General features: G+C 37.3%; 8 protein-coding genes and 3 long non-coding RNA genes across 11 annotated transcripts; 7 read left to right on the top strand and 4 right to left on the bottom strand.

Annotated features, from left to right (window-relative positions):
* Nucleotides 1-3,055: 3,055 nt before the first annotated feature.
* Nucleotides 3,056-5,283, top strand: LOC103930757. Its single transcript, XM_009340131.3, has 6 exons — nucleotides 3,056-3,327; nucleotides 3,625-3,745; nucleotides 3,859-3,914; nucleotides 4,173-4,254; nucleotides 4,702-4,760; nucleotides 4,851-5,283. The coding sequence occupies exons 2-6, from the start codon at nucleotides 3,676-3,678 to the stop codon at nucleotides 5,064-5,066; spliced, it is 483 nt and encodes a 160-aa protein (XP_009338406.1). The 5' UTR covers nucleotides 3,056-3,327; nucleotides 3,625-3,675; the 3' UTR covers nucleotides 5,067-5,283.
* A 1,001-nt stretch (nucleotides 5,284-6,284) lies between these two features.
* LOC103930758 lies at nucleotides 6,285-10,940 on the bottom strand. The gene is made up of 4 exons (XR_664750.3): nucleotides 10,816-10,940; nucleotides 10,209-10,332; nucleotides 8,042-10,092; nucleotides 6,285-7,351 (listed from the first exon to the last, which is right to left on the bottom strand). It is a non-coding gene; the product is annotated as an uncharacterized LOC103930758 (long non-coding RNA).
* A 166-nt stretch (nucleotides 10,941-11,106) lies between these two features.
* LOC103949149 lies at nucleotides 11,107-13,255 on the top strand. The gene is made up of 2 exons (XR_667488.3): nucleotides 11,107-12,394; nucleotides 13,050-13,255. It is a non-coding gene; the product is annotated as an uncharacterized LOC103949149 (long non-coding RNA).
* A 2,652-nt stretch (nucleotides 13,256-15,907) lies between these two features.
* Nucleotides 15,908-22,638, top strand: LOC103949147 (ubiquitin-like domain-containing protein CIP73). Its single transcript, XM_009360249.3, is given in 17 exon segments — nucleotides 15,908-16,124; nucleotides 17,122-17,265; nucleotides 18,317-18,434; nucleotides 18,613-18,693; nucleotides 18,915-19,021; nucleotides 19,136-19,207; nucleotides 19,355-19,516; nucleotides 19,642-19,711; nucleotides 19,812-19,984; nucleotides 20,228-20,392; nucleotides 20,489-20,560; nucleotides 20,642-20,771; nucleotides 20,879-21,229; nucleotides 21,232-21,297; nucleotides 21,639-22,021; nucleotides 22,218-22,304; nucleotides 22,415-22,638. Coding segments are annotated over 16 exon segments (2,169 nt in total). The 5' UTR covers nucleotides 15,908-16,124; nucleotides 17,122-17,142; the 3' UTR covers nucleotides 22,424-22,638.
* Nucleotides 22,639-22,779: 141 nt separating this feature from the next.
* Nucleotides 22,780-24,716, top strand: LOC103930762 (40S ribosomal protein S11-like). Its single transcript, XM_048584699.1, has 6 exons — nucleotides 22,780-23,076; nucleotides 23,186-23,226; nucleotides 23,384-23,484; nucleotides 23,958-24,102; nucleotides 24,223-24,312; nucleotides 24,414-24,716. The coding sequence occupies exons 1-6, from the start codon at nucleotides 23,065-23,067 to the stop codon at nucleotides 24,502-24,504; spliced, it is 480 nt and encodes a 159-aa protein (XP_048440656.1). The 5' UTR covers nucleotides 22,780-23,064; the 3' UTR covers nucleotides 24,505-24,716.
* A 3,910-nt stretch (nucleotides 24,717-28,626) lies between these two features.
* LOC103949145 (40S ribosomal protein S11-like) lies at nucleotides 28,627-30,783 on the top strand. The gene is made up of 6 exons (XM_009360248.3): nucleotides 28,627-29,146; nucleotides 29,256-29,296; nucleotides 29,454-29,554; nucleotides 30,028-30,172; nucleotides 30,293-30,382; nucleotides 30,484-30,783. The coding sequence occupies exons 1-6, from the start codon at nucleotides 29,135-29,137 to the stop codon at nucleotides 30,572-30,574; spliced, it is 480 nt and encodes a 159-aa protein (XP_009358523.2). The 5' UTR covers nucleotides 28,627-29,134; the 3' UTR covers nucleotides 30,575-30,783.
* Nucleotides 30,784-33,661: 2,878 nt separating this feature from the next.
* LOC103949144 (probable protein phosphatase 2C 27) lies at nucleotides 33,662-36,796 on the top strand. Its single transcript, XM_009360246.3, has 4 exons — nucleotides 33,662-34,112; nucleotides 34,959-35,156; nucleotides 35,280-35,491; nucleotides 35,806-36,796. Exons 1-4 carry the CDS (start codon nucleotides 33,924-33,926, stop codon nucleotides 36,365-36,367), a joined length of 1,161 nt encoding a protein of 386 aa, XP_009358521.2. The 5' UTR covers nucleotides 33,662-33,923; the 3' UTR covers nucleotides 36,368-36,796.
* A 1,481-nt stretch (nucleotides 36,797-38,277) lies between these two features.
* On the bottom strand, nucleotides 38,278-40,588 carry LOC103930764 (putative glycerol-3-phosphate transporter 5). Its single transcript, XM_009340136.3, is given in 3 exon segments — nucleotides 38,278-38,968; nucleotides 39,116-39,518; nucleotides 39,520-40,588. Coding segments are annotated over 3 exon segments (1,497 nt in total). The 5' UTR covers nucleotides 40,078-40,588; the 3' UTR covers nucleotides 38,278-38,432.
* A 449-nt stretch (nucleotides 40,589-41,037) lies between these two features.
* On the bottom strand, nucleotides 41,038-46,250 carry LOC103930765 (110 kDa U5 small nuclear ribonucleoprotein component CLO). Its single transcript, XM_009340137.3, is given in 14 exon segments — nucleotides 41,038-41,516; nucleotides 41,644-41,850; nucleotides 41,981-42,091; nucleotides 42,236-42,434; nucleotides 42,510-42,595; nucleotides 42,848-43,006; nucleotides 43,090-43,188; nucleotides 43,308-43,903; nucleotides 43,906-44,503; nucleotides 44,626-44,694; nucleotides 44,901-44,918; nucleotides 44,920-45,510; nucleotides 45,512-45,651; nucleotides 46,044-46,250. Coding segments are annotated over 13 exon segments (2,964 nt in total). The 5' UTR covers nucleotides 45,644-45,651; nucleotides 46,044-46,250; the 3' UTR covers nucleotides 41,038-41,417.
* Nucleotides 46,251-47,806: 1,556 nt separating this feature from the next.
* Nucleotides 47,807-48,400, bottom strand: LOC108865827 (glycine-rich protein 5-like). The gene has a single exon (XM_048565779.1). It carries the CDS (start codon nucleotides 48,398-48,400, stop codon nucleotides 47,807-47,809), a length of 594 nt encoding a protein of 197 aa, XP_048421736.1.
* A 3,771-nt stretch (nucleotides 48,401-52,171) lies between these two features.
* On the top strand, nucleotides 52,172-52,541 carry LOC108865828. The gene is made up of 2 exons (XR_007258566.1): nucleotides 52,172-52,336; nucleotides 52,448-52,541. It is a non-coding gene; the product is annotated as an uncharacterized LOC108865828 (long non-coding RNA).
* Nucleotides 52,542-54,067: the final 1,526 nt, after the last annotated feature.

The raw sequence follows: 54,067 nt of genomic DNA, 5'->3' as shown, positions 1-54,067 counted from the left end.
AATGTACCAATTTTTTTAACACTATGGATACATTCTTTTGCCATTTATTATTTCTTATTGTTACATAGTTTTTATCCATTTATTCAATTAAAATGTTTGAATTTTTTTATTGTAGCCGTTTCTAATAGTATTATAATGAGAGATTTTAAATTTATAGGATTATAAATCTCATAAAATATCAAACAATTAATGTCAAAACTATAAAAATATAAATAGTAATAGTAATATAATGAGGTGTGCAAAGTTAGGTGACTTTGATCAAACTTTGAATACCATTAAAGTTTTAGTCAAGGGACTTTGAATACCATTAGGTCAGTTCATCATAACTGCGTTTTTTGTTTTCATCAAGTTCAAATTGTCTTTTCTTGTAAACTAGTGTAATTTTTAACATTATGTTATGTACAAATATCATCTTGTCAAAATATACCAAGCACATGACATATAGTATTGAAACACTTCTACATGGTAATTATATATTTACTATATATCTATAGAAAATTAACATAAAACTTAAACCCTGCACCCTAACTAACAATGTAAGGAGAGAGATAAAGTAAAGTTATTCTCTTCAACTTAAGACGTTATTGTAGAAGTAATCCAAATTCATTAAACCGTGTTATGTGCTTAAACTTTTTAACTTGACAATACTTTAGTTTGGAAAACCGACGTCATTGTAGCATTCTAGTTATAACCTGATTAGGTAAGTAGACTTGAAGTTTCCATTTACCAAATTGTTGATGAATCACACCATGCAGTGCGGACGTCCCATCCCCTCACTCCAATCAACCATATCATACGAACGAAAAGTCACCCAGGAGATGCATAGAGTCTATACATATATCCAGCTGCATCCGTCATGTCCATAATAGCCCCATCTGATCTGATTAATCAGCCAAAAGGGAATGCCTATGCTTTGTAGCCCCATATGATTTTGTTGGCTTTCTCCAAATGCAAACCTTCAATTCGTTGACTAACAAAATAACGTATAATGCATAGTAGTTGGTAAGTAGTACTTGGCAAAGCAGGTTGTCTGACTCTGATCCCACGAAAATATCTGTTTCTTTCATTTGTTGCATGAAAAAATGAGATACAACATGGAAAGGCAAAGGTGTATGGGTTGTGAAATGGGATTGATACATCATGCATGCATATGAGAATTGAGAAGATTGGACTAAACCTAAATAGTGTAATTTTAACTGAGTGTATTAATACGTTTCACTATCGTGTTTGTATCATTCTTTATTTTATTTTTTACGTCATGAATGATGTAAACAATAGAATATATATATCCAGTCGTACTTAATTCTCACTCTCGAGTAAATAGAGCAAACCTGTGAATGATCTTGGTCAATTAATTGATATTTAAAACAACATTTGAAAAGAGGATTCAGGAAATCTTCATCCTAAGTTCATAACCCCAAAAAGATGGGACATTTAACAAACGCAATGCATACTGTACGCAGAGAAGGCCGAGTGTGAGGAACTTGCAAAGAAAATCTGCTTTTCATAATTTATGTATGAGTAAACGACACTTCTTGTCCCCCATAATCAGTTGCTTTTTGAACTGGAATTTCATTAACACAACCTTAATCCAATTTATTATTATATCCTTATAAATAATATTTTTAATTTCCTTGGACAAAGACTTAAACTTTATCCCACCCAAGTTATTAGTTATTAGGGGTGAATATGGTTCGGTTTAGTTCGGTTTTAAAATAAATGTTTTAAGTTCAAGACTTCCAAACTTAAATATAAACATTAAAATCCAAGTCTTCCACACTTAAAATAAACATTCCAAGTTTAAGTTTTCCAAACTAAAAATAAACATTATTCAAGTCTTCCACACTTAAATTAAACATTCAAAGTTGAGTGTTCCACACTTAAAATAAACATCTCAAATTCCAAACTGCAAATTGTTATTCTAAAATTAAAATAAACATTCCAACTCCAATCATGATTTCAAATAAATATTCAAAGTTCTATGTCTTGCACACTTCTTCAAGCCCTCAAGCTCAACGCTTCACACCTAACCATTTCAAGTTTGAATGAAAATTTGCTTGCTACAGATTAGGCGGTCTAGGGGGTATCATAGCACATTTTGATTTGTACTTGCCACTTCTACATACAAATAAAAAGAGAAAGAACATCTAATTAAAACATTATTTTAAAATAATCTAACAAACTCATATAATTTATACAATAAATAAGAATATATTTCTCAACTTCTTCACAAAACTCAATTTCCTCAATAGTTGGCTTATATGTAATGCAACGTGGATCAGAACCGGCCCTGAGAGTGTGCACAAGGTGCCACCACATAGGGCCCCCAAATTTTCGTTACATGTATACAGATGCTTATAAAATAGATTAGATGCCAAAGACAATCTCATATGTCGTTCTAGCGCTAGCAGCTTAGCTCTTCTACCATATAGCTCATGTGTTGGGTTTGAATCCTTGGGATATTGCTTTGCTATTTTAAGCTTTTGTAAATTTGTAAACTTAAAAAGGAGAAAAAAAAAATGCATCCAACATGTATCGAACTCAGGACAAGGTAAGGGAAAAAACCTGGCCAATCAAACAACTTATTTTTGTTGCAGTAACTTGTAATATTTTAGTTTTATAAATGAAAAAATTGAAATATATATATATATATATATAACATTATAAAAAAATGAAGTGCCTCCATCTAAGTTTTGGACAGTACCCCTAAATACTTAGGGCCGGCCCTGATGTGGATAGATCTATGCCAGTTTTAAAACATATCAAAGCTTCTACTATTTTTGGACTTAAAAATTACAATGTGGATCAATCATCTGTCCACTTGTGCTATAAGAGGATTATGAAATAATGGTTGGTATGGAAATATCTAAAATAAAAAACATATAATAAAAGGATAGTACTACAAACTTTTCTACAATTAGGCTACTATAAAAAAAAAAAAAAAACATATAATAAGAGGATTGAACTAGGCGGCTACGCCTTTGACTGCACAATGGGCACGGCTATTTCAGAAAGGATATTATCACAAACTTTCCTACCAAAATCGCTTCAGAAAAGTACCCTAGAACTCAAACGAAAAAGGGTTAATTAAGATATATGAGCTAGAGTGCATCCCCAACTAAAACTCCCGTTTCTCTTATCACTTCAATAAAAATTGAATGGAAGAACCTAGACGGTGGACTGTGTCACAGTGAATAAGCAAGATTGCCATGTGAGATTCTGAGAGTGAGACGGCGCGGGGGAGAAAACGAAGAAGAAAAACGAAGGCTGGCCGAAGCAAAACGAAAAAGGATTACAGGGTAAAAATGACATCGTATTGACTAGGAGGTAAAAAAGACGTCATATTTTTATGATTTCAGTTTGGTTCGATTTTTAATTTCAGTCCCTTTTTTGGGTTTCGGTTCGGCTTTCAGTTTTTTTTTTTCTCTTTGGTTTTTAATTTTTCGAACCCACCCTACAAGTTACATGTTGGGAAGAAATTAAATGTGGGCCCAAAGTTCATATATATGTATATGTGTGTGTGTATATGTATTTAAGCAGGCATCTCCCAAACCGTAAACGATTCATAAAAAAACACAACACTTTTGTTCCTGACATCCAATCCTTTCCCATCTCTTCTCTCAGAGTTGATCTGCCAAGGCTGCCATATCTGCAGACTCATAAGATTTACTCCAAATGACTACTTCATCTTTGGCAGTCTCTCTTCTTCTTCTTCTTTTGTGCCTCCTCCTTTCTCAGGCTCAAGGTACATATATAATTATATATATACGTGCAAAATATGTTCACTTATATACGTCTAGTTATTGTATGAAATTTTGGTTTCTCAAATTTACTTATTTTTGTTTCTTTTCCTTGAAGGGATTCGTCTGGAGAAGGGATTCAGCTCAGTTAGACAGCAGAACAAAAATATCCAAGTGAGTACTTCTGTTCTTCGTTCTGGGGAATACCCCGCTCCACTGTAGCAAAAACAGGATAGGTTATCCCGTTATAGATAATATATGTGGATGAAATATACATATGAAAAACATGGTACAAGTGATATAACCTAACCCCTTTTTGCTGTAGTACAACAGAATCCCTTATGAAGCTCGTCCTATATACGTTTCCAGTTTCTCATTCTTATAGTCAACGTTTTTCTTACATTAAGTCCATAATTTTACTGCTAAATGCAGGAAGAGGAAAATGCTTCAATGAAAAGAAGTAATATTGCAGCAGCTGGTCTTGCAGGAGAGCCTAGTAATATTGCATCATCAGGTACCTTGAAGAAAACAGTTTTTAGAGAATCCAAGAAGTCGTCACACCACCAGTTACCAAATATTCATGAAGATTATTGCGGACCTAGGCATCACAGACCCAAGCACCATTAGCATTACTTAGTTACTTTTCTAGAGCCACCTAGCTAGATCGTCAAGGCGCTCTTCTTTATCCATTTTTCTGCTATTAATAAAATGACCGTAGTCGGATAACAATTTCGTTTTTAGTATTGAGTTTTCAGAAGAATGAAACCTCTATAATTACCATGTATTCTGCAACCACTGTTGTCCACAAAAACTAATCTAACCATTGACTTTGTACTAGTCATGAATTTTACTGTAATCATATGACCATTTTCTTTTAAGTCAATGCAGTAAATTAAAGTTTCTGTGAAAAACAAAAGACCTACCCAAATTAATCAAGTGGTTTTCATTTGTATTGTTGCAGGAAGAACTAGAAAACTAATCTCTGTGACTTCCCCCTCTAGTGCTACTACCACTTCAAAGGTTGGTTCCTAATTAATCAAAATAACTATACTATATTAATAATATCTAAGGGTTAGATGTGAAAACTTCCTATATGTGATCCATGTACAGAATGATAAGAAAGGAAGGAAAAATAGAGCTGACTCCGAACCGAAAGGCGAAAATGTTAATAGCCATGGTGGAGAAGATGGGAATGGCAAAGCAAAATCACCATTTGTTTCTAAGCAGCAGGAGGCGGCTGCAGCTCACCAACACTATCCGGATCTCGCAGACATGACGGAAATGGACTATTCTCCGGCGAAGAAAAAACCTCCGATACACAACTGAACAACTGATCAGTTTCTAGTAGTGAAGATAAACAAAGAACTTAAAACCCATAATCTACTAGTGGAAAAGTGTTGGACAAAATAAAAGAGGAAATATTAGATTGAGAAGTTGGACAGCATTACAGAAAATGCTGCAGAATTTAGGGCTAGCTATCGGAATTGATGATTTTGTGTACATAGTACTATGATATTCTATTGGGAATTTGTTATTGTTTTAATTTTGAACTCTATGATTTGGATGATTGAGTACTCATGAGAAAAGCACTTTTGGGGTGCTCACTTGGAATATTATTTATAACCCTAATGTAACATTAAAGTATAAAAATAATTAACCGTTGTTTTTATTGAAAGTTAAGAGCTTTTTTTTTTTGTACGAGAGAAAAAAAAAAGATATGTTCTTCTTATTATGATATCAATTAATTGATACTATCACGTAATGATGTACCTTCTTGATTATAACATCAACAAACTGATAAGAACACGTAACAAAGATTGTCACAGAAAATAGCTAGGGCAATAAATAATGAATGGGATTTTCTACAAGTAGCTCGAAATTTAATTAGTGTGTCCAAAAAGTAGGTGTTTGGACAAGTATGTGACTATCAAGACGTAAGAATACTCTTTTGTTTCTTTGTCAGGCAATGGGGCACACCAATGATTCTGGGCTCAGCCCACCACGTTTGAGATATTGAATGTCGATATGTGGGCTCACATGTTTCTTTTTGGGTCAATATATGTTGGGCCATTGTAGCCCACACAGCCAAGATTACAAGAGCAACTTTCATGGCTTCAAATGTGGGCTCACATGTTTCTTGTTGGGTCAACATCTGTTGGGCCACTGTAACCCACACATCAAGATTACAAGAGAAACTTTCATGGAATCGAACACCACAGTGACAGTGTATTCGTGTCTATAAATATTTTTTTCTCTACTATTACAGTTGCGACATCAAACTCTAACGTGAAAAACTACCGGACATTGTAAAGCATGTATAAAATAGTGTTAGAAAGACTGCATTATGGACCGACTCTCTAATGCAAGTGGGTATCATATGCAATATTGGCGCCCGCCTCTGTTAGGAGAGGAGAGGTGGTCAGCAATGTGATCCAGTTTGAAACGGGAATCTGAATTTGATAGAGTGAAATTACTGGGTGAGGGGGTGAAAGCGAAGAGAAGAAGAAAGTACTACAAAAGAAGCAGCCAAGAAGACTCAAAAAAGGCTCAAAGAACATAGTTAATACAATGCAGGCGTACAAGTCAAAGGCTCAAGCCTAATAGTTGACACTACTACAAACTCTAGATATATTGTTAATACAAGCACTGCGATGCAATTATTAGTTACTAATACATGCATACCAATTCTAATATTCTACGGTAGAGGGCATTTTTCTTTGAGGTAATGGATAGAATGAGCACTTGCATTCTCTTTGCATTTTTTCCCTCATTCTCCCGCAGGGCATTGCTCTCGATTCCCATAGGCCAACGCCAAAACTGGACAGGATTTATAACCATCTTCTCTAATGCAACAACATTCTTCATCAAGTACCTGACATGATTAATGCAACATCCATGACCATGATACCCTGCCATTTCTACTACTTGGGGTTCTTGTTCAGTAATTCTGATTCAAATCCAAATGCCAAAATGAAAAACTTTGTCATGTCCATGCAACTTGAAGATAAATTAAGTTACATATGGAAGACAAAGGAAATTCAAAAATCTGACAACTTTTTGGATCAAATGTAATGGAAGAAGATATTCATATCATCATTCATATCATCGTGTTTATGTGCTGTTTTAGTGGATCCATTGTTCTTCTAAGTTCCCATCATCCTTGAGAATGGGAACGCAGAAGAATAATGGATACACTAAAACAGAACGCAAACACGATGTTATGAATATCTCTGTCCAGTACTTTTGATTCAAAGAGTCATTAGCTTTTTGAATTACTTTGTCTTCCATAAGCTTTTTGAATTACTTTGTCTTCCATATACAACTTAATTCATCTTCAGGTTGCATGGCATGACGAAGTTTTCCAGTCTGGCCTTAAAATTTACTCATTCTCCCATAGGAACTTGCTCGATTGCCGTAGACAAACACCAAAATCGAACAAGATTTATAACAATCTTCTCCAGTACAATGGCGTTCTTCATCAAGTACTTGAATTGCTTGACGCAACATTTGTGACCATTATACACTGGTATTTCTACTAGCTTGAGGTTCTGACGGGGCCACTGGGAAGATTTCTCTATTTTTGCTATCTCCACATTGGATCTGATAACCAACTGCATCAAGGAAAACAGTTTAACAAAACTCAAAACCATTGGTAAAAGAATTCTTACCAAGGAAAACAGTTCAACAAAACTCAAAACTATTGGTGAAAGGATCGAGAGATTATACAAATGCACGTGCATACATACAAATATCAAGTTTTACATTCTAATGTGTCGATAACAAATGCATGCATACCACAAAACAAGTTTATACAAAGTAAGGAGCTGCCTTCAAGAAAGAAGCTAATCGAGCTGTAGTCGGCATCAACTACTAATTCCAAATGCTTCAGATTTAGCATGGGAAATTTAGAATTCTGATGGTAAACATGAAAGCAAACAAAACAATACAACAACGAGACAAGAAAACTGGCGCATCATAATGGCATGAGATCAGCCGAAGGCACCCCTTATCAATTCAGCAAGAACGCCAAACTTATAAAAGGATAACTCAACCAGCGATGGCATATTCTTGAAATGAAAATCTGCCAGCCATCCACGATGACTAAAGGAAACAATGTTGGCATAAAATCTCAATCTTTTTTATATTTCAACGATCTAGGGACCAACAACTCTCACTGAATCTTGGGCAAAACTCAGGGATAATCGTTCAAGAACTGGACAGTTGTACAATAAAAACGAGGAGCTTTGAGGCCCTTGAAACCAAAATTGTTTCTAGTTTTTGGGGAAATGTACCGTTATTACCTTAGTGTCAAAAAAATCGCCTTAGGCGCTGAGCGGTGAGGTGCCGTCCTGATTGGGTGCCAAACAGTGGACAGAAGCGGGGAGTTGTTAGGCGCCCGCCTAAGCGCTCCTAGGCGGTGTTAGGCGGTGGTGCTAGGCCGTTCTCCTCGTCGCCTTCCACATCCGGTCGCATCGAATCACTGCAGATTCGTCCATGAAATCTGACGAGGGAGTGAAAGAGAGAGAGGGAGATAGTGCAGAGAGGAATGGAGGGAGGGAGAAATATATGATCTGACGCAGACAGGGAGATCGAAGTGAGAGTGTGCTACTATGAGATTTGAGAGAGAAGTAGGGGTGGGGTGCGGCTAATGATCTGCTAGGGTTTGATAGGTTTTTTTATTTTTTTTATTTTATTTTATTTTGTTATATTTTTTTAATACTAGCATACGGGTACCCAAGTGTGTGAGAAGAGAATTTTTTTATTTGATTTATTTTTTTTTTTTTTTTAGAGAGAGAGAATGTGAGAGTGGAAAGTTTTTATTTTTTTTTAAATTAAAGATATGTTAGGATTTCATTCAAAAACAAGTTCTAAGGATCTTGAAGAAATCACAAGTCCGATTCAAGATCATATGTCCACCATCTTTAAATCAAATTTCGCTCCAGATGAAAGGAGTAAATTCAAAGGCTTCTTCTTTTTTGCTTCAAAGGCCTTTTTTTTTTTTTTTTTTTTCAGTCGGTTTCTTTTTTTTTTTTTTTTTCCAGTCGATCTCCTCCTTATTATGCTTGAAAGTTTTTTCTGTTTTCCAGTCTCCTTCTTAGTGGTATATATAGGGGTTTATTTGTAGGGTTTTGAAAGGGAAGAAGGCAACAAAAAGAAAACAAACAGAGCAAACTAGGAGGCATAAAGCCAATTAGTTGTTTAATAGCAGTAGAACAAATCTTATTGCTTTTTTGGATTCCACATTCCATCACTTGTCACTTACCTTTGAAGAAGGAGCAGCAGCATCAATCAAGATGGAAGGGATGAAATAGGGGATGAAATGACCATCTAATTCTCACATGTGACACTCAGATGCATGATACTAACGGATGAATGATGGAAGTTTCAATTTTGGGCATAAATCCTAACAGACTTTGACCACAAAGGTTTAAATCCGAATTTTTTTTACCACATGACTACCTTCTAAAGACCTTATAACCACGGAGACCATTTATCCGATTAGGCCTAATCTTTTATATTTGAAAAGATATGATAAGCACACATATTGCTTTAGCTAAAATAACAAGAGATGCGTGAGGGTGGATCAAACAAAACCATATCTTGTTTCGGCATGAATAAATCGAACAAAGTTTTAGGTGTGCTGGCTAGTGAGAGTGGATCAAAGTCAAAAGGGTCATGGATGCTGCCATCGACAAGAAAAAAAAAGAGGGGGAAATTCTGATTAAAATCCACAGGCATTTGATATTCATAAGTACCTTATATTACATTTGTTGTCTTTTGTCTAGTAATTCTGATTAAAATCCACAGGCTAGACTGGAAAACTCTGTCATGGCCATGCAATCTGAAGATAAATTAAGTTGCATATGGAAGACAAAGGAAATTCAAAAACCTGACGAGTCTTTAGATCAAAATTACTAGAAGAAGATATTCATAGCATCGTGTTTGTGTGCTCTTTTAGTGGATCCATTATTCTTCTAGGTTCCCATTATCCTTGAGAATAGAAATGTAGAAGAATAATGGGTACACTAAAAAGCAAACAATCACGATACCATGAATAACTTCTCCAACAGTTTTGATCCAAAGAATCGCCCGGTTTTTGAATTTTCTTTGTCTTCCATATGCAACTTATTTATTAAGTGGGCATGGCAGAATTTTCCATTCTGGCATTTGTAGGTTTATAACAATTTCTACAATGCAACAGCACTCTTCATCAAGAACGTAACGTGCTTAACACACCATTTGTGACCATGAAACCCTGCTATTTCTGCTATTTCTACTAGCTTGAGGTTCTGATGGGCCACTTGGAAGCTTTCTCTATTTTTGCCATCTCCACATTGGATCCGAAACCCAACTGCAGCAAGGAAAACAGTTTAACAAAACTCAAAACATTTAACTTTTGTTCTCAATGCATACATACAAAATATCAAGTTTTAATTTGTAATGTATCGATAACAGATGCATACATACCCCAAAACAAGTTTATGCAAGTGAGGAGCTGCCTTCATGAAAGAAGCTAAGCGAGCAAGGGATAAACTGTAGTAGGCATCAACTAATAATTCCAAAGGGGAAATTTATACTTCTGATGGTAAACCTGAAAGCCAACAAAGGAATTAGGAACAATACAACCAGAAAAGAAAACTGGCACATCATATATAATAACATGGCATGAGAGTCAGCTGAAGGCACCCCTTATAAATTCAGCAAGAACGCCAAACTTATAAATTGATACCTCAACCAGCAACAACACATTCTTGAAATGAAAATCTGCCAGCCATCCACGATGACTGAACGAAACAATGTTTGCATAAAAAATCTCAATCTATTTGAATTCACCACAATATTTTTTGTTTCAATGCCATCGGGGGACCAACAACTCTTAAACTAACTAAATCTTTGACAAAACTCAGCAATAATCGTTCAAGAAATGGACAGTTGGACAATAAGAACTCAACCGCTTCTCTGGTCAAACCAACATGATGAAAACGAAGATATTATAGGGCCTTGAAACCAAAATTGTTTCCGCAAGGGCGTCTACAGATCTAATAGTAGTTTAGCAGAAACGCATAGTTGTTACCTTTTTGTTCTAAAATCGGCCTAGGCGCTGAGCGGTGAGATGCCGTCCCGATTGGATGCCAGAACAAAAGCGGGGAGTTGTTAGGCGTGGGGGTGGGAGCGGTTAATGTCTTGCTTTGGTTGATGGGGTTTCTTTTTTATAGTAAAAGATTTTGACATTTTCTTTTTAGAATTATATCAGGCCCAACTTCATGTTTCTTAAATAAAGGATGTAAGGCCCAATAATAACATAAAATTTATGATGTTAAACTAACCTTAAGCGTGTGTTTGTTTGACCTTCTTAGGTGGGGCTGAACAAGATCAGACTAATTTCTAGTTGGTCTGCACAAGGATTAGGTTTAATGAGATTAGATTGGACTCGCTCGGATTATACACTTCGCTTGGAGTTCTTAGCCAAGAACCCCAAATTTATGATCTTAAACTAACAATAATGTCGTCGCACATCGCTCCCTCCTTGCCCTGCTCCCTCATCCTCGTCCTCCTCACCCTCATCTTTGCGTCCTGCTCGCCCTCATTTGCTCCTCTTATCTGGCAAACTTCAAATCTTCGATTTGTTATGCAGATCGTGATATTATTGAGCTTTATTTGATTTAGATATTTTGGGTTTAAAAAATTTTCGATAATAAACCTCTGCATTTGAACAAATTAGGGTTTTGATTTTTAGGGTCAAATTGAGATTATAATTTGGGCCAGCCAAATTCTAACCTCAATTTGACCCTAAAAATCAAATTGCACTTGATATTTTCTGTTCAAGGGCGGTTGTTTCTGTTCAATAACAGAAAATATGAACGTGAAGAACAGCAACAACTGCAGCAGCGACAAGGAGAGGGAGCTCCTCCACCTTATTCTCAAGCGACCTCTCAGGAACCCTCCACCCAAACCGCCCCTCCTCCTTCCCCGTTCGATCCCAGTCGAAGTAACCCTCTCTCTCTCTCTGTGGTTCTTTTGAACTAATGTCTTTAAGATGCCATTTTTATGTATCTGAATTTTTTCCATCTGTTTTTATTTATTTATTTATGGAATCTGGGTTTATTGACAGGTGTTGAATTTCAGAATCTAAGTTGAGTTTTTGCAGGTTGTATAGTGCGATTTAGTTAAGGTTTAAGTGTTAGAGTTTGTCAATCTGTTAAATTTTATGTCGGGCAAGTTCTTGTTATATTTGAAATATCGGGTCAGTGATTGCGATTTCTTGTGTAACTACATCTGTGTTAAAACCACGGAATACAATTCATAAATACACCATATCTTCTTGAAACTCAGTCCAAATTCGGACCCAAAACTCAAATTATTCGTCAAGAAATGCATCCGTCTCGAATCTCAGTGTGTTTGTAGTCATCTCAACTGGATTCGATCTCCCCGAAATGTAAAATTACTACCTTCAACTCCCCTTAGACCTTATCTATAATATTGTGGCCGAAAGTTGAGGTCTAAAGGAAGCTGCATGTATGTGTGTGCTTTTGTGGTACGGATCCCATTATAGGTTGCGAGAAGAGGAGCATAAACGGAAGTGGCATCAGTGCTCAGAACCCAAGGGAAAACAAGTGACAGACGATTCAAAACCCTCAAGTCTAGAAGTAAAGGTATAATTCCTTAACCCATATATCAATTTTCGACGTGGATCTATTGAATGTAGTCCTTGGATGTGTGAAAGTCTGCGTTGCATCTCTGTGAATATAACTTCTGTGATATGATTTTTGTGACATGCATCCATAAATCTGATTAATTTGCCTCAATATGCTTATGTGCTTGTTCTTCTATGTATGCATGTTGTCCGTATTATGAATGCATCTGTGATGAATGTCTGGATCAGAACTTAGCTTAAGTACTAGTCTCCTCTGTGCTACTTGGATCCCCCCAAACTTGTATATAATTATATTTTGAATGAAAATGTGAGAGTGTGAGTGAAGGTTTCCATTAGCATAGAGGTCTCCTCAGCATCCCCAATGTAAGTATTTCTGAACTCTGCCTGTGCTTGTCTCTCCATTCCTTGGAAATCTGATGAATGTGTTGAGGTGAATGTATGAATGTTGCTGAATGCATGATTCAGTCGATTTTGCGCGCGTAGTGGATATTTAGGTCGAATCAACTCGTTTGATATTGAGCCTTAATTCAGTTGTCAATTGTCTCCTTTCGTTTCATTGTTTAAAGTGTTTCAGTAGTCGAACATCAATGAACATCTGAATATGTGATTGATTTAGTTCGTTGAATCATAGTGTTTGTGCTTTCTTTGTGAAGGAGTTGGGACCTATCGCCGGCTGGTAATAAGACTCATTTAATTGTCATGGGAATAAGGCCTGACTGGAATTTCTAATGAGGAGAATTGACGCTATTGTATTGTTAATGTTTATTGAAATTGTATTATCACTTCTTGTTAATGTTTATTGCCATTCTGTGATTGATGTATTTGTATAAATTTTTGAATCCACGACATATTTCTGGTTTCTCACTCTATCACTTTTGAAGTTTTGGCTGTGCAGTTGATCGTGCACTTTATTAAATATCCTAGAGGAAAGTTAGTGAATGATGTTTGACAGAGTCAGTCAATGGTGAAGACTGACTTGTGCAATGAAATGAAATGACGAAGTAATTGCTCCTCTCTTTCTTTTGCATATTGTTAATAGAGACTACAATCTCATCCATTTTACCTTAGCTGGCTTAGCATCATCCTAAATACATCACTAGTACAATTTACAAAATTAATTTCAATAAAGACTAACAACTGGGGACATCTTCGAGTGAGTAATGCTTTTCGACCCACTACTAATTTTCACGTGCAGATGCAGGCACCACTAGCTCTTGCCATTGCACAACAAGTTGAACGTCAAATCCACAACCTCATATCATGATGACAACCGATAGTACTAGTAAAATTCTTTGTCAAAAGCGTAGATTACAAGCTTAATAAAATTGTCATGGTATGAATTGAAATTGGCTTACACATATAAGAGCAATTCTAAGTAATTATTTCACAATTGAGTAAAAAACTAAACTTGTCAGGCATGAATTTTCATTCTACTTTATACAAATACAAGTATAAACCAATACCTTTAACTTTAATCTACAACTTTAAACCAAAGGTGAATAATTAAGAAAAACATCTTGAATCCTGTCGATTGTTGGGAGACCACTTTGTTATATTGATGTTTGAAACAATGCTACTCTTGAATCATGTATGTTTCTTTCATTGGCAAAAAAATTTGGTTTTTGTATTTTTATTGAGTCTCACTTTCATCCAATATTATTAATTTTAATAATATCTTTAATAAAAAAAACAATTAAAATAGAACAATAATGTAGTCCTAGTCTAAGCAAACACCAAACTGGTGACAATATTGTTTTCATTATCTTACTTCTTAGTCCGACAATGCACCAAACGCTTCACTAAGCTAGTCCAGCTTAGTCTAGTCTAAGCCAGTCCAATTTAGTCCCTGAAGTTAATCTGTGCGTAGTTGCTATCAAGTTGGTGATCATCGTGGAGGGACAGTGGTGAGTTTTTGGGAAGGATTCTCTATTACGTGACACACTTTTTTTTTTCTTTTCTTTTTTAATGTTATGATTAATTTTTGTGCTAAACTGTTGTGCGTAGTGTTTATTTGTCCAAGATAACCCTCTTTTGTTGCCAGGAGGATCCTCTTTGTGAGGATTTTGGGAATCCTCCAATCACTTCCGTTCATCGTATATCATGCGGTCATAAATCATTAAATTTTTTTTATTTAAAATTGAATATAAATAGTACTTGACAAAAACTGATCGCACGATGTACAATAAACGGATGTGATTGTAGGATCCCAAATTCTCATAGAGAGGATCCGGCAAGGATCCTCACTCCTTTTGTTGAGCCTTTTCTTCTCTTGCTAGTCTGTATTGGAAAGTACAGGAGATCTTAAATCCAATTGCAAAATTTTAAAAAATTGGAAACGCATCTTTTATGTATGAAGATAAATGATATATGTATTTATTGTTTAGCTAAAATAAAAAGAGATGTGAAAATCATCTCTCTTTTCAAAATCCGATTATATTACAAATTTATTCCAATTGTATGATGATTTGAAATTTTGAATGAGCCAAAAAGAGAGGAAATCCTAAATCCGATTGGATTATTGAATTCTCCTAAGTTTGGTAACAAGGGTTGGTATTCTCCTAGGTTTGGTAACAAATGTTGGTATATTTGAGCACATCCATATTTGAAAAAGAATCGAACTTTGAAACTAGTATGGTTTTAATCTACTACATAAGCACTCATCACCACTTAGACTAATTTGACAATCTAACGGAGAAGTATTTCACCTACTTCATCCATTGTACTCATCATTTGCTATGTCAAACATACTATTAGTGCGTATGAATACTGTAAATAATAATATATTACTACATGATGACAAACTGTATTCGATGTATAGCTCATTTAACACAGTATCTATTTGTATAGTAGGAAAATAAAAATGAATAGAAAATCTGACTAGCTATTCAATTTTATTCGTTTCCTTACTAATTTGGATTATTTTCTTATTAATCTTTTCTTACTACATTTTTATATCATCTTTATGTACTACGTGATGCGATAAGTGATGTATATATGTCATATCAATTAATAGATTTATCTCATTTGATATTGATTATATGCACCATTTGCCACATCGTGAGGTACAATAATGTGATCCTTAACATTATTGTAAATAATTTTATTTGAGTAGTGCGTGTTACTTATTTGATAACTTTTTTCAACTTCTCAAAACGTCAATATATGTATTTGAATAAGGTTTTTCCATTGCTCAAGAAAAAAGAACAAAAGAATAGACAACACAAAAACCCGTCCTAAGCTTTTGAGTTTGGATCCAATTACAATATCGCGAGTTTGTATTCTCCACATTTGACGAATAGCAAATATGGCGACTTATAGATTGACCAAGATGAGTTTATAGTATGAACTTGATTAGTTTTGATTTAAAAAACTTCATCATCCGTGACGTAACGGCACGTGCTCTATTTTATTTTCTAAACAGTGATAAAAACCCCAATCCCGACAGTGAAAATGCAGAGGTAAAAATGATATTTACCGGTCGATTTTGCCCCCACCAATTTAGGCAAAAGTTAGCACACCAGTATTTCCATCCTGCCCTGCCCTCCTCCTCCATCATTTGCCACACAGTGACAGAGCGGACGACGACCCACAAAAATCTCAGTGGCAGAGACCACCTGCGTATAAACCTCTGTGTCTCCGAGGGCTTTTGTACACAGTTGTCCACGGCTCTAGGGCTTTTGTCACGCTTCCCCATCTTCTGGAAGCTTATCGGAGTTTCTATATTTTAGGTAAGAACTATGATCATGTTCTGTGTATTGTGTTTTTCGTTTTTTTTTTTTTCGATGTTAATTTGGTGATTCAATTGGGTTTTTTGTGTTTCAATGTATTGCCCTTCTGGATTTTTTTAGATTTTGAAATTCTAAGGTTTTTTGTTTTGGTTGTTCTTGATTCCAGAAATCCTAGGATTGTTGGTATTTAGGTTATTGTTTGTTTAGGATGTGTTTTGTAATCATCTGTTCGTGTGTATCAGTAAAGGGTGTTCACTTTACTCAGGTTTTGAGAGATTGCATGCGATTAAACAAAACCAAAGTTGTTCATTCAAAGTTGTTTGAATCAAACAAAACCAAATCTTGTTTCGGCATTAAAAAGTTCGAACGAAGTTTATGTGTGATAGCTGGTGAGAGTGGATCAAAGTCAAAGGGGTCATGGAATGTGCCATTGAAAAGTAAAAAAGAGAACAGGAAATTGTGATACGAGTGCTGTTACTTTCCTTGTAGTTCCGTTGCAATGTTTGCTTGTGGAGCAGATGAGTAGATTTTGGTCATAAATTGTAGTGATGCGATTCGGCATTTAACTGTAATGAATACTAACTTTTATGCTTTGCCTTGCATGTGTGCAGACTATTGAGTGCAATGTTGTTAACTCAGAATAGTGACAAGGAGTTTGTATTTGTACAAAATCACGTGTTGAAGTTGGCTTAGGTTATGGAAAATCAAACACATTGTATATATGAATTTTTCGTTGGAAATACATGTTGTGGTTTGGGAATTAACCAAGAATTGCTACCCATGTTTTTACTACAATTATGCATTACCGTTAATTAGAGATGGGCATGCCTTATAACATTAATGGTTTTTCCTTTTTCTCATTTTTTTTTTCATTGTCGATTATCAATGCCATTATATTATTAAGTAGTAGTTGATTGAATGCTCCATTTTCTCCACCCCAACCTATAATAAGGAGAAAGAGGGCTGTTTTATGATTTATACTCTTGCTCTTTTCTAGGTTCATTGCGGTCTGAGGAGAATGGGAAGTAATGGTAGTGAACATATTCTCATCGGTGAGCAGGTCGAAGGGTCTGAAGCCACTATTGAGATTAAAATAAAAACATTGGATTCACAAACCTATACTCTCAGGGTGGATAAACAGGTTGCTTCTTTAGTGATCTTTTATTATATCTCCTGCTTTTGGGCAACACTTACATCCTTGTGTACAATCTTTACCACTGTACCCCATGTGAATATAGTGTACCCATATAATATGTTCCCAACAGCTTGAGATAATTTCCTCGAGTTAAAAGTGCTAATATGTGTGAAAACTCGAAATGTTCGAAAAGTTACTTGTGCATTTGACATAGTTTTTAGGGTGAAGTGCCGATTTAGTCCTTGAACTATCATCTTAGTGAAAATTAGGTCCCTGAATTATTTTTTAGGTAAAATAAGTCCCTAAATTCATTAAAAATTGCTAATTTCATCCCTGCTATTATATTCAAAGCTATTTTATTCAATTTTTCGTCAACTTAAGTCATTGGACACACTTTAGAGTGGAATACCATCATTGTCTCGCCTATAAGCCCTTAACATTTCATATAGGTTGCGAATCTAACTTCTAATTTACCCTCCAAAGTTAACTTACACTATTTCTTATGAAAAACTTCCAATTACCCTCCAAAGTTAAATCCATACATTATTTCTTTATGAAAAACTATCAATCCACCCTTCAATGTGTATCACATGCTACTAACGTGACTTAAATTGACGGAAAATTGAATATAGTAGCTTCGAATATAATATTAGGGATGTAATTGGCAAATTTTTATAATTTAAGGATTGATTTCTCTGAAAAAATAGTTTTGGGACCTAATTTTCACTGAGATGATAATTCAGGGACTAATTGACAGTTCATCCTAGTTTTTAAAATAATTATTGAAGCTTATTTGTGAAGGAATATTGCCCGTGGAATATGCCGGTAACATTTTTTTGTAAAAGTTTTCCAAACAGGTTTGAATTTACTAAGGGTGGTGCTATCCACACAACCCTTTTGACCTTTCACACATCCCTTTCAATTTTCTGCTGTCAGATCGAATGAATTGAAGAGGATGAAAGGATAGAAATTAACATGGAGTGTGTGGAAGGTAAAAAGGAGTGTGTGGATAGCACTGCCCAAGTACCCATACTAAATTGTGTTTTCTGAACTGCAGATGCCAGTTCCTGCTTTGAAAGAACAAGTTGCTTCTGTCACTGGTGTGCTATCAGAACAACAACGACTGATATGCCGAGGAAAAGTTCTAAAGGATGATCAGCTTCTCTCTGCCTATCGTATCCTATTCTTTTTGTTTTGTGGAAGAATTTTTGAGTTTTAAACCTTGTGGCACCTCTACATTACTTAGGATTCTCTGTGGGTGTGTGTTTCCCAAAATGTAGGCTTCATAGGCTCAATTCCATTCACTCACCGGCTTTTCATGTACACATTTGATATTTCCTTAACACAGTTTAGATGTTGAAGATGGTCACACCTTACACTTGGTTGTGAGACAGCCTATTCCACTATCAGCTGAAGGGTTACCAGATCATCCAGGTTGATCTTAATACTATTAGTACTCTACAATTCTATGTGTTGTGTGTTAACATGTTTTAGATATGGACACATTGTTTGCAAACTACCTGATAGTTTGGGTTCATGGGCTGTTTCAAAAAATTGGTAGTCCAACATTAATGGAAAACCTTATTTCTCTTCTAGATATTTGATTCAACTATTAACATCATTGACATTGTTTTCATTCTACCAACTGTGTGTAGGAACTGATCCAGCTTCAAGTTCAAGCCGTCATGCTGGCCCTGGTGTTGTCATTGAAACTTTCAGCATGCCTGCTCAAGGGGATGGATTTGCACCTGAAATCAATCGGGTGTGTCTCTAACAAAATAATTTGTATTTCTACATGGTGTAAATAAATTTCATGATAACTGAAAAAAAAAAAATTCATGGTAATGATTTCCTCCTTGTCTCTGTGTCTGAGTAGATAATCTCTGCTGTTCTCGGCTCTATAGGAATGCCAAATATTGCAGGTGCCAGTGAAGGGATCGAAGTCAGGGTAAATTTAAAATTGAAAATTTCTGAAGCTAATATCACTTAATGGATACTCTGTGTGTGCATATGTATATCATTTGTTATTATAAATTTATGTGTACTTTTATGCTTACATTCTTACTCTGTTATGGGGATGGTTGATATGCTGAAGGAACATGGGCCGCAGAGGCCAGAAAGGACATCGGGTTTCGGTGGTATGTTTGATTTCTCCCAATTTCAATCTGAACAAACTGCCACAAGGGGTCCATCTGATAGATCAAATGGGACTTTTAGCCATTCAACATCATTTCCTTTGGGGGCCCTGCCACCTCTGGCAAGTTAAAAGTTTCCAATTTGTTTCATTAAGTTTTATTCTTCTTGCATATTTTGATCTTTAACTTAATGAATCTCTTTGAAAGCAATAGTATAAATATTCTGCTTTATCGGTGATCTTTGCAGGTAATTCCTGGTTCTTTGACCACTTTAACCCAATATCTGAGTCATATGAGGCGTGAATTTGAGGCTATTGGTGAGTTTTCTATGGGCAAGAATTTTTATTAACATAAAGTTGTTACACAAATGGTGCTAGTTTGCTGAAATAGTTTAAGTGTCAACTCATTTAACAACAGACAGAGATGCGGGAAGCAATCAAGCAACTGCTTCTCATAGGACTGAAGAAAGCTCCAATTCCTCATCACGTTCAGGGATAAGGCAAGAGGGGCTCTCCACTCCTGCATCGTTGGCAGAAATCATGCGTTCTACTCGACAATTACTCGCTGAACAAGTTGGAGAATCCTTACTTGTGCGTTCTTATGTGTCATTGTAATTTTTCGCTATATTATTGCAAGTACATATATTTGTGTTCCAAGTTGACGACTTGTGGTTGGAAGCTTGATTTTTCATTAGTTGTCACAAATGAGCAGTTTTATTGTTTAAAGCAGAAGAATCTAGTTACTGAGATTCTATATTAGCTACTAGCTTTCAGCTGTTTGATTTATCATGTTAAACAAAAAGACATTGCGATTTTCATGTTACATCTTGGCAGCAATTTGCAAGTCAACTGGAGAATCAAGTGAATGTGACTGATTCTGCAGCACGGTTGAGTGCCCAAGCTAGTGCATCGAGAACTGGAGCTTTATTTCATAACCTAGGTGCCTTTTTACTTGAACTTGGTCGTACAACCATGACATTGCAAATGGGTCAAGCACCGGTAGTGTTTCCTGGAATTGCACTTTCCTTGTCATGTCATTTTGTCCATTTAGATATCAGCTGACTTCTAAACTTTTCTCTGGGTCATCTTATGCAGTCTGACGCGGTGGTTAGTGCTGGACCTGCAGTTTTCATATCCCCTACTGGCCCTAATCCCATTATGGTTCAGGTAATTTTCTAAACGTTTAATTAACACCTCGTTGAAAATAGTTTAATTTATACTGACTGAAACTGAATCATATTTGGCCAGCCTCTTCCTTTCCAATCTGGAACGAACTTTGGTGCCATCCCCATGGGAGCCGTGCAGCCTGGTTCTGGTCTTGTTAGTGGACTTGGTACTGGTTTTCATCCAAGGCGTATTGATATACAAATACGAAGAGGTGCCTTTTATTATTTATTCCCAGGCTATTTCCGTCCATGTTTGGTTTACATTTGTTTAATGCTTAAGTAGAAGTTAACTTTAAGAATGATTCATTGTATCCATAAGGTTCGTCGGCAACCACACCCGATGCCACTCGAGATGAACAAGGGGAGACTCAGCAGCCTTCAGGGCAAAGAAACCCAGTAACAAGTTCTGGCAGTGAAAATCCTACTAATCAAGCCACTTCAAGGGTCTCAGGTGGTTCAGCTTTTGCTGGAGATCCGGCTGTAAGGATAATGCCAATCAGGACCATGGTTTCAGCAGTCCCTGCTTCCCTCAGTCGCCAACCATCAGATTCTTCTGGTATTTCGGGAGGGTTATACTATCCACTGCTTGGAAGGTTTCAACATGTAGCTTCTGGGAATGTGAATAGTGAACAAGGAACTCCAGCATCCAGAGATCGTCACCCTGCCAATCTCATACTGATCCTCAGTCTTCTGAATCTGCAGCAGAACGGCAAAATGCTGCAGATCCTGCAAGAGATGGTAATATACTCTCTGGCTGTGCCAGGAGAGGACAATTTGTTTTCTAGCTCCGTCAGTGAATATGGCGGTGCCAGAATTTTCTCAGATATTTTGTTCTTTATATTTTAGATACTGCATGGCTCTTAATTTGTTATACTATGTTATTTGTGAAGTAGCAAGAAAAAGGTTGGTTCAACAAAAATAACACATAGCTCGTCCAAGGTCTTACGCACAAGAATTGATTGAGGCAGTAGCTCATCAAAGGACTTGATTTGAGTTGTTCATCTCTTCTAATTAGTTAACCCTTGTGGTTAAGATGCTATAATTGGTTGAGTGTATTCATCGGTGGCTTTTTCCTGCAGGATCAGCTCCCAATGTAAGACGACCATCAATCGCACGAAGTGTCAGTATCAATATTTTATCAGCTGGCGGAACCCCAAACAGCCAAGAATCTGAGAGACAGGTCCCAGGTAGTATATTACAGTTTATAAGGACCCTCTTTCCGAGTGGTGAAATTCATGTAGAAGACGGCAGTGCCGAGGGAGCGACTGCAGGTTCTGTACCAGATCAGCCAAGGCCATCTAGTGGTGGTGTGGCTGCACCGGAAGCAGAACCAAGGGCCACCGATGAAGGAATATTTTTGTCTAATTTGCTTCATGAAATCATGCCATTCATATCTCAAGCCACAGGGGGAGAGCCAGGAAATTCTTCTGAGCACAGAATGTCCCAAGATTCTCCCACCAGGGTACGTATTCTACACCAGTTATCATTTTCATGGCATTTTACGCCAACATTCAGTGCCCTTTTTCTCGTGAATGGCCAAACAAAGCATACCTGCACATTAAGTTGTAGAAAATCTTGATGTTAGGCTGAAACAAAATGTTAATGATAAATTTAAAAAGTGATAATGCATGAACATAAGACGATTATGTGTTTTGCAGGCTGAGACCTCCGATGTTGGGTCATCCCGTCAGCGGAGTGATTCTGAAGAATCTGAACCAAATCTTCCTACTTCAAAACGCCAAAAGGTGACGACGATGTAGATGAAAATCTAAATCAGTTTTATTTTCATTCTCGTACTTCTATGTTCTTTGATTTTTGTGATGTTTACAAGTAGTATGGCTTTTCTTCGATGCAGAAGGAGTAGTCATGATCCGATGGTTCAAGCAACGGTACTCATTGTCGTGAAAAAGTTATCGAGTTTTTTAGCACAATCGTTAAGTATGCCATTTTTTTTTTCCAACACAGATTGCTTCTTGTTTTTCACTTCTTGCGAGATGGTGTAAAATTTCGTTCGATTTGTGGAGATACTATGGAGACATTTTTTAGCGGATATAATATCATAATGTTACATAACTTAAATATCAGGAAACCGAATTTCGTCTTTGCTAATTAGCACCTAGTTTTCCATGGATTATTTGATCCTCAGAAGGCGGATATATACTTTGGTTAGGAATTCTCCCGCAAGTAGTGAATTGCCGTAGTGAATATTCCTCTTCAAACAGTACGTCTCAAGTTCAAACCTTTGCCTTCATGTAGCTTAGAGTAGTAATTTGCTCGTAATTTAAAAAACCTAGATAAAACCGAAACGAAAACGAAGGCTAGCAGAGTTGGAGTCGGCCCAAAATATATCGGCCCAAAACACCCGGCCTAAACGTACCCAAATCGCGCCTTTATAAGTTCTGTTCATACAGCACGCGGGCGGCGCGCAAACGAGAGGGCTAGGGTTTTGTGGAACGTTGAATCGCCTCCTCCGCTATCACCTGGACTCCTCTCGAGCTTTCAATCATGGCGGAACAGGTCGGTTCTTTTCTTCTATCCCTGCTAGTTGTTATTGTATCCAAAATGGCGCCGTTTCGATGTTTATAGCAGTCGTTTTATTTGATTTTTTTGACATTTTTGGTTGCAGACTGAGAAGGCGTTTCTAAAGCAGCCCAAAGTGTTCATCAGGTATCTGGTTTGGTTAATCAAATAAATTTCATTTTTTTTGTTGGGATTAAGATTTGGTTGTTCTAATTTTGTTTTGCTTAATTATGCATTCACATTTGGGTCCTATTTTATAATTTTTATTTATTTATGTTTTGCTGTAATCAAATTTATTAATCAGCTCTAAGAAATCTGGGAAGGGGAAGAGACCCGGAAAGGGCGGTAACCGGTTCTGGAAGAGCGTTGGGCTCGGTTTCAAGACCCCCAGGGATGCCATTGAAGGTCCCTCTCTATCTTTACTTATGTATCTTTTATGTATAGTAGCTTAAGTTATGCCATGAAATGAATTCGAAGCGTTTTGGTATATGATTGTTTAGTTGTAATTTTGTAGGCTGATTGATTAAAAAGTGGTATTTGAGTAATGTTGCATTATCATGCTTATAGTGATTTGCATTGTTAAAGTCTTTATGGTATGTCACTGTGTCGTTCATTAGCGTATACAACTACCTTTCAGTTAGAAGAATTAAGCAGATTAGAGACTATATGCGCGAGTGTTATTACGTGAAATAACTTTGAATTTTGAATCAATCACTTGAAATGCTTATTTTTTGGGATTTCCAAAGTTCGGGTCATAGTTTCACTCCAAATTGAGCTTTAGTAGTTTTCCTGTTTATTTTTTGTGTCAGCATTGAGCAATTGGAGTGTTGTATTTTGCTGATACGGTTGCAACATCTCATTTTTTTTGTTTCTTACAGGGACTTACATTGATAAGAAATGCCCGTTCACTGGAAATGTTTCAATCAGGGGCCGTATCTTAGCTGGAACTTGCCATAGTGCTAAGATGAATAAAACAATCATTGTTCGAAGAAATTATCTACATTATATCAAAAAGTATCAAAGGTGTGATGTTTGCATTCTTTTTTTCTTTTCCTTCAATATCTGTTGTCATTTTGGAAAATTAAAAAGTACCATCCTCTATGCCGTCGCTCTGAAATTTTGTTTTCTTGTCGCTTGCTTAAGATATGAGAAACGACATTCCAACATACCCGCCCACGTATCTCCATGCTTCCGTGTGAAGGAAGGAGATCACGTTACCATCGGCCAGTGCAGGTGATTTACCTTAGAAGCTCCTTTTTAGTTTCATTTTATGAATATAGTCTGGCCACTTGTGCTCATTGTCGGTTTTCTTTTTGTACTTCACCAATGTTCAGGCCATTGTCCAAGACTAAGAGGTTCAACGTCTTGAAGGTGACACCTGCCGGATCTTCCGGCATTGGCAAGAAGGCTTTTGCTGGAATTTGAATTTTTTTTGTTTTTAGGAACTTCGAGTTGCGTTATAGGCCGGCACTGTAGGCATTTTGGGTTTTTTGCTCAACATGATTATGTTAGAGAATTGAGGAGATTAGTGACTTACCCCTGTTTTTTTACCCCCGTTTTCGGTGTACTGGTTAAGTTTTGTTGTTTTCATGATCTTCATGGTACTGAAAATAGGATTACTTTCCATTTTGTTTCAATTATAGTGCGTGTGCTGTGAACTGAAATGAATAGTTCCTTGTGTGTCACCGCCGCAGACGGACGGCCGGCTGGCCAGTACCACCACCAGGCTGACTGCTTTATATAGTCTAGTAGGGTGCGGTGGGTACGTAACAATGTGGAAGTGTTTAGTAGCGGCCCAAATTCAGAGTAATATGGGCAGCACTCATTTGGGCCGATACAATTCTCTCCAAATTTAAAGTCAACCCAGATTTGGTACTGAAAAAATAAAACCAGATTTGGATAGCTAACCAAACCATCAGAATCAATTTCTTCCAAAGAAGAAAGAAAAAAAAAAAAAAGAACTATCAGAATGGGATTGCATTCACGCAAGGTTGATTTTCACACGTTTTCTTCTTTTACACTTTTATCATTGTTATTGTCCTTTGATTTATTCAATTCGTAACGGATTTAGTATTAGGAATCAAGTAAGGAATCGAGGAATGAAAGTACTTCAGAATAGGAGAAGTAATAAACTAAACCGTAGTTTATCTCATTCTTTGTTTGAAGGTGAGATCGATATTTTTATTTATTTATTTATTTTTGTGTTAGTAAACTCATTGTTGATAACTCATTGTGAGATCGATATTTATTTTTGCCTCGTATACTCATTGTTGATAAGGAAATACATTATCAAAGATTAAAAACAAACGTTGAGTGCACGTGGGAAAATGAGTGTTTGAAATTTCTATCCATCGCATATCTATTGCCTAGTTGGCATAATACGACAATCCCTACGTATTTTAAGTTTCTCGTATGAAATCGTAAGATGGGGAATATTATGCCACGTCAGGCTCCTGCCGACCGCATATGAGTCTCCCTCCCTTGTGTTGGAAGTTAAGTAAGCAGCGGACTAGGAAGATTCCTTCTGTGTTTAATAAGCTAATTACCCACTATTAACAATTAAATATTCCAGAAAAGAGGAAGAAATGGCTCCTCCTTTCTCCTTTTCCTTACTTTCAATTTTTTGTCCCGCATAAAAGGAGAAAGCCTGAAAGTGCTTTTGAACCACGTCCACGGGAATTGGGTAAATGTCCAAAAATATGGTGTTGGTGGACAAGTTGTTGAGTAGTGGATGGTATTGAAGCAAGCAACCCTTCGTAGGGGCAAAAGAAAAAGCATGAAAGACTTCTAAGCTGACACTGTTGCATTATCTCAAATCAATTATTTACTGTTCATGTGAAAAGGTTAAAACATATTATCTTGTAAGAATTTGTAAATATCCCAACTGCGTAGTTCTCAATGTAAGTAAATTTCTAACTATCCTTCTATTGTTTTAAATATAAATGATATTACTTTTTCTTTCTGTCTACTCTCGTGACGAATAACACAGAGAAAACCTATATATCTCGATTACATTCAAGAATCCAATGTCCTTGTCTTGCATTATCAATTTCTCAATGAATGTGTCCTTTAGTTTCACTTTCAAACTTTTTGGGGGCAATTATTGTCAAATTAAATTAGACAAACTTCCTCATGTGACTTGTCTTTCAAATTATGAGGCTTTGGACGAATCTTATGGATTTGAAGGTCGTGGGGATAGTAGAATTCCACCCATCAAATTCCGAGGCTTGATGAACAAGCAAAGAAAAAATTAGTGAAAAAATAAAATAATTTTGGGTTAAGTATTATGTGTTAACTTAATCAAACCGACTAATCTTGTCTTATGTGTTACGGAAAGTCATGCAATGAAACAAAACCCAGCATATGTAGTTGCTTGTATCTTCGAAGATTATCCCAAATCCCATCCTTGTAGATTTTTTCTTCTATTTTTAGCCAAACATTCTTCTATTTTGACCTCTTTTTTAGTTTAGTCGCTCCGTACTAAGTTTAGTAGTGTTTTTTATATTTGTAAGTGACCGGTCTTAGTTATGATTTTCGTAAATAACAAGTTCAGTTAATGAATCCCACAACAATGCATGATATAACATAATTCTTTGTGAAATTTTTTATATTTATTGAGTGCATTTTCGCTCGTCTTTTAAAATGAAGGTGATGCTTATTTTTCATTAATTGTCGTTAAATTAGTTTAAATTTCAAAATTTGTACCTTAAGTCTATTAAACCAAACTAATCTAACGGTAATCAACAATGAATGAGTGAGAAAAGTTTCAATCATATTTACTTTTTTCTAAAATGAATTTGATCATTGCACTCAAAATAGTATATTCCCACATATGCCCAACGCATCTGATAATATCTTGTAAAAAAGGGACGATTAAGACTGATAATTTGGCTAATGGTGGTAAAGACCAAATTATTAAGTAGTTAGTGGTTAAGGCATTTTCAAATGGAACTTTTTTTTTTTGTTTAGTTGTGGCATTCATTTAATCATTTTAGTCAAATGGCAATTTAGATATAACTAAAAACAAAATAAAGGCAGCTTTTATATCTTTTCGAGGACACTTCTTTCATATGAGATCAAATTTTCTAAATTTCTGTGATCTTATAAAATAAAGATACTTATTGAACAAAAATATTAAAAAATATTAATGCTTGACATACAAACTTTAACAGTTAAATGTGCACGGAAGAATTTAAAAAAAATTAATTTAACAAGCGTATATGAGCTAATTAAAAATAACTTATACTATTTGACAATGTATAGTAAAACGAGCAAAACGTGTATTATTATTGTAAATATTAATTTTAAAGGATGATAATTCCGTTTAACTCCAAATGTTGATAGATTTTGGAGGTCATTTGTGAATATTTTATGTTTGGAATTCAAATCTTCCTCCCTCGACAATTCGACATAGTTTAAATGAATTTCGTATATATCCGATTATTTGTCAAAGAAAATAAACATAAAACATTTGAATATTGAAAGTGGGAAAAAAAAATAATAATAATATCATAAGAACCCAATCAAACTAGTTTCCAACCACGCTTTCCCACAAAAGTCTTGAATTGAATTCCTCTCTCTCTCTCTCTCTCTCTCTCTCTCTCTCTCTCTTTCAGAGACTAAAACAACTACTACGATAACCAGAGGCCCCAATTTCCCACTCACTCACGTTCTCTCAGAATCTTGTCACCGGAGTCATCCACAAATCTTATATTTTTCTTCCCTCTCTGTTTCTTACTACTTTCCGATTCTCTCAGCAACTCCGCAGCACCGCCATTAACGTTTTCATCAGAAGAAGCATGTGCCTGATAGACGCAGAACAGCTCGGTCAAGAAATGGGGAACATGGAGAACAACAATAACATCGATTCCAACGACAATGACAACGAGCAGTGGTCTCTGCAAGTCGACCGGACGGAGGAGAATTTGGACCGGGAAACTCCTGCTGTGGTGAGATCAAGTACCCAGAACATGCTCAATTCGTTTCAAGTAAGAATTCTTGTCCTTTGACTGCTTAAATATATTGGGTTTCTCTCAATTTTGAAACTTTTTAGGACCCAAATTGAGTCCAGTCTTTCGAAAACCCTGTTGAATTCATTTCAAAGTTAAACTTCTGGGCCTTTGACTGCTTGGCTTTGTTGAGTTTGTCTCAGTTCTGAAGCGTTTTAGGACCTTATGGTTAAACTTGAATTCTGGGTCTTTGTTTTCTTATGGGATTGATGATTGGAAATAACTTTTACCCTTGATTATTTACTTTAGCTTTTAGTTAATTTTTATATCCCTGTACTGCTCAAATCATTTTTCTGTAGTAATTAGTTTGTACAGCTGCATCCTACAGGAAGGTTTTCTGCTTGAACCCTTGAGCCATCCTATTCTCTTCAGCTGTGATGGAAGTTGTTTTTCCATATTAAAACCAACCCTATTTGGTAAATTTCACTTCTGAGTTTCGCTTTCATTGATCGTGAGGTGATTCGTGTACAAAAGTTTTTTAGCACAATCGTTAAGTATGCCATTTTTTTTTTTCAACACAGATTGCTTCTTGTTTTTCACTTCATGCGAGATGGTGTAAAATTTCTTTCGATTTGTGGAGATACTATCGAGACATTTTTTAGCGGATATAATATCATAGTGTTACATAACTTAAATATCAGGAAACCGAATTTCGTCTTTGCTAATTAGCACCTAGTTTTCCATGGATTATTTGATCCTTAGAAGGCGGATATATACTTTGGTTAGGAATTCTCCCGCAAGCAGTGAATTGCGGTAGTGAATATTCCTCTTCAAACACTACGTCTCAAGTTCAAACCTTTGCCTTTATGTAGCTTTAGAGTAGTAATATGCTCGTAATTGGAAAAACCTAGATAAAACTGAAACGAAAACGAAGGCTCGCAGAGTTGGAGTCGGCCCAAAACACCCGGCCTAAACGTACCCAAATCGCGCCTTTATAAATTATGTTAATACAGCGCGGGGCGGCGCGCAAACGAGAGGGCTAGGGTTTTGTGGAACGTTGAATCGCCTCCTCCGCTATCACCTGGACTCCTCTCGAGCTTTCGATCATGGCGGAACAGGTCGGTTCTTTTCTTCTATCCCTGCTAGTTGTTATTGTATCCAAAATGGCGCCGTGTCGATGTTTATAGCAGTCGTTTTGTTTGATTTTTTTGACATTTTTGGTTGCAGACTGAGAAGGCGTTTCTGAAGCAGCCCAAAGTGTTCATCAGGTAACTGGTTTGGTTAATCAAATAAATTTCATTTTTTTTGTTGGGATTAAGATTTGGTTGTTCTAATTTTGTTTTGCTTAATTATGCATTCACATTTGGGTCCTATTTTATAATTTTTATTTATTTATGTTTTGCTGTAATCGAATTTATTAATCAGCTCTAAGAAATCTGGGAAGGGGAAGAGACCCGGAAAGGGCGGTAACCGGTTCTGGAAGAGCGTTGGGCTCGGTTTCAAGACCCCCAGGGATGCCATTGAAGGTCCCTCTCTATCTTTACTTATGTATCGTTTATGTATAGTAGCTTAAGTTATGCCATGAAATGAATTCGAAGCGTTTTGGTATATGATTGTTTAGTTGTAATTTTGTAGGCTGATTGATTAAAAAGTGGTATTTGAGTAATGTTGCATTATCATTCTTATAGTGATTTGCATTGTTAAAGTCCTTATGGTATGTCACTATGTCGTTCATTAGCGTATACTATTACCTTTCAATTAGAAGAATTAAGCAGATTAGAGACTATATGCGCGAGTGTTATTACGTGAAATAACTTTGAGTTTTGAATCAATCACTGGAAATGCTTATTTTTTGGGATTTCCAAAGTTCGGGTCATAGTTTCACTCCAAATTGAGCTTTAGTAGCTTTCCTGTTTATTTTTTGTGTCAGCATTGACCAATTGGAGTGTTGTATTTTGCTGATACGGTTGCAACATCTCATTTTTTTTGTTTCTTACAGGGACTTACATTGATAAGAAATGCCCGTTCACTGGAAATGTTTCAATCAGGGGCCGTATCTTAGCTGGAACTTGCCATAGTGCTAAGATGAATAAAACAATCATTGTTCGAAGAAATTATCTACATTATATCAAAAAGTATCAAAGGTATGATGTTTGCATTCTTTTTTTCTTTTCCTTCAATATCTGTTGTCATTTTGGAAAATTAAAAAGTACCATCCTCTATGCCGTCGTTCTGAAATTTTGTTTTCTTGTTGCTTGCTTAAGATATGAGAAACGACATTCCAACATACCCGCCCACGCATCTCCATGCTTCCGTGTGAAGGAAGGAGATCACGTTACCATCGGCCAGTGCAGGTGATTTACCTTAGAAGCTCCTTTTTAGTTTCATTTTATGAATATAGTCTGGCCGCTTGTGCTCATTGTCGATTTTCTTTTTGTACTTCACCAATGTTCAGGCCATTGTCCAAGACTAAGAGGTTCAACGTCTTGAAGGTGACACCTACCGGATCTTCCGGCACTGGCAAGAAGGCTTTTGCTGGAATTTGAATTTTTTTTCTTTTAGGAACTTCGAGTTGCGTTATAGGCCGGCGCTGTAGGCATTTTGGGTTTTGCTCAAGATGATTATGTTAGAGAATTGAGGAGATTAGTGACTTACCCCTGTTTTTTTACTCCAGTTTTCGGTGTACTGGTTAAGTTTTGTTGTTTTCATGATCTTCATGGTTCTGAGAATAGGATTACTTTCCATTTTGTTTCAATTATAGTGCGTGTGCTGTGAGCTGAAATGAATAGTTCCTTGTGTGTCACCGCCGCAGACGGACGGCCGGCCGGCCAGTACCACCACCAGGCTGACTCCCTTATAAATTATATAGTCTAGTAGGGTGCGGTGGGTACGTAACAAAGTGGATGTGTTTAGTAGCGGCCCAAATTCAGAGTAATATGGGCAGCGCTCATTTGGGCCGATACACAATTCTCTCGTAATTTAAAGTCAACCCAGATTTTGTACTGAAAATATAAAACCAGATTTGGATAGCTAACCAAACCATCGGAATCATATTTTTCCAAAGAAAAAAAAAAAGAAAAAAAAACTATCAGAATGGGATTGCATTCACACAAGGTTGATTTTCACACGTTTTCTTCTTTTACACTTTTATCATTGTTATTGTCCTTTGATTTATTCACTTCGTAACGGATTTGGTTATTAGGAATCAAGTAAAGAATCGATGAATGAAAGTACTTCGGAATAGGAGAAGTAATAAACTAAACCGTAGTTTATCTCATTCTTTGTTTGAAGGTGAGATCGATATTTTTATTTATTTATTTATTTTTGTGTTAGTAAACATCAAGGAAGTCAAGACTCTGAATGATTGTTTTGCCTTGTATACTCATTGTTGATTAAAAACAAACGTTGAGTGCACATGTGAAAATGAGTGTTTGAAATTTCTATCCATCGCATATCTATTGTCTAGTCGGCATAATACGACAATCCCTACGTATTTTAAGTTTCTCGTATGAAATCGTAAGGTGGGGAATATTATGCCACGTCAGGCTCCTACCGACCGCGTATTAGTCTCCCTCCCTTGTGTTGGAAGTTAAGTAAGCAGCGGACTAGGAAGATTCCTTCTGTGTTTAATAAGCTAATTACCCACTATTAACAATTAAATATTCCAGCAAAGAGGAAGAAATGGCTCCTCCTTTCTCCTTTTCCTTACTTTCAATTTTTTGTCCCACATAAAAGGAGAAAGCCTGAAAGTGCTTTTGAACCACGTCCACGTGAATTGGGTAAATGTCCAAAAATAAGGTGTTGGTGGACAACTTGTAGGGTAGTGGATGGTTTTGAAGCAAGCAACCCTTCGTAGAGGCAAAAGAAAAAGCATGAAAGACTTCTAAGCTGACACTGTTGCATTATCTCAAGTCAATTATTTACTGTTTATGTGAAAAGGTTAAAACACATCATCTTGTAAGAACTTGTAAATATCCCAACTACGTAGTTCTCAATGTAAGTAAATTTCTAACTATCCTTCTATTGTTTTAAATATAAATGAGATTACTTTTTTCTTTCTGTTTACTCTCATGACGAGGAACATAGAGAAAACCTATATATCTCGATTACATTCAAGAATCCAATGTCCTTGTCTTGCATTATCATTTTCTCAATGAATGTGTCCTTTAGTTTCACTTTCAAACTTTTTTGGGGGCAATTATTGCCAAATTAAATTAGACACACTTCCTCCTGTGACTTGTCTTTCAACTTATGAGGCTTTGGACGAATCTTATGGATTAGAAGGTCGTGGGGATAGTAGAATTCCACCCATCAAATTCCGATACTTGATGAACAAGCAAAGAAAAAATTAGTGAAAAAATAAAATAATTTTGGGTTAAGTATTATGTGTTAACTTAATCAAACCGACTAATCTTGTCTTATGTGTTACGGAAAGTCATGCAATGAAACAAAACCCAGCATATGTAGTTGCTTGTATCTTGGAAGATTATCCCAAATCCCATCCTTGTAGATTTTTTCTTCTATTTTTAGCCAAACATTCTTCTATTTTGACCTCTTTTTTAGTTTAGTCGCTCCGTACTAAGTTTAGTAGTGTTTTTTATATTTGTAAGTGACTGGTCTTAGTTATGATTTTTGTAAATAACAAGTTCAGTTAATGAATCCCACAACAATGCATGATATAACATAATTTTTTGTGAAATTTTTTATATTTATTGAGTGCATTTTCGCTCGTCTTTTAAAATGAAGGTGATGCTTATTTTTCATTGATTGTCGTTAGATTAGTTTAAATTTCAAAATTTGTACCTTAAGTCTATTAAACCAAACTAATGTAACGGTAATCAACAATGAATGAGTGAGAAAAGTTTCAATCATATTTACTTTTTTCTAAAATGAATTTGGTCATTGCACTCAAAATAGTATATTCCCACATATGCCCAACGCATCTGATAATATCTTGTAAAAAAGGGACGATTAAGACTGATAATTTGGCTAATGGTGGTAAAGACCAAATTATTAAGTAGTTAGTGGTTAAGGCATTTTTAAATGGAACCTTTTTTTTTTTGTTTAGTTGTGGCATTCATTTAATCATTTTAGTCAAATGGCAATTTAGATATAACTAAAAACAAAATAAAGGCAGCTTTTATATCTTTTCGAGGACACTTCTTTCATATGAGATCAAATTTTCTAAATTTCTGTGATCTTATAAAATAAAGATACTTATTCAACAAAAATATTAAAAAATATTAATGCTTGACGTACAAACTTTAACAGTTAAATGTGCACGGAAGAATTTAAAAAAATTAATTTAACAAGCGTATATGAGCTAATTAAAAATAACTTATACTATTTAACAATGTATAGTAAAACGAGTAAAACGTGTATTATTATTATAAATATTAATTTTAAAGGATAATAATTCCGTTTAACTCCAAATGTTGATAGATTTTGGAGGTCATTTGTGAATATTTTATGTTTGGAATTCAAATCTTCCTCCGTCGACAATTCGACATAGTTTAAATGAATTTCGTATATATCCGATTATTTGTCAAAGAAAATAAACATAAAACATTTGAATATTGAAAGTGGGAAAAAAAAAAATAATAATATCATAAGAACCCAATCAAACTAGTTTCCAACCACGCTTTCCCACAAAGTCTGAATTGAATTCCTCTCTCTCTCTCTCTCTCTCTCTCTCTCTCTCTCTTTCAGAGACTACAACAACAACTACTACGATAACCAGAGGCCCCAATTTCCCACTCACTCACGTTCTCTCAGAATCTTCTCACCGGAGTCATCCACAAATCTTATATTTTTCTTCCCTCTCTGTTTCTTACTACTTTCCGATTCTCTCAGCAACTCCGCAGCACCGCCATTAACGTTTTCATCAGAAGAAGCATGTGCCTGATAGACGCAGAACAGCTCAGTCAAGAAATGGGGAACATGGAGAATAACAATAACATCGATTCCAACGACAATGACAACGAGCAGTGGTCTCTGCAAGTCGACCGGACGGAGGAGAATTTGGACCGGGAAACTCCTGCTGTGGTGAGCTCAAGTACCCAGAACATGCTCAATTCGTTTCAAGTAAGAATTCTTGTCCTTTGACTGCTTAAATATATTGGGTTTCTCTCAATTTTGAAACTTTTTAGGACCCAAATTGAGTCCAGTCTTTCGAAAACCCTGTTGAATTCATTTCAAGGTTAAACTTCTGGGCCTTTGACTGCTTGGCTTTGTTGAGTTTGTCTCAGTTCTGAAGCGTTTTAGGACCTTATGGTTAAACTTGAATTCTGGGTCTTTGTTTTCTTATGGGATTGATGATTGGAAATAACTTTTACCCTTGATTATTTACTTTAGCTTTTAGTTAATTTTTATATCCCTGTACTGCTCAAATCATTTTTCTGTAGTAAATAGTTTGTACAGCTGCATCCTACAGGAAGGTTTTCTGCTTGAACCCTTGAGCCATCCTATTCTCTTCAGCTGTGATGGAAGTTGTTTTTCCATATTAAAACCAACCCTATTTGGTAAATTTCACTTCTGAGTTTCGCTTTCATTGATCGTGAGGCGATTCGTGTACAAAAGTTACGTATGATTATGATTAAGGCTATTCCCTTCAAAGATTTCTTGGATTGTGGAATAGGGAGGGAATTGATGCTTGTTATGTATTGACTTTGGTTTAGTAGCTTTTCATATGAATCATATTCCAACCTTTCGGTGGAATCCGTTGGCGTTGACGTTTAGGTGCCATGTAAACTTTTGTGCATTAATTTTGTGGTTGGAAAACATTTTTTCGTTGAAACTGTGCATATGATGCTTGGATGAAACTTTTCCTTACTTTCTTGAATATAAATTTCGAAACTTTGTTTCCTTGGTCTTTCTACTTGTATTCCTTCACATGATGATCCGAGTTCCTTCATGTTGGCTGCCGTTTAGCTTGAAAGCATAGATGAGGATACAGTGGTTGCAGACAGAAAGCAGAGCCTGTTCAACTTTGTTCCTGCCCTTAGGTCAGGAGAGTGGTCTGATATTGGGGGTCGAACCCATATGGAGGATACTCATTTATGCATTGGTGACTTAGCTAAGAAGTTTGGTTATAATCTACTCAGCGAGGAAGCTATCTCTTTCTATGGTGTAAGTTTTTCTCGCCCTCTTCTGTTTACGACAATTCAAACCATCCCAATGAAAGCTCGTAACGGTTCAGACTTCTGTTTTTTCACCAGTCTTAATGATGTAAATGGAAATTTGAATAAACAGGTGTTTGATGGTCACGGAGGAAAGGATGCAGCACACTTTGTTCGTGACAATTTACCAAGAGTCATTGTTGAGGATGCTGACTTTCCTTTAGAACTTGAAAAGGTGATAACAAGGTCATTTATGGAGACAGATGCTGCGTTTGCAAAGAAGTGTTCTCGTGAGGCTTCCCTTGCTTCTGGCACAACTGCACTCACTGCAATGATATTTGGGAGGTAAGGAACTCGTTCTTGTGGTGTAGGTTGGTTGTTATTTATAATCACGGTGTTGAATTACAAGTAGTGTGTTGAATAATCTTTCACTACGAGTCTTGGCCATCAGGTTAATAAGAGAAAAAACTTCATAGGCCCGTTCATTCAGCGTTACGCGGAAAAATGAATTGTGTCTGTTTAATGAGAAAAAATATAAATAAAAATAGTATCCATGCCCTCTTCTCATGCCCCGTTCTTGTGACCTCTTAGCTTTTTATTTATTAGAACTGTTGTGTGGCAATTAGCCTGTTTCACCGTGAAATTATTATTTTTAACAGGTCTTTGCTTGTGGCAAATGCCGGAGATTGCCGGGCTGTATTATCACGATGTGGAGTGGCTATAGAAATGTCAAAGGATCATAGGCCATGTTGCACAAAAGAAAGAATGCGTGTTGAGTCCTTGGGTGGATATATTGATGATGGTTATCTAAATGGTCAGTTAGGTGTAACCCGTGCATTAGGTAATTGGCATCTTGAAGGAATGAAGGACGCGGGTGAAAGGGGCGGACCCTTAAGCGCTATACCAGAACTTAAACTGACGACACTGAGCAAAGACGATGAGTTTTTGATCATTGGCACTGATGGGATATGGGATGTGTTCACCAGCCAAAATGCTGTTGATTTCGCTCGAAGGAGACTGCAAGAGCACAATGATGTGAAGTTGTGCTGCAAGCAAATAGTAGAGGAGGCAATAAAGCGGGGAGCAACGGACAATTTGACGCTTGTTATGGTGAGTTTCCACTTGGAGCCACCCCCACATGTGGCGGTAGAGAGACCTAGATTCAGACGAAGCATTTCTGCCGAGGGACTTCAGAATCTCAAATTCTTCTTAGATGGATAGAATTACTCCTTTATCTGTCAATAATTCCCTGATGGGCAACCGGTCAGCAATAATACAGCCAATGGACCAGAGTTTGCCTTGTGTATATACATTCATCCAGAAACGGACTGCCAATTCGCTTCCCTTTTATGTCCGGTGCACCAATCTGTTCCAGAGATGAAGGATGCAGAAGATGTTCGTATTATCAAGTTTTGGAATAAATACTTGTACCGTATTGGCGGACAGAAGAGTTAGAAAGCTTCGCGTTGGATATCTGAGGTAATCAGGCTGGTCGGATACACGTAGAGATTGGCCGTTGTTGTACCTTAGATGATTAAGGCATGTATGCGTAATTCTTGTTCTGCAAAATTTGTAATCCTTATTATTAGTATACGAATGAAAGTACGTAATTATGTACTTTAAAAGAAAAGAGAAACTATGTTCGTAACATTCTTCAAACCTAGCACGCATACTGTTCATCTGGCGTTCGCTTTCTCACGAGTCCTGCTTGCATTTTTGCTTGGACGACCAGACTTTTCCGTAGCAGCCTCTGAAAACAACTCAGCCATGGAGTCGAAAAGCTCAACCATGGAGCTGAAAACTTTAGAAAGCCGCATCTGAAATCCATTCACAGCGATATCACGCGTCTTTTGCGTACTAGTATGAAGTTTCTTCTTCTCGATCCATATCTGTTTCTTTCAGTCTGTTTCTTGCACAAAATCCTCCTCCCGAGTCTTCTGGCAAGCTTATCGACCTCCCTCTTTTGTTGGCGCTCCTTGCGTTGTTGATCCCTCAGGGCCCGTCACTGCTTTATATGGCAGCTTATCTAGGCCAGCTGAACATGTCGACAGATTGCAAGCGAGGCAGATTGCTTCTGAGCCATGTCTCTAACATCCTGAAACATGCAAAGCAGAATCATACGACCGCCCGGAAGTAGTCTTCGACATCTTTCAATGCTTCCAACAGTTCTCTTTACATTCGAACAGTTACTCTCAATCTCCACCCTTTTCATTAATTTATCTTTACTGTCATCACAGGGAGATTCCGATTTCTCTCACCTCGCCATCCAAGCAATCGGAACCTCCCTGTGGTGATGGCACTGTTTGATCCTTATATCGCCCTAACAAACCTCCTCTTGTTCCTCATCTGTCTCATCAGCACAATCTAAATTTTTCTGCAGCTGAATTCCTCCATCTACATTCGAAGAGCACGTTGAAATTTCGAAATAATGGCTTTCTTCACTGATTTCATCAAGCTGGCCGAACCCATGTCTCGACTTATGAGGGTAGAATTGTGTTTTTGGTGCACTCGGGTAGGTTGTTAGATTGAAGTGTACATGAATTTGTTCACGACGTTCGATGGATTGAGTGAGGGCGAAAAGACATTTACCTCAGGGATGGAGTTCAGTCATTATTGAGTCCGACTCGTCGGAATCAATTTCTTGCCTCAGGAATACGCTAACTATGGGCAGTTGGGAAGCTTTCCTCGCTTTGGTGAAGCGCAAAAGGAAGGGGGAATCTTTCCAAGACTGTTGCTGGTCGTGGATCCCAAGATCAGCCAATAAGGCGGCTTACTACCTAGTGTCGCAGCGTTGCAGGGAAATGTGCGATTTCATCTAGGTTAATTGACCTCCATCTTCCCTTGTTCATGTCCTATGTAACGATGGGCTTCCCTGCCCTCCCTAGGTCCTCTTTCGGTAGTACGAGGGGTGACGTTTTTTAGCATTAGATGCGGTGTCAAGGATTCATGGACCCCTTACATTACTCGGTGTTTTTTTGCTTTAATTTGGCTGTTGGCCTCCATGTAGGCTTTTTATGTATCCTTTTGGCATCTTTCCCCTGGTAATGAAGTATCCAGTTCATCAAAAAAAAAAAAAGACATTAACCCTTTAAGTGGCTCACGAACTATCGACGTGACAAATCTAGACCAAATTGAAGAATTTACAATCAATAAGTTGTGTTCTGAATAATGAATGTAGTACAAAAGAATGAGATACCAAAAAAAAGGTACACGTAAATGGATCTGCCTAAAATTTAATTTTGTGGTAATGACAGGAAAATAGAAAATCTCAATCATTGACTGCCTTCTATACCGCTATACAAATACCATTTCCCTCATTCAACTTCCCTTTAATCTCGGTTCTCGCAATCCGAATCAAAAACAAAGTTGCACAGAAAATAGCAAGAATTAGCATAACAAACACGTTGTTCCACCCCGTCGTGGAGATATACCCGGCCAAAAGCGGGCCAATAGCTGCCCCAACCGAACCTGTTCCGTCTATGATTGCCGTCACAGTAGCTAATGCTCTGGAATTTCCTACGATCGTGGTTTGCGTACCAAGATCAGCTGCAACCGCTGTTGTGATGAGTGAATACGGGCCATTCACCAGCAATCCAGAAAGAAACATCAAAAGAATGTTGGTGACCATCGATAGGCTGCCATAAAGCCGGTAGAGAACAAGGGCTGGAATGGAAAGTAACAAAAACACGATTGAGGTTACAGCTTGAGCTTCTATCATATCAGCTATTAATCCTGCTAGAATTCCGCCAAGGACACCTCCAATATCGAATATGGCTGAAAGGTTCCCGGCAGTTTTGTGTGACAAATGCACGCCGGCAACAGCTGCAAGGTGAAACAAAACTCAAAATGAAAATAAGATGAACGAAGGTGGTTGCTTAAAACTAAAGCATGAAACCCTACAATAATCCCAAGACGATCCCAAGAATTCAATTGCAAAATCATGTATACAAATCTAACTGGAGGAAGTACCTGTGTGCCTTATGTAAAAGGGCAACCAGTACAGAAAAGTGTAAGACACAAGCTTCGAAAAGAAGAGGCAGAAAGCAAATGGTGCCACACCCGGTAACCTCCATGCCTCCAGAAACCCAATTGCAGCCAAAGAACCTGTGTCTGCATCTGCATACTCTGTTCCAAGAAGCCCTGCTTCCTCTGATTCTACTTTCCCCTCCAAATTCTCCACGCCATTAACTTCCACATTCATCTGAATCTCCTTCACTGGAGACTCAAACCCCAAGTCTTCTGGACACACAGGAAGAAACAGAAACACCACAATCCCAGCCAAAATCACCAAAACCCCGGGCACCACAAAGGACCAACCCCATCCGAATTCCAAAACCCCTGATGCCACAACCGACCCAATGATGTTTCCAACCTGAGGTATGTGAGCTCCAGATCCCCATGATCAACCCCCTCTTCCCTTTCTCAAACCAGTTTCCCACAATAGCCACCACACAAGGCCACCCAATCGACTGAACCAATCCACAAAGAACTTGAACCGCCATAAAGTACCCCAATACATGAACATCAAACCAATATCCTAACCCGAAAAATATTGTTAAAATGCCACTACACATCATCCCAAATACAAGAAACAGCCTCAAATCAATTCGATCACCGACATGTCCTGCAAAGTACATTCCGATCGAATACGCGGAAAGAAACGCAAGATCAAGCTCTCCTAGCCGGTGAGTGCCCCGGGGACCATCAAAGGGAGCCCACCCCGTGTCGACGGAGCTTGAATTGGCCTGAAATGCCGGCCCAAGCACGCTCTTGACAATGCTTGGGGGCTTTCTGGAGGCATGGAAGGAAGCATAAGCGAGGAAGGTGATGATTAGGACTGAAATTTGGTGGAAAGCTAGGGTTTTGTGTGGAGGTTTGAGATTTGGAAAAAAATTGAGAGCTGGAGCTAGGGTTAGGGTTTTGGATTGCATTTTTGTATTTGATCCCAATATACTGCAATTCTCATACACAAATTCTATACAGAAATGCTCAGATTATACAGTGAATGTAAGTACAGAGAAAAATGGTGGGTCCATAAAGATTGAATCTTTAATTGCACAGAGAATTTACTGACTGCAAAGGATTGAGAAATGTACAAAACCCTAACTTTTACCTGATTTTTCCGATCAAATTCTGATTGTTGCAGAGGGGAAAAGGGGGACGAAGCTAGGGTTAGGGTTCTTGGATTTGCCTTTGTATGATCCGATATCGATCGAAAATGTATGAAAATATCTGTATAGCAATGCATGAAAAGCAAATTAATATGGATTTCAGATGTGTAGTGACATTTGGAGGAGGAAGGCTTGAAATTCAACGGTTGGGGCTTTCCTGGTAATGTCATTTTTCAGAAGACCCTCTGTTTACCTAATTAATTATTAATTTGGAAATGAAAAACAAAATATATGGCAAAGAAACAAAGAAAATTATCTCTCGCCTTCCACCTCTAAGATCAATTAAAATTTCTTATAAGAAAACGAAAACGAAAAATCATGGAAAAGGAAGAACTTGATGACGAGGGTCAGGCTTGGTTTGGTACTGAAACGATTCTAAAAAAAACTGGAAGCTGTTTCTGTGTTTGATAAACATTCAGCTTTAGCTTTTTTTTCACAGTTTTAGATGAAAAAAAACTAAAAACAAAAAACTGCAAAACCTAACTTTGAAAAACTGACTTTTTTTTTACATCTGTTTTACATAAAAGTTTACCAAACATTATAATATTGTTTTTTTTTTTTTCAAAAGCACTTTTACAAAAAAATTTACCAAACACTATGCTGCTTTATTTCACAGTTGCTTATTCTTACAGCACAATAGAAACAACCTTTTTTTCAAAGCACATTAATACCAAACTAACCCTCAGTACTCCGAGCTAATCACACACTGTAATACATAAATGTTTAAACACGTGATATCGCATAATTAGCTTAAAATGCCAGTGTAAACAAGTTTCTCCCGTAAAGAAAAAGGGGATAACACATGTATCAGTCAGAGAGAACAATAATTTAGAAATTCTCACATCACAGTATCTATGCATTGATGATCGGCATCGATTTTTCTATGAAGTTTGAAGGATTTGACGAATATCGGGTACAACGGTCACAAGAGTATTGGACGTCCAAAAGTAACAACAGCTAGATTTACTCTTGCATTCAAAATTGCAACTCGTAAGCTCAACACTACAAATACTTCTACTGGTTTTCGTCGTACTAAAATCGCGTACAGTCTCGCTCCTCAACTCTGGCAACGTGGACACCGTATTGTGAAGCCGCTATGATCACATCATTTGGAGATGAAGATCAGCTGCCTGCTGAGCCAGCTCCACCATCATAGCCTCGTCGAAGAATTTGTTGATGCTCACATCCTCGCTCATTCCCTGGAAATGAACAAATTGAACAAAAGAAAACTCAGCCATATAACAAGGCAGCAGTGCATAGTTTGGGAAACTTACGTTTTCTAGAGGTACCAAAAGTGGAAGAGAAAGATAGGACTGAATGTTTTACCTTTCTACGTCTTGTCTTGACCATAAACTCACGGGCCAGATGCTGAATCGGGGCAGGTTCAAGGGGTCGCAGAACGATGCTTTTATCAAGTGGATCCCCAGGAACTATAGCCCAGTGATCGAACACTGAGAGGCAGAAAGCCTGTCCTTGGGTATGGTACCTCAAGTCAGTTTCAAAGCCAAAAGATTCAATCACTGGTAAGAACGCCTGAAATTCCATGGATGAGAATAATAAATGAAATCAATATTATGACTGAACATTCTTCACTCTCATGATAAAATCCAAGGCCAGTATAATGCAATTGAAACTCTACAAAAATAAAGTTGATCCAACAAACCTTGACGATATAAGCAGGGGTCCCAGGTTGAGGAACATCAGCTGTAACATGTCCACGCCTGCGAGATAGAACAGTGTAGATTGCAGAAATACAGTCTATGGGTGTTTGTATCTGAAACAACAGCATCAGAAATTAATCAGAAAATCATTGAAGTGAGGGGATTCATACATTAAGCAATCTAAATTCCTGAGGACTTGAATACAACCCTTTTTGAAAATCACTCATTATGATGTAAGTGAAGGAGCAAGGATTTACCTCCACATAATATACTGGCTCCATAAGCCGTGGTGTTGCCATCAGGAAAGATGAATAGGCCACACGTCGAGATGTGGGAATGATCTGGCCAGATCCACGATGTAATGGCTCTTGGGCAATCCTTGCATCCACAATTTTGAACTTTACATTTCTGATTGGTTCATCACAAAGGGGTCCTTCTCGAGCACCCCACTGAAACCTGTGCCATAACACATAGTGAGCAATAAATTGAAACAACAATATAGGGGAAAAGAACAGAATTCTAGTAAAATACCCTTGAACAATCGAATCCTTCACAGCATTTAGCAAGCTTTTGTCAACTTCAGTGGAAAGTGTGTCATCTAATAGAATGTTAGGTCCCTGCAAATATACCCTTTTGTCAAACAAAATCACACCAGGCCTGGAACGTATAAGTAGAATTTGAAGAAACGAAGAGGGCGGGAGAGATCAATAAAAGAAAGTTATGTCACAAGGTGATTTGCTACCCGCCTGTTGGGGGTGGGGCTATTTAAAGCTATGTTTATACTATAACCATTAAGATTAAAACAGAACCAAGGACCGCAAAAGAACTTCGTAAACAAAATAACGTGTTGCCTATAACAGGTGCATTACCTGCTTATCAGGGCCAAATGCCCATATGGACCGTGCAGCAAGAACATCCCACTCATATCTAGTCTGGAAAAAATTGCCTATATCCTTCCGAGACCAATCAATGCTTACAACACCATTCTCAATGTCCTCAGCAAGTCCTCTCTCCAATGGCTCTGCAATCTACAAAAGGACAAAGGTTTTTAGGAGATTATAATTTAAAAACTGAATCACATAAAATTTCTGAAAATCGGGTTGCTTCTTACCATAGTTATTTTATTCTTCTTATTGGGTGTTTCAGCAAAACATTTCATTGATGAAGACTCTACCACTGTTTCACAGAACGAAACAACAGGATCCGCAACCTACAAACAAAAGCATATCCATCAAGAAAATAAAATAAATTTTTTAAATCCTAGGGGTGGAAATTTTCTTTAAAAGAAAAAAAGTGAAGAGAGGATGAGAACTGGGAGCAAACAATTACCTTGACTTCTACTTCCGAATAAAGCTCTCTTAGGTCCTTCATTATTGAATCCAAGTAGAGTTCTCCTGTCCCTAATATCGTGTGCTCCCCAGACTCCTCAACTTTAGTGATTGCAAGAGGATAACTCTTGCTTATCTTTCTCAGTCCCTCCACCATCTTTGGCAGCTCACTTGGATTTAGTGGCTCGGTTGCTGTTTTCACAACTGGCAGCGTATTGAACTGAAGAGGACGGAAGATGTACACATCCTCGTCATAATATTCATTACAGATGGTGGCAGTTTTCATAATAGAAGCATCCACACCTTCAATAAGAACCCAAGTACCAGGAGGAGCCTCGGCTATTGGTATCCTGTCTCGAGCTTGATAAAGCCATAACTTTGTCACCTCTTTGACTGTCATGTCCTCCTCATCCTCTGGTGAATAACCTTCTCCCAATACCCGTACAGTCTGCCCTGTCTGAATCTTGCCACTATAAACCCTACCAAATGCATCAAACACACTACAGTCGGACTTGGGATACAATTTTGTCACATTGACCATCAAAGGACCATCAGGATCACAATCTTTCATGGCCTTGTAAATCGAAGAGTCTTTGGTCCAGTATATATATGGTCTACTTTCCTAGTGGCGGCACCTTTAGGGGAAGGAATATGTTGAACCAGCATATCAGTAAAGCCTGAGGCATATCCAAAGACTGAGCTACAAGCCAACCTCAGCAGAGGTCTAACATTCAACTTGTAAGCTGCATTGCTGAGCGTGACACCAAATTCGGCAAGAGTTCCCTCCACACTCTTTTTATGTTCTCCAATTACCTGGCTATATATTTTATACAGGGGTTCAAGCACAAACTGGACAAATGACCTTTCTCCTCCACTGGCAGGGGGTTTTCTCCTGAAACTCCTGTCATCCGGATGATAGTACATATCTCCCCAGAGACGAGAAGCAAACTTATCTACGTCCGTATTATCAGCCCCATGGAGTTTAAGATATAGCTTTGCAAACGATTGCAATGTGAATGACCATCCTGCAGTAGCACTTGCAAAGCAAACATTTCCTGCAACAGGGTCAATAGTTTGTACATTGCCAGCAGTTGACGAGGCCGCAGTTATGTGGGTATTAATGACGTCCAAAGTATGCCTTATCTTGAAGTAAGCATCTCTTGGGGGCAATTTGAGTTCTGTTATCAATCTGTCAACCTTTGACATGAAAATTCATGTTGGTAAGTATAAAAATATAGTTAATGGGTTCATACCATCACAATATGGAAAGAAAAAAAATTGAGAAATAAAGAAGCCCCTGAAATAAGAGAAAATCTTACCTTGTTGATTACAACCACAATTGGTAGTCGCTCTTGGATTGCATGGCGTATAGCCCTCTCGGTATTTACCTGTTAATCAAAATCATATAATCTTCTAAGCAAGCGGCATATCATACCATTAGACATTCTTCTACAGATGAAGCAATGATGTATGAGAGCTATATAATGTTGATGAAGATCCTAAATTAATAAAAACAGAAAACTAGAGTATAATAAAGGGCACTATATCATGTTGCATTTTTATTATTCAATGAAACAAAAGATGAGTTGCTTACCATCATTCCTTCTGCAGCAGTCCACAATCAAGACAGCACCGTCAGCAAGCCTGAGAGCTGCAGTCATTTCATCAGAGAAATTGACATGACCAGGTGTATCCATGATGTTGCACAAATACGATTTAGACCTGCTATCCTCGAGTACTAGGGACATAGGAACGGCTTTAATGGATATCCTCCTCTCTTGCTCATCAATCCTTGTATCAGTGTACCTCATGTGCTTCTCGCTATTTGAATCAAAAGTGGACATATGGTGAGTCTGCTCTACCAACATATCCATGAACACCGTCTTCCCATGCTGCAAATGCCCAACAAGAGCAACGTTCCGAACCAGAGATGGGTTCGACATGAGTCCCAAAAGGAACTGATTTGACACGTAGGTGGAAGAATCCTTGACACCAACCTCAAACTTGACATTCCTAACAGGCTTAATAATGGGTTGTTCCAGAGGCTGTGCATCTTCATCCATAACCAATGTCTCAACATCTTCACCGTAGACCTCTTCAGCGGTTGGATAATACTTTTTGTCCTCAGCAAGGACAACCTGGTTATCCATATCGACATCATTGGCGGCAGTCAGCCACCCATTGGGACCAGCAGCTGCATCATCAGCCGTCCGATGCAGCCCCATCCTCTTGCCTATCGGGTAGCTCCTCATCCTCATCCTCTCTATCACTCTCTTGATCAGACTCAATTTCCGGGCCTATGTAGTTCCCAAACTCATCGTACAGACTGTCATCCATTCCCAAATCTGCTATTTCAAAAAAATCTATTAGTTCACTAAACACCAATTAATCCACTTAAACCAAATGGATTTCGACTAAATTCGGTACAGGAACAAATTGGTCGTCTTAATTTTCTCCAAGTAACACAAAAATCAAATTTTCATTCAAATTTCGGAAATCTGGCAACAGGGTTTAAACATTAAATACAACCTAACACTAACTAATCCACTGAAATTAAATGGGTTTCAACCAAAATCCGAAGAGAAACAAATTGTTGGTGCTCTCGATTTTCTCTAAGGTACAGAATAATCAAATTTGTTTCCAGATTTCGGAAATCTTGCAACAGGGTTTGAATATAATTACACAAAAATACATACATTCGTAAGTGAAAGATGCGAAGCAGATAAAGGACCGTTACCTGAAAAGCTTCTAGGGCAGAGCCGACAGTCGAAAGCACTGTTCGAAGAGAGAGAGTCGAGAGAGAGAGAGGGGTTTATGGAGGGGCTTCTAGGTGGTGTGCGAATATGCGTAGGCGTAGGGGTTTCTGAGTCGCAAGCAAGTACCGTTCGGACTTCTTCGTTTCCTTTCTTCACTACCGACTACCGAGCCATGTAGGATGTAGTGGTGCTTCTGTTTGGAGACTATCTGATTTGGGCCTTCTTGCTTTGGAGTTTGGATTTAATTTGAGCTTTTATTGGGCTTAGGGTTTAGGTTTAAGAAAAATTTTGGTTAAGTAAGAAAAAATGGTAAAATTACTCTCAATTCTAGTAAAAAAAATTTAAGGTATTTTTATAATTTTGATCTTTATTTAGTAGGGATTTCAAACGGAATGACCAAAATAATTGACTGTATGTTAGGAAGTAGAAAAATTTTGTAGTATTTGTATGTTGACGAACAGAAAGATGTTCATTCACAAAAAAGCAAGACCTAAGATGTCCAATAAAATTCTTTGCGAACATCGAGCACATGAGCAATGCCAACTTTCTGATAATTGTGGACACACATATATATATAACTTTTATAGCATCTCTATCTTTTGAACAATTAGTGGTTGAACACTACAACATATGTACATAATCTAACTTTCGTAGTATTTGTATCACTTGAACAGTGCCAATCTCTTGGTAAGTATAAAATTATACAAGCCCTTTAAGGAGAGAGATCGTAATTTTTTGTAAGAAATAGAAATTAGTTGTGGGATCCATCGAACATCGAACCTCAACGATCCGAGCCGTTTATTTTGTAAGTCTCAATTCTCAGATCATCTATGCAAATATTATATTTCACCGAAACTATTTGTCAATTTAGCATCATGTGAAATTTCAATGTTTCTTTAAATATAGTGGTCTCTAATTTCTTTAAACTCAATTAGATGCCTCAAATATTTTTAATTTACTAATATTTAACAAAGATGATCTATTAGGTGCAACTTGAAAAATAGACGATTCGAATCGTTGAAGTTCAATGTGGTGTTAACCCCACAACCAATTCCTATTTTGTTTCAAAAATGAACGTACTTCCCTTGAAGGCTATAAAAAACAGGAGTTTTAACAAAACACTCCTAGTACTGTTTATTTTTAATGAAAAACCATATTTATACATTTCCCTATTACTATTCACTATACCTTTAAAAATATATTTTTATTAAAAGGGAAGTTTTTTTTTAACTTTTCATTAATTTTCTTATAAAAAATCTACTTTTTATAACCTCTGTTTTGGTATGTGTATATTTCCAGAACATTTTAAACTCCAGCAACATCACACAACCACATTTGCTACTATTTCTTTGATATCCCATCTTACCATCAACAAATTCTTAAAAATATTGTAGTCTTCTTGTCTTGTACCGATATATACAATTTAATCAATTAAACATCTTTGGAAATAGATTAATTATCAAGAATGATAAAAGGTTTCTAAATAAAGCACCAGAGAAAAGAGCAATCATGCATGTCCTATGAATGGAAATATCATAATATGCAGCATATTCAACATAGTGACAGACACATGATCCTCCCCAGATCGTCTCCAGATGAGCTGGTCTGGTGGTGATCTTACTTCTTAAACATGACTAGTAAACTGATTAATTATAAAACAATATCAGCATATATATGTATATATATAAACTACTTCTTGTACACCAGAAGTTCTTGGTCGAGACCATTAGTTAGCACTTAGCAGTCAGTCAGCGACCACCTGGTCCACCTCCACCTCCACCTCCACCTGGTCCACCTCCACCTCCACCTGGTCCACCTCCACCCCGTGTCCGCCGTGATGCCCTGGTCCTCCCGGACCGCCGCCGGGACCGCCAAAACCGCCGCCTGGTCCTCCAAAACCGCCTCCTGGGCCGTGATGCCCTGGTCCTCCGAAACCGCCGCCTTGTCCTCCAAAGCCGCCGCCTGGTCCTCCGAAGCCGCCGCCTTGTCCTCCGAAGCCGCCGCCTTGTCCTCCGAAGCCGCCGCCTTGTCCTCCGAAGCCGCCGCCTGGTCCTCCAAAGCCGCCGCCTGGTCCTCCAAAGCCGCCGCCTTGTCCTCCAAAGCCGCCGCCTTGTCCTCCAAAGCCACCTCCTGGTCCTCCAAAGCCGCCTCCTGGTCCTCCAAAACCGCCTCCGCCTCCTGGTCCTCCAAAGCCGCCGCCTGGTCCTCCAGGACCGCCGCCACCTGGTCCTCCAGAACCGCCGCCGCCTGGTCCTCCCTGACCGCCGCCGCCTGGCCCTCCATGACCGCCGCCACCTGGTCCTCCCGGACCGCCGCCGCCTCCTCCCGGACCCTGCATCTTCTTGATCTTGTTAATTTGATGTAGTTACACAGAGACTTGTAATGCTTCGATATAACTAGCTACTCTCTTCTTTTTTATTTGGTGTGGCGAACTGCTGAAGAAAGTAGTGGGGTTTTACAATGCAATAATGTCGGTACAAAAAACAAAAGACCAACTTCCACGTACATTATCTTCAAATGCTAGCCAGTAATTAGCAACTACTTTGCTTCGTTGTGAAGGTGCCACATAAAAAAAAAGATCTTTCAAATTATATGAATTTTTATCCATCTAAAAATGAATAGGATAGAAGAAGATTGTACGTAACGATCTATTCTTTTACTGGGAAGAAAATAAGTTATTTTATATGACTGGTAGGTACTAGGTAGGAGCCTATGATCCATTTTGTGCGGTCATGCTTCTGCATTAGGGCAACCAAGGTCCATCAGCCCTTATCTACAAGTCGAGAAAAAGGCTCTCATGTCACCACCGGCTCGTACTTCAGAAGCTAGTTTTTGCAGCGATTAAATTATCCCTGACCTGCTGCATGTGGGTTCTTAGTAATTAGCTACAGTATTATCAGGACCGGCCTGAGTATTTAGGGCCCTATGCAAAACTTAAATGGAGGCCTTTCATTTTTTTTATGTTATATTTCTTTTTCTTTTTTTCTTTTTTTTTCAATTTTTCAATTTTTCATCTATAAAACCAAAATATTACAGGTTATTGTAACAAAAATAAGTTGTTTGATCACCAGGTTTTTTTCCTTACCTTCAAAGGTCTTGAGTTCGATACATGCTGGATGTGTTTTTGTTATCTGCTTTTTAAGTTTACAAATTTGCAAAAACTTGAATAATAGCAAAGCAATAGCACATGGATTCGAACCCAGCACATGGACCATAAGGTAAAATAGCTACACCGCCACACTTGAACCACATATATGATTGTCATTTGTGTCTAATTTATTTTATATGTTTCTGCATACATGTAATGAAAATTTGGGGGCCTTTCTAAATCGAGAGCCCTGTGCGGTGGCACCTTTTGCACACCCTCAGGGCCGGCTCTGAGTATTATATAGGGTTTTATTTGCTAATTGGTCTGCTTAGCTAGTTGTTTGTAGTTAGATTCGCATCGTACTTAAAATAAAAGGAGTGGAAATTTTGCAGTAAACCATACCGTGATCAGTTACTTCAGTAAGTGTCAAATTAACTAATTAACTTAGAGGAAATTAAACCCCCACAATCCATCTTATTATTTTATAGGGGCTTAATGATATGATCTCTGTTCATTTATTTCATATGATGTTGAGTGTGAAGTCCATAACGTAACCTATTCACAATTGCCATCCATCAAATTAAAAAACCGTGTCATGTTATAAATCAACCTATGCTAGAGGTTTAGTATTTGTGAGTAAGTTTTATGTGAAAGTGTATACATATCTTAGCCTCTTAGGGTATGTTTAATAAACATGTGTTGTAGGTCCAAAAAGTTCCATAAACCTAAAGCAAATGAGATTCATTAGATTTAAGAAACCAAAGCTGTAAGTAAATTTTTCGTAGGTTCATTGGATTTAATATACCCGAGATGATAGTAAATTAACATCACCATAATTCTTGAACACAAATTAATCGACGAGAAAAGTATTCCTTATTCAAACATCAATATTGCTTGTTTGTGTTCGATATGTAATACATTGACAAATTTGAAATTTTGAAAAAAAACAAAAAAGAAAAGGCACCATTTCTACAACATGGTGACGAACGAAAGATGTTCATTCACAAACAAGCAACACCTAAGATGTCCAAGAAAAATCTTTGTGAACATCGAGAACATGATCAGTGCCAACTTTATGATAATTGTGGACATATGTATATATTTCCAACTTTTATAGCATCTCTATCTTTTGAACAATTAGTGGTTGAACACTACAACTTATGTCATAATCTAACTTTCGTAGTATTTGTATCTTTTGAACAATGCAATCTTTTGGTAAGTATAAAATTATACAGGCCCTTTAAGGAGAGATATCATTTTTTATTTTTTTTTGGTAAGAAATGGGGATTAGCGGTGGGACCCATCCAACACCAAACCTCAAAGATCCAAAATCGTTTATTTTGTAAATCTCAAATTTTCAGATCATATATGCAAAAATTCAATTTCATCTAAAACCATGTGCCAATTTAGTGACATGATGAAATTTCAATGTTTCTTTAAACATAGTGTTTATCAATTTCTTTGAACTTAATTAGATGTCTCAAATATTTCTGATTTGGCTACTATTTTGCAATGATGATTTATGAGGTGCAATTTGGATAATAGACGATTTGGATCATTGAAGTTCAATTTCATGTTAGCCCCACAATTAATCCCTATTTTATAAAAAAAAAAAAAAAAACATAGAAGTTCCTTCCTTAATGACTGTAAAATTATATATATATCTACTTTTTATAACCTCTATGTATATATTCAAAACATTTTTAAACTCCAGCACACATCCTGCACTTTTGCAACTACTTCTTTGATATCCCATTTTACCATCGATTAAATTCTTATAACCTCTATGTATGTATTTTCAAAACATTTTAAACTCCAGTGACATCGCACACAAGCCACTTTTGCAACTATTTCTTTGATATCCCATTTTACCATCAATTAAATTCTTAAAAAGAATTGTAATCTTCTCGTCTTGTATCGATATATATATATATATATATATATATATATATATATATATATATAATCAATTAAAGATTTTTGGATTCGAATTAAAAATTTGAGGTCTTGGGTTCGAAACCCGTTGTTAGAGTGGAAGCCAGACTAGTGGTTAGAATGAAACTGAAATGCCTCTATGAGTCTTTTCGGCCCTGAAATGGTGGATAACCGTGACTTGCCATCAATTGTCTCCCCTTAAAAAAAAATTAAAAAAAAAATAAAGATCTTTAGAAATAGATTAAGATTTATTTTTAGCTTTACACCCTGAACTCTATTTTTTTTAGTCTTACTTTGCTCTCTGTAACTCAAAAGTCATCATTTTACCATCTAAAACTCCAAATTCGCTTCACTTTGCCCCTATAACTCAGTTTTGATTCCATTTTGGCCCTTAAAACTTGAAAGTCATCCCTCTAAAACTCAAAATTAGTTTCTCGTTGCCTTAAATTTGTTAATTTCTTATTTGGGTTTAATTTTGGGTGCAGGCTAATCAATTTCTTTTTTATTTTTTTTTCATATCTTCCATTTCTTTTAAGCTTAATATTCTTTGATTGTTAAATGTTGACGCATAATAGAGATTTATAATCAACCTTATTGCAAAATGTGACATTTTCTTATTGGATATTAGGTTCCACGTATGTTTACAAGATGACCTATAAGTTTCAGGGAGAAGAGAGAGCCCACAAATCAAAATGAAACGAATTTGAAGTTTCAATGAGTAAACTGGTGACTTTAGTGTTACAGGGAATAAAGTGAGATTAATGTAAAGTTCCAAACAGGCTAAAAATAAGCCATAGATTAATTATCAAGAATGCTAAAAGGTTTCTAAATAAAGCACTAGAGAAAAGAGCAATCATATCATATAAATATAAACGGAACTCCATTTTATTGATATCATAACATGCAGCATATTCAACATAGTACCATTATGGACGGACACATGATCCTCCCCTGATCATCTCCAGCTGAGCTGGTCTGGTAGTGATCTTAAACATGATTAGTAAACTAATTAACTATAAAACATGATCAGCACGCATATATATATATATATATATATATATATATGTATGTATATGTATATGTATATGTAAGTACACCAGAAGTTCTTGGTCGAAACCATTAGCACTTAGCAGCGACCACCTTGTCCACCTCCACCCCCGTGTCCGCCTCCTCCCTTATCACCGCCGCCTCCTTGTCCTCCATGTCCGCCGCCTCCTTGTCCTCCAGGTCCGCCGCCTCCTTGTCCTCCAGGTCCGCCGCCTCCTTGTCCTCCAGGACCGCCGCCTCCTTGTCCTCCAGGACCTCCGCCTCGTTGTCCTCCAGGACCGCCGCCTCCTTGTCCTCCGCCTCCTTGTCCTCCAGGACCGCCTCCTCCTTGTCCTCCCGGACCGCCGCCGCCTCCTCCCGGACCGTGCATCTTCTTGATCTTGTTAATTTGTTGTAGTTACACAGAGACTTCTAATGCTTAGCTAGCTACTCTCTTCTCTTTTAGTTTGGTGTGGCGAATAGTTGAAGAAAGTAGTGGGGTTTTATAGTGCAATGATGTCGGTACAAAAAACAAAAGATCAACGTTCATCGTGAAGGTGTCGCATGAAAAAAAAAAAAAAAGATCTTTCAAATTATATGAAATTTTATCCATCTAAAAATGAAAAGGACAGAAGAAGATTATATGTAACGAACTGTTCTTTTACTGTGAAGGAAATAAGTGTTGGCGTGAGTCAACTTTTGGATTAAGGAATATAGATATATTTTGGGTATGAAATCATGTAATGGATATCCCTATATAATTGGGATTCCTATTTCCAATGTCATAAGAACTTGTATAACTATATATCACTCCCCATGTGAGGAGAGATTTTTCAGTGCGATCGTCAAACGAGAGGGTACATCACGTGTTTCTATATAAATGGTGGGTTATGTGTGTTAAAATGTTAATAACTTAAAAATTCACATTTTCCACCATTTGCATAAAAACATGTGGTGTACCATTCGTGTTCCCGTTACAACTAAAAATTTCTCCTATGTGAGAAGAATAAAGTAGAACACTTTAAACCCTAGAATTACAATTTTATCTTGGTATCAGGGTCAAGGTTCGAGCCCGTGCAAGCTAATAAGCTTGTCACCAAGAAGGAAACAAGTCAGAACTCTTAACAAAGAGCCGGCCTTTGAGTTATATTGAAAACAAGTCTAGACTCTTAACATAGAGCCGACCTCTAAGTTTCAATTGCCGATGTGTGGATCACCACGTGTGAACCACTAAATGGGGTTACACGTGAGGTGGAGTGTTGGAATCCCACATGCAAAAGAAAATAATGGGTTTAAATATGATTACCCTACTCTAACTAATACTGAGACCTTTTGTGGTAAAACCCCACACTTGACGAATTAGGCAGGTGGTAAATTTGGGGACAATATTGGTGTCGTTAGAGTGGGGCCCCCCTCAGACCCGTCGATCTAAAAAATTTCAACATGGTATCTGAAAGGTGCACCTGGAAAAGGGTTGATTTTCAGGAAACATGGGCATATGGAGATAAAAGGATATACAGATGTTAATTAAGCTGGGAATATTACTGATAGACGCTATACGTCAGGCTACTTCACTTTTGTGGCAAGAAATATTGTAACTTGGAGAAGCAAAAAACAAAACGTGGTAGCTAGGTCCACGGCAGAGGCAGAGTATTGGGGTATGGCACATGGGATTTTGAATTATTGTAGCTAAGGATTCTTCTCACAGAAATAAGATTCAAATCACAGGGAGCTATGTCATTGTAATGCGATAATCAAGCTACAAGAGAGATAGCTAATAATCCGGTTCAACATGATCGCACAAAACATGTTGAAGTGGATAGACATTTTATCAAGAAAAAGTTAGATATCAGATTGATTGACATTCCATATGTGAGGTATGAATAACAGTTAGTCGATGTACTGACTCATGCAATATCAACGAGAGTGTTTCGAGACTTACTTGACAAGTTGGGC

Source organism: the organism of the source record quoted next, unplaced genomic scaffold (genome assembly GCF_019419815.1).
Source record: "Pyrus x bretschneideri cultivar Hongxiangsu unplaced genomic scaffold, Pyrus_bretschneideri_v1 Contig1, whole genome shotgun sequence".
In the NCBI taxonomy this organism is placed as follows: Eukaryota; Viridiplantae; Streptophyta; class Magnoliopsida; order Rosales; family Rosaceae; genus Pyrus; species Pyrus x bretschneideri.
The sequence above is the reverse complement of the archived record's forward strand: the minus strand, read 5'-3'. Positions and strand labels throughout refer to the sequence as shown.

Bases quoted from the DNA above. Each gene is read 5' to 3' on its own strand.
- LOC103930757 (XM_009340131.3), top strand. From the start codon at position 3,676: ATGACTACTTCATCTTTGGCAGTCTCTCTTCTTCTTCTTCTTTTGTGC. The intron at 3,915-4,172 runs GTGAGTACTTCT...TGCTAAATGCAG, and splicing joins AGCAGAACAAAAATATCCAA to GAAGAGGAAAATGCTTCAAT. The intron at 4,761-4,850 runs GTTGGTTCCTAA...ATCCATGTACAG, and splicing joins GTGCTACTACCACTTCAAAG to AATGATAAGAAAGGAAGGAA.
- LOC103930762 (XM_048584699.1), top strand. The intron at 23,485-23,957 runs GTCCCTCTCTAT...TGTTTCTTACAG, and splicing joins CCCCAGGGATGCCATTGAAG to GGACTTACATTGATAAGAAA. The intron at 24,313-24,413 runs GTGATTTACCTT...ACCAATGTTCAG, and splicing joins GTTACCATCGGCCAGTGCAG to GCCATTGTCCAAGACTAAGA.
- LOC103949145 (XM_009360248.3), top strand. The intron at 29,555-30,027 runs GTCCCTCTCTAT...TGTTTCTTACAG, and splicing joins CCCCAGGGATGCCATTGAAG to GGACTTACATTGATAAGAAA. The intron at 30,173-30,292 runs GTATGATGTTTG...TGCTTGCTTAAG, and splicing joins TATATCAAAAAGTATCAAAG to ATATGAGAAACGACATTCCA.
- LOC103949144 (XM_009360246.3), top strand. From the start codon at position 33,924: ATGTGCCTGATAGACGCAGAACAGCTCAGTCAAGAAATGGGGAACATG. The intron at 34,113-34,958 runs GTAAGAATTCTT...GCTGCCGTTTAG, and splicing joins ACATGCTCAATTCGTTTCAA to CTTGAAAGCATAGATGAGGA. The intron at 35,157-35,279 runs GTAAGTTTTTCT...TTGAATAAACAG, and splicing joins AAGCTATCTCTTTCTATGGT to GTGTTTGATGGTCACGGAGG.
- LOC108865827 (XM_048565779.1), bottom strand. From the start codon at position 48,400: ATGCAGGGTCCGGGAGGAGGCGGCGGCGGTCCGGGAGGACCAGGTGGC.